We start from the raw sequence: 72,089 nt of genomic DNA on the forward strand, positions 1-72,089 counted from the left end.
CAAATAATCTGATGAAACCCCACCACTATTTTTCATAATCAAGTCCTTTTTATTTTTGCCTTTAATAGAAAATAGATATTTTTTCACGTATACATTCTGATTATAATTTCCCTAAGACAAGGAATTCCTCCCAGTTCCTTCCCATAGACGCTTGAATCCTTACTCATCCCCACCCATTTTCCCACTGAAAACAAACAGGCTTCTAAGGTATAAAAATAAAATGGAATAAAGTAAAATAAAGCAAAAACTAACCCATTGGAGTTGTACAAAACAAACAAGACGATGGAATGGATCCCAAGAGAAGATGCAAGAAACAGAGATCCACTTTTGTCAAGAATCTGATGAAAACACAAACTGGAAGCCATAATATATACACAAAAGACCTACAGAGCAAAAGGAAAAAAGAGAAATTACATGCAAATAAAAATAAAAACAATGTTTTTTTTCTTTTTTTAATTTGGAAAAGGCTATGATGTGACATGTTGAGACAATGTTTAGACAATGAGTCTCCAAATATACCACTGACTTCCTTTTCTGTTGGGTACCTATTGATGGAAATGTGACCTACCCTTAAGAACAGTTTTTCCAGAGAGACTTGGAAAATAAAGGAGGGAAATAAAGTTCAATTTTTGAATTGTTATCAATTTTACATTGATCCTGAGTTAGGCATGGTGGGGTGTGAGTGGTGTCATGTATCCACCTCTTTCCATTCTAGAACCCCATGTTCTGGTTCCTATGCAGGAATGTGCATGCTGCCTCAGCCTCTGTACCTTCACATGTGCATTAATCATGATGATTTACAAGGCAAATTAAAAATGGGGTACAGATCTTAACAGAAAGTTCTTAACAGAAGAATCTTAAATGGCCAAAAAGCACTAAAAGAAATGCTCAATGTCCTTAGCCATTGGGGATATGCAAATCACAAGAACTTTCAGATTCTATCTTATACCTGTCAGCATGGCTAAGATTAAAAACACAAGTGACATTACATGGGGCTCTCTCTGATTCAGACTCTGTTGCCTGCCTTTGGATCCTTTCCCACTGGCTGGGCTGCGTTGTCTGGTCTGAGTGGGAGAAGATGAACTTAGTTCTATGTCACCTGATTTGCTGGGGGTGAGAGGGTGGGAGTGTGGATTGATGCCACAGGGAACTCCCCCTTCTCTGATGAGAAGAGGAAGGGAGAATGAGGGAAAGGAGATGGGAAGATGGGACTGACGTAGAGGAGGGAAGGGGTCTGTGGTCACTATGTAAATTGAATAAATAAATAATTAAATGAAGATACTTACAGCCAAACATTGAGATTGAGTATGGAGTTTCCTATGGAAGAATTAGGAGAAGGACTGAAGAGATGAAGAGGATGACAGCCCCATAGGAAGAACAAGAGTATCAACTAACTGGACCCCTCAGAGCTCCTGCGGACTAAAGAGCACACATTGGTTGGGCTGAAGTCCCTGCTACCTAAGTACCTTGTCTGGACCCAGTGGGAGGTCCTGTGGAGGGTCGATGCCCCAGAGAAGGGGGATGCTAGAGGGGTGAGGTGGGACTTTGTGGGTGAGGTGGAAGTGGGTGGGTGGGGGAGCACCTTCTTAGAGGCAAAGGGAGGAGGGAATAGGATGGGAGGGTTGTGGAGGGGGTCTGGGAAGGGGAAATCACATTCAAAATGTAAATAAATAAAATAATAAAAACAAAAAGAACCACTGATTCTAAAAGAATAAAATAAAATAAAAATGTTTTTATTATATTTATTATTTATTTATGTATTTATTTTCTTATTCATTGTGTATGTATAGACCTGCATGTCATGGTGTGCCTGTGGAGGTCAGAAAACAGCTTGTAAAAGGTGATTCTCTGCTTCTGTCGTGTACATCCCAAGGATTTAACTCAGGTCACTAGGCTTGTTGGCAAGCACCTTTACTTGCCAAGCTATCTTTTTGGACCAAAGTGTTTTATTATTTTTGAAAGATAATTCATTGTTATCATAAAAATGATACACACTTATTAAAACCTAGCAGAAAAGTATAAAGGAATATTCATAGATTGCAGAGCTATTCTAGGCCCCTTGATATTTTGCATTTCTAGTCTTCCTTTTCTTCATAATTCATTTATATCCATCATTATATATATAATATAATATATATATTATATATATTGTCTGTTTTCAAATCTGGATGTATATGCCATTTGTCAATAGTGTTATTTAATATTCTGCTAATAATATGTTAATGTTTTCCATAGTACTAGATAGCCCTGAGACAAGACAACTTTATTTATGTAATACTACCTGGTCACATTCATGCCTGAAACCTGCAACTTAATTTGTGAATGACATTCTATTATTGTCATTGTACTTCTATTTAGAATTCATAATTTTAGCAAAATTTCTTTGAATCTGTGAGAAGAAAGTGAGAGTACCCCACCTTTGCCACTTGTTTGAAGCTAAAGGATAATAAAAATTGATGGCAGAAGAAGAGAAGTGAGATTCAAGACAAATAATATGTGATCTGAGCCAGGGTTCTGAGTCCTGTGCAGATTTAACCTGTGCACATTTCAGTTCCCCTTGAATACTACACGTTGAAACAACAGATTTGACTCATATAATGCTCTCAGTGTGAGAAATTTGAGTTACAGGAACTGACTATTGGACACAGGATGAACTGAAAGTACCATTTCAACTCAAATGACTCATTGATTCTCCACATATTCTAGAATTGCACAACACTTTACCAAACAAGTGAATATTTTGCACATAATAGACATAGGATGGATTTATTTTGTAAAACTTTGAAAAAATGTACACAGGATTGCTCAAACCACTCCGTTTAAATGTGTTGTGTGGTGAGCAGTATCTCGTGCTGGAACGCACTAGCACATAACAGTTGTTTTCTGAGTGAACATTTCCCCTCCTGAATGAATATTTTCCAGTGTTTAAAAAGCCTTCCCTCCCAGTGGGATTTAATTTAGCATTTAAAATATATCATTTTGTCCCTTTGGTGAACCCATGCTTTAGTGATGAGAGAGCATTCCCTCTGCTGCTGAAAAGAATCTTCTGCACAGCAACATCCTGGACAGCCCTTAATCTCTTTCTTGTCCAGCTTTTCTGAGCTGTCTTTTTAGTTGCTCACAAAAAGTGTTCCACTCCACTTTTCCTTGGGACAAATCAAAATAGTCCTCTTTCTGGAGCCATCGGGACAGGCGATGGTAACTGTGGAGCCTCTGCCTATCAAGGGGCTCCAGAAACAGCAGCAGGAGGCGAGTGGTCCCAGGCCTCGCTACCAAGTAGTAAGTGGCCAGCCTTAACTCTAGATTGCACCAGGAACTTGCTAAGGCTTGGCCTGTGAGCACACAGAGGGTGGCTCTGCTTTTGCCCATGCTGGTAATCATGGATTCCATCCTGTCATTTCCAATCCCAAAGTCCCTGTCAGGCAGGCACAACCTCAAGCCCTCACCTTCAGGAGGGGCTTTCTCCAAAACTGGAACCAGTTCGTCCAGCACCCAAGCTTGGTCCTCCTCACAATAGGATATAAAGACATCATAGTTGAATTGGCCTCTGAGTCTATGTCCACATAATTTCCACCAGCAAGTATGAAAGAGTGTCCAGAGGTGATGAAGCCAGGACCATTTATGACAGCTAATCAGAGGAAGGATAATCAGCAGAAGCAGCAGAGTGACACTGGTGAGAAAGCCCCAAAACTCAGTGCTATGTGGGCAATTGGTAGCAAGGAAGGAGAACAGTAGACTTTTGGAATAGTCAGAGGCATTAGCCATACAGATGGATTTTTCCAGCCCATAAACAAAAGTGTTTGGGGCCCGTGTAGCCCAAGACTCCAGCCAGGAAGTTTCACACTGGCAGGTAAAGGTGACATCTGAGAAATAAACATACTGAGGCATCTGAGGAATGAATTCCTGGAGGTTGCTGTTCATCTCCAGGGCACTTTCGGAGTTGAACAGCAGTAGTTTGAGGTCCAGCAAGCCCTTAAAGCTGGACACAGAGAGGTTCCTGAGATTCAGGTGGCTCAATGCCAGTACTTGCAACTGAGGCACTTCCTTCAGTAGCATCTCTAGCTTAGTAGTACTTGACTCATAGAAAAAATTAAGGTACCCCAGCTCTAGCACACGCAACCTGGGCATCCCAAACAGATGAAGGTCTACTGCATTGCTGTTGTCACACCAGATAAAGAAATGTTCCAGGAGAGGAAGTTGTTGCGGGAAGAATCTCTGAAGTTGACTGGTTGAGAAGGTGAAGCTGTAGCCACGCAAGGTGAGGTGACGCAGGGAGGGAAAATGAATTGTGGTGGTGTCTGGTTTCAGTAATAGAACGGAAGTTTCTAAGGTAAGGTTCTCCAAGAATAAGAATGGCTCGCCACTGGGAACCATAAACTGAATACATGTTTCTGCTTGTATTTCTAAGCTGAGGAGCATTGGGAGCCAGGGAGGATATATGTCCAGCATTGGAAAAGAACCCAGTTTTAGATGTCTCAGCAACTTGGGACCCTGAAGTTGTGCACCTGAGATATGCTCTAAGTAGGTACCCAGAAGGTTCAAGGTAGTCAGAGCGGGAAGACTATAGAGCCAGCCTGGTTTGAGTACTTTAATTTGATTCCAACTCAAGTCTAGTGTCCTCAGCCACCTCAGTCCATGCAGACTTTCATTGGATAAACTAGAGATGTTATTGCCACTCAGCCAGAGCTCCTGGAGCTGTGACAGAAAGGAGAAAGCCCCATGGGGTACATCACAGAGTTGATTGTGGGACAAGTCTAACACTTTTAAGTTTGTGATGAACGGTCCTTCTGGAAGCTCCAAGATTGGGCCAAGCTTATTCATAGATAGGTTGAGCTTTTGAAGTTGGGGTAGAGTACGTAGAAACCTGATGGGAAATGATTGCAGATGGTTATCATGAAGGCTAAGGAATTCCAGGGCTTTATAAACCGGGAGATCTCCATTTTCCAAGATGTTTTGGATTTTGTTCTTCCCAAGATCAAGTGCACGAAGCTCAGAGTAGCCAGTCACACTTGCAGGCAGTTTTGTTATACCTGTACCCACAAGGGAGAGGAACTGCAAGTGGAGCAGTCCTGACATTATGAGATCAAGTGCTCTTAGTGGGGTGCCATCCAATATTAGAGAATGGAGTGTGAGGACAGACAAATCTCTGACACCTGCCTGCTTCAGCTGAAGGTTGTAAGATAAATCCAGCATCTCTAGAAAGAGTGCTCTTGGTTTGGTATTGGGTGTAGAAGAGGCACTCAGCAGAAGATCTGGGAAGAGCCTTTGAAGTTCCTGCAAGTTTGTCAGACAGCTGTTCCTCATGGTTAAATGCCTGAGACTAGTTGGCAAGTAGATGCTTTGGCTATAAGTCAGGCAGTATCCATGAAAGGAAAGACTACTAAGGGATCTGAGAGACTCTAAACAATTTGGAGGGAGGGACAGACTTAGGCAACAGGGAGCATGATGCTCAAGAAAAAGGTATTGTAGCTGGTCCAGTCCTTGAAAAGTCCTAGATGTGATGTTGGTTGTACCCAGTTGCAGCCTTAGAAGCTGTAGGGAGTGGAATCTACCAAAAGCATTAGCTGGAAGAGTAGGAACCATGCCCTGGAGGCAGAGTACCTCTGTATTTCTGGGCACTCTTTCTAGAGTCTGATTTATGTTTCTAACATTGGAACAAGATGCCAAAAGGTGCAGTCCTGGGGCCAAGGTACAGAATGGGATGTAGTGGGAAAGGTTAGGAAATAGCAAGCTGTCTGCTATGATGCAATCAGGGATGGTCCATGCCCAGCCAGTCAAGTTAAGGCTCACCAAAGTCAATAGTATCAGAATGAGGAGAACAGAACAGAACTGATGTCTTTCCATCCTTGGCACTGATTCTAGAAAAAGAGAGGAAAAGAATGTGGTAACAACTTATAGTGAAGAGCAATCCTAGCCTGGGCCTTCTAATATGCTTAACAACCTTGGGATTTAGGAGCATATTGGAAAATATCTTCTTAATCAAGATATTAATGACACATTTGCCAAGCAGAGAGTAAGTTGTGGCCATGTATGTGTGACTCCATGCAGGTAGTAAACCAGAGGAAACAGAAACATAGGAGGCCCAGAGAAGCCTGTGATGCTCCAGTCTCCCTGCTGGGGGTATCTGGCTCAGGCTACTGAGTTTATTGCAGGAGGCCATCATGCAAAACAAGGCAGAAAACGGACTTGTTCATTAGAGAGTACACTGGGAAAGGGAACCATGCTACTGACACCTTTATATCTGAAGAAAATTCTTAGCCGTGTGATAATGGTGGGCTGTTGTTCTTTACTAATGAGGCCATGAATCTAAATTATATCTTAGTCAAAGAAGCAGAAATTGGCAGGATTAGTGGTCTTACTTAAACATTCAGAAATAAGGAAATATTTCAGGTAGATTTTAGGGTTGAGTTTAGGGAGACAATATTTAAAAATAGTTCAGGTAAAATATTTAAAGGAAATAAGGAAGTAGGCTAATAAAAACCAAAGGAAATTATGTCTTGATATTTTGGAGCCTAGAATCTAGCACTAGGGTTGTAGGGTGGTGGTGATGGTAGTGATGGATGGTGATGGGCTATGTTCTCATTATTTATCTCTCTTCTTTCATGGAGGGAGGCCTCTGAGTGATCATAGTTAAATTAGTGGTTATGAAAGTTCCTGAAAAGTTTGGAAGAGACAGGAGAATTGTCTGTTGTTCTAGGGATTACAGGCACCAATTTGTCACAAGTGATGGGGACTGTCCTATTCAGTAGCTCATGCTCTTGTACAGACAATTTAGCATGGAATGCCATAGACTAATCTATTTTGCTTTGGTCACTTTCTCCTGTGTGATAACACACTGAGTCTGGAGGCATGTAAGGATATCGATTCCAAGGGTCTCTTTCTGCCACTCTGCCTTTGTCTCTGTCTCTGTCTCTTTGTCTCTCTCCCCCTCCTGAGCCTCAGATTTTACTGAAGGTCAGAAGAGCCAGAGAAGACTCCATCTTCTAAATGGCATGGCTTCATTGTAGATGCTCTTTGTTGATCTTATCCCGTCTTTCTACAGCAAAGAGTGGTTTCTTTTTTCTTTTTCCTTTCCTTTCCTTTCCTTTTTCCTTTCCTTTTTCCTTTCCTTTTCCTTTCCTTTTCCTTTCCTTTTTCCTTTCCTTTTTCCTTTCCTTTTTCCTTTCCTTTTTCCTTTCCTTTTTCCTTTCCTTTCCTTCCCTTTCCTTTTTCCTTTCCTTCCCTTCCCTTCCCTTCTTTCCTTTCCTTTCCTTTCCTTCCCTTCTTTTCTTCCTTCCTTCCTTCCTACCTTCCTTTCTTTCTTTTATTTCCTTCATTTGAGCCTTGAAGTGTCAAATAGTGTACCATGGTAATTTAAGCCTTCGTTTTCTTTTTAGTTTATCTAGGATGAATTCAGGGTCTAGAATAGGTCAAAAATCAAGGAGAGACCCAATGACCTTGGTGTTTAAACCCAGGCACTAGAAGCATGGGTTAGATAGCAACTTCTGTCTTAAGATATCAGGTTTGATATTATAACCCCAACAGACAAACATAGATTGTCTAAGAACTACTATGTCTCTTTTGGTCATCTAAACTGTGGCAACCCTTAGCCCAACTGTCCCCAGATTCTTCCTGGTTACTACTGACCCTGATCTTTGGCTCTGTCTCAAAAGAGGTAGATGCTCAGTAGTTTGCCTTCTTCCCTGCTGGTGTCACTAATGAGCATCTGCCTTGTTTAGAAAATCCTCTGTTATATGGACAGCATTTCTTACCTTTGACCATGGGATGGTGGACACAGATTCATGTTCTCAAGAAGAGTTCTTTTTCATCTCCCATAGTCAAAGAAGAAAACTTTTCTCTTCTCTCCACAATGGCTCCTGCTCTGCTGAACAGAAATATGTTATTGGTGATAGGTGGGAAGTTTCAGGGAAGAGAGAGCATGCTTAGTTAATTTTAAGAAAGGTGGAGCATGGCTTCTTAGACTGTTTCCTTTTCTTTCAGTTTTATGACTTCCTCATTCCTGGTGTACTCTGTGGGTTTCTGTTCTCACATACTTTGTATCACATCCTCCTGACATCTGAAAAAGCAGTCTGCATTTTGCTGGACCATTCTGTCTCTTAAATTAAGAGGGACTTACACTTTCTGCCATTTCTACCCTTCTTTTGTCTTCAGACTAAAGTTACTAGAGAAGTCTCAGGCGTCCTGTGATGTGATGCTCAGGTCCTTCCCCCATCAAACAATGAATAGAACTAGGCATGTAGTTGTAGGAGTAAAGACGATAGTGAAAGCACAGACTCCATTGCACAAAGGATGTTAGCTCTAGCAAGCATGCAGCTCTGAATCTGGTGTGGTTTTAGACATTTTATTAACAGAAGGCAATGAAGAGTTTTCTGAAGGGGTAGGTCTTTATTTGGCCGCTAAAGGTAATTTGTTTGTTAGAGGAGGCTTGTACAATCCTTGTGGCAATCGGGGTCAGCTCAAATGATACTTTCCATGGATGCTGTGTCTCAGAGTTTGTCTTATAAGCCTGAGACTATGTTCTTGTTTTGCCACTGCTCCTGTGTATGTGCATGCATATGTGCTCACATGTGTGCATGTGTATAGGCATCTGTGTGAGGATCAAAGGGAAAAATGAATGTTGATATCTTGTTGGTATCATGGGCCTTTTACCTTGTTTTAAACAGAGTCTCTGTTGTTTTTGTATTGTGTGTGTCATGGTAGTTGGTCCAAGAACTTCCAGGGATTCCTGTCTCTGTCCTAATTCCCCAACAGATTACAGATGTTTGTTCTGTATCTTTCCTTTTATTTGAGTTCTGTGCATTTGAACTTTGGTTCTCAGACTTGTGTGGCAAATGTGTTTGCCCACTGAATCAATTCTCCTGTGTCCTGTGATGTCCAGTCTTGATATCAGGTACCACAGTCCTTTCTTTCTTTAGACAGTAAGGCTATAGAGTAGCTTATAAATTTGCAATAGGGAGCTCAGTCTTTCCACCAATATTGGAGTGCAGAGAAGTGGGAGAAGAGGACGGTAGGTTTCTACATAAATGGCAAAATACTTTCCATAGAACACAAATTATAGGGATGCCATTCAAATTCATATCTGGCTTCATTTGTCTGAAATCTTCTGTTTGAATTAGTAGTCTTTTAAAAATTGTCATAAAAATAATGTGTCACTGGTAATTTCATAATACTTTGTTTTCCTTCAGGTGATTCCCCTCCCACTCCTTCCTCTCTCCCTTTAGGTTGCCTTCATCTTCTCTACAGCCATGCTTCTGTTTTCACGCCACATGCATTTGATTAATCTCTTTTTTCTCTTTCCATCTTTATCCATGCTAGATCTCCATCCATTTATGACTTCCGTTTCTAGTTTCATAACATATGCCCATCACTCTCTCCAGAATATCATCACATATACAAAAATTTTAAAAAGTTTCCTCCACACATGACAGACAATAGCATTTACCTTTCTGAGTCTAGCTTCCTGATCCAAATCTGTTGAATGCTAGATTTCATTTGCTTATATAGGAGCAATGAGATGAATGTCATCTTGGAGATATTTAAGTAGTACTTTTATTTCCTGTGCCAACCAGTCTGGTTTTAAGTAGCCTGCATGAAGCTCCTATTGTGTTACTAATTGAAGAATAAATTAAAGTTATTTTTATACATATTAATGAATTTTGACTAAAACATTTGGTTCTATAGTGTTTAAATGTTTTTAAATAGAATTCCACAGGTTCTTCAGTAATACTATTGTTATGACTACCTTGATCTTTCTTTTTAATAGTTGTCTTTCAAAAATTTTATATCCACTGTCTTAGTTAGGGTTTCTATTCCTGCATAAACATCATAACCAAGAAGCAAGTTGGGAAGGAAATGGTTTATTCAGCTTACACTTCCAAATTGCTGTTCATCACCAAAGGAGGTCAGGACTGGAACTCAAGCTGGTATGGAAGCAATGACTGATGCAGAGGCCATGGAAGAATGTTTCTTACTGGCTTGCTTGAGGAAGAGGGTGACCCTATAGGAGGCCCAGCAGTCTTAATTAACCTGGACTCCCAAGATCTCTCAAACATTGGACCACCAAACAGGCAGCATACATGAGTAGATATGGGCCCTCAACACATATACAGCAGAAGACTGCCCGGTCTGGGTTCAGTCAGAGAAGGTACACCTAATCCTCAAGAGACTGGAAGGTCCCAGGAAGTTAGAGGTCTGGTTGGATGGTGGTGGTGGGTGGAGATATCCTTGTGGAGACAGGGGTGTGGGGAGGAGATATGGGATGAGGAACTTTCAGAGGATGGATGGGGAGGAATAAAATCCGGAGTATAAATAAATAAACAAATAAATAAAAGATAAAAAATTAAGAATTCTTAAACACTGCAACGTACCATGTATCCCACTGACCAAAGGTAGAGGAGGAAGATGGCTGAGAGAACAGGAGGGACATGGACATGTTCAGGAGTAGTTCTTTGGGGCAATACCAATCTTCATTGTCAGCAGTCTAGTCCACTAGCAAAATGCCAAATGTGAATCATCAAGCAATGACTCTATCTACAAGACACTCTGAGGCTTTGACCTATTGGCAGGAGTCTTCTGAAGCAAAAAGCAGCCAGACCACCATAGTTTTGTGGTGTGTTTCTCTCTATGAAGTCACAACAAGTAAGATTATAGAAGAAAGCAAGATGAACCAATGCAAGAGCATCGTCTATGAAAAACTGCACGAGTGAAGACCAATGAAGACCAGCAAGGCAAACCAATGCCAGAGCATCATCCACTGTCTCTTGGGTTATACTTATACTTTTCCCAAAAATGATGTGTCTTCTCCAGCATCTGCTCTAGCAAAACATCACACGCCCTTTCACCAAACAATTTCCAGAAAAATACTGCATGTCTGCTCTCAGAAAAACATTTTCTCATGTGTTTGTGAATGCAAAACAGCTTCTCTTAAGAAAGCTTCCAGAAAAACATCACCTGACACAACTGAGTCTCCAATGAAACCGGAAATTTCCACTTTGGGAAAAGATTCTATATTCTTTCTCTTTTATCCTTCTTGCTAAAGCCAGAACTATGTGGCTGAATCTGCTTAGTTCTTCTGCTTACTGGGGCTACATTTTTCATCAGTTGTTTTCAGTGATTTCCTTTACTGCTTAAGCTTTTCTTTAATTCCTTTTCACAAGTTTAAAGCTTTGGTGGGTGGGGTCTTGGCCTGAGGTTCCCACTCCCTTCATTCTATTTAGCATCAGGGTTTTCTTTAAATATTTTATCTACTTAAACACTAAACGTAGCTTTTTTATATTCCCTAGTACACTCATTTTCCTCAGATGTTACATTTTGTATTTTTCCTTGCTTGGCTTGCCCCCTTTCATTACTACCTGCATAAGCAAAGCCACTAATAACCACATATAATAGTCAATGTCTTGAAATCTCTGCCTTCTTGAAGACACAGGCTGTCTTGAATATCCTTCAGCAATGCCATTAATTAAAATTGTTTTAATTTTGTTTTGGATAAGGCCAGAGAGCAACCATATTCAAAATATCATGAAACAGTCTCTGGGCTACTTATTAATATTATTTTCCTTTGAAACCTCTTGAACTGGACCATCATAATCTCCATTTCTCTGAGCACAAGTGTTTTCCATGTCCCTAATAGTATGGCTAATTAAGCCTTACTAAAATTTTTAACTGATTTCTTAATCTGAAGTTCCAAATCTGCATTCTACCAACAAACAGTATGGCCAGGCCTCTCACAGAAATACCCTACTCCCTAGTGTCAACTTCTCAGTCAGTATTCTATTACTCTGAAGAGACACTATGACTATGGCAATTCTTCCAAAGAAAACATTTAATTGAGTCTTGTTTACCATTTCAGAGCATAGCCTATTGTCTTCATGGAATGGGCATGGCGGCATGAAGGCATCATAGTAGCTAGGAGTTCTAAATCTAGATCCAAAGGTAGTAGGAAGAGAGAGATCCTAGGCCTGGCATGGACTTTTGAAGCCTTAAAGCCCACCACAATCATACACAATAAGGACACCATACCCATAAGTGAGTGCATTTAAAAACATTTATCAGAGAGGCCTTATCTTGCAGTAGATGGCAATTAACAGAGATACACACCCTGTCAACGTACAGAGAACTAGATTTCTGAGTGCTCAGTCACAGAGGGCACATCTCTATTACATCCCCTCTTCCAAGGCTTAAGGGTAATCACAGTGGAGCAGGAAGAGAGGTAGTTAGAACTAGAAGAGATGGATGACTACAGAGAAACAGTGTTTTCTGGACACAACAGGGCAGCTGCACATGGCAACTCTGTTTGCAACAAGGCCTGTACTATGATAGATAACATTATATTTAGACTTACTGTGCTTGAAAGATCAACTTTGCAAAAGATGCCTCTAACATGTCAGCGCCTATCTTGTACAGGCTGTACCTTAGCATTCCACTTCCTCTTCCCCCCAAAACTTTGAAGACTGTTCTTAAATAGATAGATCTTGTAAAACAACTGTTTTCTATCAAGATCCTACATTTTTAGCTCAAAAGACTAGCAGGTCTTTCTGTTTCTGTAATCAAACTTGCTTACTCTGCTCAATGATTAGAACAACTGCAAGACAATATGTTCAAATTAGACGCTTGCCTACATGTAATCTTGTGGTTTTTGTCTTTATGTGCTTTAGACAAGTATGACTAGATGTTGCATCTTGAGAGCTCTATCAGTTACAGTCTTGGTGCCATGAGTATCTAGAGCCAGTATTATAAAGCTTCTTACTATTAAATTAAAATGTATTCAAGCTCATGGTGAACCTCTGAGTGAGTGATCCCAGACCCACAAAATTACAAGCTCAAGCCAGACAAAAATCCTGGGTTAGAGAGAAATGGTCAAAAGTGTCATGTCTAGTTGAGGAGCTGCTGAAAACTGATAGCTTCTGTGATAGCAAGTGCCACTTTTCTTTTGTGTAAGCTCTATGATTTTGACTGTGCACCAGGGAAAAGGTCCTCACACAAAAGCACTGAAGACCACAAACTGAGCTTGCTGGGAGGAGAAATGGGAAAGGGATGCTCTGTAGTTTTATTTTAACTAATAATGTAAAAAGGGGGTGTGTGAGTAAATAGTCCATAGTGACTAAAAAATGTTATACCCGGAGGAAATCAATTTATAAAAATTTTCAATCACTAAGAATTGCAGCTGTATTTTCTATAGAAATACATAAATATATGATCTGAGATGAGCTGTCTGAGGTGTTATGAGACATGTCAATATGCACCAAGCTCTGTAGCATTATGAAGACTATGTTTCTTCTATAGTTTCCAGGTAACTGTGTTGATACATTGGCTTCTATCACTTCAGGAGCATTGTTGAGTTAAAACCACACAGGCTCTTCATTCAGGCAGAGACTGAGACATAGAAATTGGTTGATAGATGATGTTCTAAATTAATTAATCCAAAGTGAGTTTTAAAATTTGGCTGGTCTATGCCCCAGACCTGAGAGTTTGGGAGTATACAGGTCTCAGGTCAGCTTTCTAGCAAGAACTGATATGCAGTTAACTCAAATATCAGCAGCCCAGGGAAGCTCAGGGCTCATTAGGCTTAGCAGTAGTGTAATGACCATAAGAATCCCATACAGAGTCAGAGCCCTAGGGACAAAGGATGTTTCTAATCTACGCAGCCATTGCTTAATTAGAGATTGGCTTATAAAGAAGTGGTTAAGACACAGTTTTGGCAACTGGGATGGTCATCTGAAGATTTTTTTTCTCAGCCCGGAATTGAGGAACATAGGTGTGATGAACAGCCAGATACTACATTATTGTCATCACATTGCAAGCACATTGTTGCCCATAAGCAATGATGTAAGTTCACATACATGTTTATCAAACTACATCCACTTCTCTAGCCTCATTTCTGTTTTCAATGCTTTTTGAGTTTTAGTCTCCATTCTCTGGTGTTTATCATTTTAATCTGACAAAACTATTTGTAGGGTCTAGAAGAGGGTGTTGGATTCCATGGAGCTGGAGTTACAGCAGCATGTGGGTTCTGGGAATTAAACATTGGTCCTCTAGAAGAAAGGCCAGTGCTCTTAACCACGGAGCCATCTCTCCAGCCCTTAGATCTCTGTTTAGGAAGGTAGGTCAGAGACCAGCTGCCCAGCCCTTAGTAAGCGCCTGGGCCATTTGAAGAGCTTTGTTGTTGTTGTTCTCTTTCCTCTATGCAGTGGGATTCTTTCCCAAACACACATTTACTCTTAAAAGTTTTTATTCTATGATATATTTTGTGAACTGGACATGTTTGCTAACTTGTGAAAATTCTCATTATTCCTAGGGAATGCAGCATGAAATGACTGATAGGCTGGAGTGGAACAATGAAGCTGAAATCTTTATTTTTATTTACCTGCTTGGTCCTGTAAAAATTAGGAAAATGTTTGAAATAGCAGTTACTTTTAACTTGCACACAGAGAATGCAAAGCATGAATATTAATGGGGCAGCATGATGTTTTGATATCTGTGGGCGCTGTGTAATGCAGACCAGATTAACACTATTTTCTGCAACAATTAATTTTTTCAGGATGAAAATGGCCAATGTTCCTTCTAGCCTTATGAGGCTAATGAAGCATTTTGTTGCTGACCACCAGAACTTACTTTTATCTGATTATAACCAGGTAGTCAGCAATTAAACCAACATTTCCTCATTCCACTCACACATCTCCCCTGACCTCTGACAATCACCTTTTGTTTCATCTTGTATGAGATAAATCTTCTTGATTCCACATGTGAGTAAAATCAGGAATATTTATTTGTCTTTCCTTGCTTGGTTTATTGCACTTCTGTAATTTTCTCCAGCCTGTGTATATTGTTATGAATGACAGAATTTCATCTTATTTTAAACACTATCCCTTAGCCTATATGTCTTCCTTATCCATTTATCAATTGATAGAATGTTGAATTGCTTTTACTCTCTGACTCTTATTAAGGATGCTGCACTGAACCTGGGAGAACAGAAACCTCTTCATATCATAATTTCATTTCTTTTAGGTCCAAACCCACTAAAGGGTTTTATACCTTCACAATAAAGGAGAATTTCAGGATCATTCTGTTTTTTATAATGGCTCTGTTCCTTTTCATTATTGGGGAGATATAATATATTGCAATGGAAGAAGATCTTATTAGTAGCCATTCTTTCATATCAAAGGGGAATAATACAGTTTGTATCCTTAAATATTCAGTTGCTTATTTCCTTTCTGTGATTAGAAATTATCAGAAACATAGACAGTAGCAGAAATTTTTAGAATACATGCTGATTTTTATTAAATATTGAAAGTAAATTGGACATTGTCAGCATTAGGTTTTATATTATATGAAGTTCATGAATGTCTTGAACAATCAAGAAAAAAAAATCTGTGGAATCCAAAACTTAGTCTTTACTTTAATAACAACTCAAGTAACTGATAATAGTTCAAATAATAAAATACTTACAAAAGATGTTATTTTATTTTTAAGTATAAAAATTGATAGCATTCTTAGTCAAAATGTTATTATCATAAACCTTAGGAAGTATCTAAATATGAACAGCATTGAAATTCCTTAATATTACTTCAAAGAAGTATATCATTAACTAAGGCTTAAAATAACTTATAATCATATGGTTTTTGATTATAAGTTTTGATTTGCACTTACAAACTTATTTAGTCTACCACCGTGGTTTAATTTTAATCTTACCTCCTTTAATACAAGGTCATCTCTCTGTAGGGCGATACTTTTCAAATATAATATATTGTTATACATTACACCCTTCCTATAAGGATCAAACCTCACAGGAAATTCTTCAGTATAAAATTTTAAATTGCATTCTTTTAATTTATTTTGTGTGTGAATGTGTGTAAATGAGGGGAAATGAATAAATATGACACAACACATGTGTAGAGGTCAGAACAATTTGAAGGAGTTAGTTCTTTCCTTCCACTATGTAGGTTGGATTCTGAGATTGAACTCAGGTGGTTGGGCCTACAGCAACCATCTCACCAACCCATCAATCTGATTGTGAGTGTTTGTGTGTGTGTGTGTGTATTTAATATATATATATATATATATATATATATGTATATATATATATATATATGTGTGTGTGTGTGTGTGTGTGTGCATGCTCTTTATTTAGATTGTCTATACAATATAATGTTAGAGATTATATTTATAATTATAATAAAAACTTGATCCCTATTAAGTAAACATTTTAGAACCCCCTCCAAAAAACACACACACAACATAAGAATAAGAACAAGAGAAAACCACAGAGAGGCCATTTTCTTAAGGATGTTCTCTCTCTTGATGCATCAGAGGAAGAGTGAGGCAACTCACTGTAGCATAGCTCATGTCTGTACACACGAAAGCAAATACTTTTCTATGTTCTATTTCCCCTTTGTTTTGTTTTCTAGTTTATTCTGGAAGGTGAGGCAATTGCTTCCATGACTTGTTAAGCTGTAGAGCTAGATGGACTTTTATACCTTGCTTAAGAAGAAAGGGCAGCCACACTGGAAGAGGTATAGCCAGAGCTTCCTCAGTCCACAATATTTCTCTCATATGCTTATTACTGTCATACTATTTTGGAGTAAACATTGCTTTTTATGTAAGGTCTTAGTTTTAGAAATTCTGGACCTTTCTGCATGCTCTCTCTATATACGTGTTACATTTAGTCTAAGTGATTTTATTAACCAAATTGCCTGAATTTCTCAGAAGAATTAGCTGCACTAATGAATGGGTAAGAATAAGGAAACACAAATGTTGGGCCAGCTCAGCTGTATGTGATTGCTCAGCTGCCATGCCTGACTTTCATCATCATGATTCATAGGTCAGGAGAGAACAGACTTTTAAAAGTCACTCTTTGACCTCTACATGTATAGCACAGCACACACATACCTACACACTTACACAAAATCAACAAGTTTAATACTTATTTTAAAAAGCATATAAAAACCTATAAATCACAAAAAAGAAAAGCATTTTCTCACTTGTTATTTTTCCAGAGCTGGTTTTAGACACAATATTGCCTCTTCTGGGCACAGAGCTTCTACTCTAGTGAAAGTGTGTGTGTGTGTGTGTGTGTGTGTGTGTCGGGGTGGGGGTAACTACTTTTTTGTAGAACATAGTAGTTCATTATTAATGAAGCATTTGCTTTTCAGTTTAATGTTATTGAACTTTTGCTACACACACTACATACAGACAAGCAAGAAGCACGTTCTCATAAGTTTTTCGTTTTGTCTAAGTTAACGCACTTAGTCCAATTTAATTTTTCTTCCACTAGGTTGCTTGATATTCTTGGCTTGGAGAAAAATAAAAACATCTCTGAGGTGTCACGATTTGTGCTTCTGGGCCTGTCATCTTCCTGGGAGCTCCAGTTGTTTCTCTTCCTAACATTTTTGTTGATTTATGTGGTTATTGTCCTGGGAAACCTTTTGATAGTGATGGTGGTCCAGGCTGACACTCACCTACTCCAGTCACCCATGTACTATTTTCTAAGCCATCTGTCTTTCATTGACCTCTGCCTGAGCTGTGTTGCTGTGCCCAAAATGCTAGGAGATTTCCTACAGAAGGAGAAGACAATACCTTTTTCAGGCTGTCTCGCTCAGGTATTCTTTCTTCACTTTCTGGGAGCCAGTGAGATGTTCCTGTTGACTGTCATGGCCTATGATAGGTACATCGCCATATGTAACCCTTTGCACTACCTGACAGTCATGAATAACCACCTGCGCCTTCGGTTGGTGTTTGGCTGCTGGTGTGGAGGTTTCATCCACTCTATCACGCAGGTTATCATTGTCATCCAACTGCCCTTTTGTGGCCCCAATGAACTGGACAACTTCTACTGTGATGTCCCCCAGGTCGTCAAGCTGGCCTGCATGGACACTTACTTGGTTGAGGTGCTGATGGTCTCTAACAGTGGCATATTGTCTCTTGTCTGCTTCTTGGTCCTGCTCTTCTCCTATGCTCTCATCTTGATCACTCTGAGAAGTCACCTCCACCGGGGCCAGAGCAAGGCACTGTCCACCTGTGCCTCTCACTTGACGGTGGTCAGCCTGATCTTTGTACCCTGCGTATTCATTTACTTGAGACCTTTCTGCACCTTCTCTGTGGATAAAGTAGTCTCTGTGTTTTACACAGTGATCACACCTATGCTGAACCCCCTCATCTATACACTCAGAAACGCAGACATGAAGCAAGCTATAGAAAGGCTGAGAAAGAAGCAAGTGGCAGCCCACTGCTTTGTAAGAGGATGATGATAAAAAATGTTGAAGGATGTTAAAGTTCTTTTTTTAAAAAAGTATGCATTCTTGATGCTTTTACTTTAATCCATGCACATGTAAAAGCCACTTTAGAAACTGGGTATCAAAGAGAAGATAGCACAAAATTATAAAACATTACATGCAATAATAATATGAGACATAGTTGGCTTTGTTGGGTGTTATTATGAGGCTGTTATTCAGGAGCATTTACTGGCTGACAAATTCTTTGGCCCTATCATCCAACATTAATTGCATGACAGGGGAAGAGAATACCTGGAAAGACTAATTCTCTACGCTTTTGTCTCCAGCATGTTTTCATTTAATTAATTTTAGTACTTCACTTTATTCAAAGTGGCAAAAGATATGATGTCATTTAGTGTCTTCCCTGCTAACAGTCCCTGCTGTATGGACACATTTACTGATGTTTTTGCAGTCTCTTTTGAAGTAGTGTGCAGTTCCTCTTGTCAACTCTCCAGCAAAGCCTGAAAACCCTCCAATTCCTCTGCACAATACACAAAGGGAATTGTTCTCTGCACTGCCAATGATTAAGATCACATATTAATCTGATAAATGTTTACATGTGTGAAGGAAGGAATGTTTGGATGATGGGAGGTACTAGCCTTCCTTTCTCTGTGGGAGAGTGTTCCTTAGAAGCAACATCTACTTTTATATGGAGTGCAAGTTGATGAGGTTTAGCTAATTCTAATATTTAATTCTAAAGAAGAGATTGAAGAAAAACAAAATGTGTTTTAGAGCACCTTCCCTCTCTTTGAGATACTTAAATTATAACCACTGAGTTGCAAATATACTTTGAGTAACAGGCAGTATTATTTACTTCATTTCTTAGAAATGATCTCAGGGCTGTTAAATTACCTGCTTGATATTAGTTTTTTTAAAAAAAAGCATAATCAATGGCATCATCTAAATGCAATAAAGATATCTTCAGAAGCACCAAAACACATCCCTGTCCTATTAGGGAAAGGGAGTTCAGCATTTCACCTTGTAAAGAGTGAGTCCCTTAATTTGATGTTTCTGTCTTTTCTGTCGTCTGTTGTGTTCCTAATCTGTGTTGATTGGTTGTGTGTCTCTAACAAAGGGCTTTGCTCAGTATTTTAGAAACAACACAGAAAGCATTATATAAGGAAGAAATGAAGGATACTTCACAAAAATCTTTCACAGAGTTTTATAAGTGAGTAAATTATAGACTTGAACAGACCGTAGCTGACTCAGATAACAAGCAATATACAAAACATATTGTTATCAAGAAATATCCACATGGGATTTCAAACATTTTTGTAGATATTTGTTGTATAAGGTTGCTTTTGATCTGTTGGTTGTTTTCAAAAAAGCTACTCCTGCTCAACTAACACAGAAACACACACACACACACACACACACACACACACACATGCATACACATGCTGCTCTGCTCTGAGTCAGGGGCACACAAAAGTTTATAACTTACAATTCAAGCTATGCATTAGTTTTAGGTTGTTAAGGTTGATTACATGGGAAATGTAAGGCAAGTAAGTGTGGTTGCTGCACTGTTTTCTTAAAAGCAAAAGTTTCAATGGACAAACTAAGCTATCTTAAGTGATCTCAAAGTGAATTGTGAACTGTGCTGTGAGGTCTAGGAGAAAAGTTCTAGTCTCTTAGAATATAAGTGATACTTTTATAAAAATGGGCCATCATATTCAGCCAAAAAACATACTAATTTTAGACAATAAAATTAATACTTTTCTCCTCAGAAAGATTTAGTCAAATTATATAGACAATTACTTGATTTCTACAGAATCTATTCAGAAACCTCAAATCTACATGTTCCCTATGAAATTTCACTCTAAATTTCATCCAGCTTTTAAAAATGTTTACTAATTTATTATCAGCATGTTTGTGTGTGTACAGTCTCAGTTAGCGGAAGTTCACATGTGCCACATTGTGCATGTAGAGCTTATAGGTCAACTTTCAGGAGTTAGCTCTTCCTTTCCATAGTCAGTTGTGAGGATGGTACTCAGCTCATTTGTTTTGTGCTGTTGGTATCTTTACCCATCTACTGAGCCATCTTGTGGGCCCAGTTTATCTAGCTCTGACACAAAGTTCTTTTAGCCCTTTTCTGCTCATGGGGGGCATTTATTCTATTCATGATATAATATAATGATAAAACTTTAGCAACATTTTAATATTTTCTCACCTTAAACCAATCAATATTTATAAAGAGTCTTTGATGATTGCTTAAGCTTTTGTATTTACATATCTCAAGAGGAAAGATCCTGATTGATTGCTAGCTCTTAAAAAGTGTCAGTTACTAGCTATTAGTTTTATTTTATTTTTTAATTTATGAGCTACTAGTTACTTTCGGTTATATTGTAGAGATTTGTACTGCCAGAAAAATACGCTTTCTGCTTTTGTCCTTGGGGTTTATGCTTAAGAAAGTGTTTGTATGTATATGAATGTACACATACATTATGCATATATGCACTGCTGTGGAAAGACATTTCACATAACAGAAACAAACTTTGTAAGAAGGGCGGTTGAGGTAAGAGAGTACTGCCCCCTGTTACTAAAAGCCTTGTCCTCTTCTCCCTCTATTCTGCACATATTTTTTCAGAAGTTCTTTGTTTACAATAACAATCATTAAATGTACTGGTAATAACATAATTATTAAAAACCCTACCTATCATAGAGTGGTTCATGGAAAGATTTAAGTGGAACTCTGTTTCAGACAGGAATATTGCAGAAATAGGAAGCTACCAGTTTTGTGACCTAAACTGAAACAAGCCCTTTACTGGCACCCCTTTTCCTTTTAAAGTTTGTAGCTGAGTTGTAGAGTATATTCTGCAGCACAAGTACATTTGCACTCCCGCTTTAAGTTTCAGTTCTCCAATAATTTTTCTGACTTTAAAATTATTTTTACTAATATGTCAATATTTCCAGCTTTTCAGACTGAAAATAATTGCTATCATCTGTGGGTTACACCCAGTAGGATTCTCTGCCCAGGCAGTGTGGACCTGCTTCTATAGGTTGCCCGAACTTCTCTATGACTCTTTCTCTGATCCAGTGTCACCACTGAACTCAGTACTGATGTCATAAAGCTAGCATTTGGTAGATGGACATTCTATTTAAACTGTGTGACAGAGCCTTGTCATCTGGGCTATAGAGTCTACATTAACATGTGAGAGGTCACTGAGGTAAGGCTTGGACTCAGGAGAATTGGTAGTTTAGAAGGTGAGGACCAAAGGTCTGCTCTGTCTGTATTGTCATGTTTTCTGACAGAAATTCAAACATTCTAAGGAATTTCCATGGAAACTAGTCCTTCAGTAATTCTGAAGGAATGAGAAGAGAGCATATTTGGATTTTTCTTAGCATTGTTTATAGCTTTGAAACCTATCAATTGTCCATTTCAATTCTTGTGCTGGGTCTTACAGATATGTGTGTGAGGTCTGTGTCCTTTTGTTATCTCTAGACTTCTAAAGTAACTTGCTGCTCTTGTAGTGGACTAGAGAGTGTTTCCTAAAACTCACACACATAGGCTCATAACTGCCTGGGACTCAATGCCAAGGGACCTAATGCTCTCTTTGGTCTTTGTGGGTATTGCATACAGGCACACACACACACACACACACACACACACACACACATACACATAGTCAAAAATAAATTGCAAAACTAACATATTTGTTTAAGGCTTTAATATAATCATTTTATAAAATAAAAGGTTAAATTAATCTGGATTTACAAAAATGTAGAGAAAGTATTGTATGTACACCTCAGGCATAATTACTGAACTATGCCTTGTTTTCAGACATATTAAGTTTTGCTTAGTAGAAAGGCTTCCTCCACTGGTTTGATTTTTGAAAAATTGTCACACTATTTAACAGTATTTGATTTTGACCTTCAAAAGACTGTTTAGCAGAGTAACCTAGTCCATAATAAATTGTTTCCCAGTTTAAACAAATGCTTTCTTTATAACCTAGAAAGGCAGAGTATAATAAACTATGAACAACAAAAAGGACTTTCATATTATCATGTGATAGTCCTTTTGCCTTAGGAAATCACTTTAACCAAAGTGAACTCTATTTGTGTTCAAATTATCAGTTTTTCTCCTGTTGTGGCGGTGTTTTTCAAATACAGTATTTAGACTTGATTTGAAAGTTTATACTGTGATTTGGTAAACAATTTTATATTGAGTCAAAGGTATAATTTTCTATACCTGTCAAGTTACTTTGCCTTGAAGATCTTGTTAATATTATCATATAAAATAACCAAGAGGCTGATTTCACAATGTTACGTCCAATTTGTAAATGGGTATAAACATTTTCCTAATTTTAAAAGCATATAAATTATTTCCTGACTGATTCTATAGTTTTCAGTAGCAATTTTAAGCATCATATTTTCCCATTCCTTGAAAAGAGTTGGAGTAATTTTGAAAATGACTTCATTACTTACTAACTAGTTCGCCCTAAATTAAGAGGAGCAAATGCAGATGGCATTCCAGCTGTAGGAGTACACTCAGATACAGAATGAGTTCTGACGATGGATCTAGTCCAGGAACAATGGCATGGCTTGACTTGAGAGAGCTTGGGAGAGAGAAAGATAGGAAAGCAATGTAAGAGAGGGAGAGAGCTGAAGGGGAGAAAGAGGGGACAGGAGAAAGGAGGAATGCTCATTCCTACACTTTGGAGATGACACTTGTCATATAGATCAGAAACCACCTTTAGCTTTCCTATGCAGAGTCCACTGATCTAGTGTAAATTTCTTAATACAGACTTCCCTTTTATCCATAAAAATTTTTTATTTCAAGTTCTTAGGGTGGTTAAAACTGCTATGATGGGGCCTCCCCAAAGAGGATAGCCAGAGTAACTGTTCTGTGATTATGGAAGTTTCACTGTGGGTAAAATAAGAAAAGACAATTTTCAACAGTTAAAATTACAATCAAGAACAAAGAATTTTAAAATTATTCATTCACTTGTCAATGACTCCTTTTATAAATTTCAAGTTTGTAAAATAGTTTAAAGTGTGTGGCAATACTATTTTACTTGAAATTTTGTAGTAGTTTTACAAGCAAAATGAGATTCTGACAAGCCGACTTCCTCTCTGTGCTTCATTTGTTTTACCAGTCATTAAATAAATAGAGTGATCTCAAAGACACTTTGTGACTTTATAGCTATGAGAGTTGCATAAACTATAGTCTAGTTTAAGTAAAGTTGTATTAGGAGCCATCTAGAATAGGCTAAGACTAGTAGGTGGTCTTCCTAGAGGTGGCCCACTGTTTTTTGCATGACAAATGGTGGGTGAGCTATGTGAGGCATGGCTCCATGGAGACTTCATCCCAGGATTCCTTCTTACAGCTGATAAGCTTTTCCTGTTATTATTAAATATACATAACAATCACTAGGTATTAGCCTACTCTATTGGGCAGATTTCTGCAGCTCAATGAAGATATACTGTCTTGTAGTGATACTATATAGACTGATAATTTTTCAATTTTTAATGATAATTCTATAAGAAGTCCTAAAATTATATTAGTGATCATTAATAACTTTTATAAGAGGACTGCTATTAAATCCTTTCTGATGTCAAAACTGCAATGAGAACTCTGCCAGTCATCAAGTATCATGAGTTATTGTTTCTGAGATATAAAGCAGACATTTACAACTTAGAATACATATCCATTAATTAATAAAACAATTAACCAACAGTCATAAAAGGGAAATAACTATTTTACGTGCAAGGACAGATAATAAAATATCAACTTGGTTTATCTATACAAAATTTCAATGTTAACTTATTTATGGTCTTTAACTATTTGTTAATCTGTAGAGCTAGTGACAGATAATGAATTTCTAGTATTAATGGATATACATGTAAACCTCTTTGTTGTAAACTTCTTATTCAATTTATGTGTAAAATCGTGGTAAACTTTTTGCCATGTGATCATGTGTTTTGAAAGATGTATAGGTGCTGAGGAAAAAGAAAGCTGAGAGAAATTTTTGGAGAACTTTTTGGAGAAAGAATTTTAGAATTTTTCTAAAGAGAGACTTTTTTGGAGAAGTACTCAGAAATAAAGATTAAAATCACTATACAGAGTGTTTTCTTCCTGTGACTTTCACTAGCAGGCTGGGAGTTCAGAGCTGTGAAGTTTGTGCAGAGATATGAACAAAGCTATTTAATTTTCTGCTGTTTTGCAATGAAGTGATAGATGGACAGGGGCTCTGCAGTTTCTGGCTTCAGAGGAACTCAGATAGGCAGCCAGCTACCATTGTGAAGTAACTTAGACTTAAGATAGTTAAAAGCGATTATTATAATAAAAGCAACTGTAATGTTTCCCAAGACCAAGTCTCGCTCTGCCTACACTTTCCCTTCATGCTGCAACTGGCCTCCCTCAGCCTTACTGAGGCAATGTAAAGATAGAACTTTAAACGACTGGTTTGGTCCTAGGAATGTTTTATTTTTCTATGTTTGCATCACATAGTTTGACACACTTGAAAACGTTACTCATACACAGCTATCTGAGTTGATTTCAACATCTTCTGCTCCAGCCCATTGACCTGCATATTATTTTGTGTTGTTCTCATCCAGCTGCTCCATCTTTAAATACCAATATTTTAACTCCCATTGAAGAGAAAGATCTTTTTTCTCTTTTTTTATTCGATATATTTTTTTATTTACATTTCAAATGATTTCCCCTTTTCTGGTCTCCCACTCCCCGAAAATCCCATAAGCCCTCTTCCCTCCCCCCTTTTCTCCCATCCACCCCTTCCCACTTTCCTGTTCTGGTTTTGCCTTATACTGCTACACTGAGTGTTCCCCAAACCAGGGGCCACTCCTCCATTCTTCTTGGACATCATTTGATGTGTGGATTATGTTTTGGGTATTCCAATTTTCTAGGCTAATATCCACTTATTAGCGAGTGCATACGATGATTGATCTTTTGAGACTGGGTTACCTCACTTAGTATGATGTTCTTCAGCTCCATCCATTTGTCTAAGAATTTCATGAAATCGTGGTTTCTAATGGCTGAATAGTACTCCATTGTGTAGATATACCACATTTTTTGCATCCATTCTTCTGTTGAGGGATACCTGGGTTCTTTCCAGCTTCTGGCTATTATACACTTGATCTTAGCCAAAAGGCCGAGAAGCGATACTTCTGGCTATTATAAATAGGGCATGCTATTATGAACATAGTGGAGCATGTATCCTTATTACATGCTGGGGAATCCTGTGGGTATATGCCCAGGAGTGGTATAGCAGGATCTTCTGGAAGTGAGGTGCCCAGTTTTCTGAGGAACCACCAGACTGGTTTCCAGAGTGGTTGTACCAATTTGCAACCCCACCAGCAGTGGAGGAGTGTCCTTTCTCCACATCCTTGCCAACACCTGCTGTCTCCTGAATTTTTAATCTTAGCCATTCTGACTGGTGTAAGGTGAAATCTCAGGGTTGTTTTGATTTGCATTTCCCCAATGACTAATGAAGTTGAGTGGTTTTTAAGATGCTTGAAGAGAAAGATCTTAGGGCAAGTAAAAGCCTAGATAAATCTGAGATGTTACCATTCAGGAAGAACAGAAATGTGGTTTACTCATTTTTTTTCCTATTTCTTTAAACGCTTACTGAAAGCTGTGCCTGACTAGGGACTTTTCTCTCCTGTGGCTCTATAGGAATATATTTCAGGTGGGTATCAGAAATGACCATACATTCTAAGATTTTGACAAGATGTTTCCTACTCAGGTTCCTCTCGCTCTCCTGCCAGTTAGCATGTTTTTCAGTAACTGAGTAGTGGTGATTATGTGTTTCTTTAAAACATGCAATGCATATTAGTGGTGTGTGTGTGTGTGTGTGTATGTGTGTGTGTTTGTGTGATGTATTCAGTTCTTATAATACTTTATATTGTGATGTGTGCCATTATTTTATAGCTATTTTTTAATGAAATTATATATTTTTTATTAGATAGTTTTCTTTATTTACATTTCGAATGTTATCTCCATTCCTGGTTTCCCCTCCAAACCCCCCCCCCCCCCCGTAACCCATCTTCCCTCCCCCTGCTCACCAACTCACCCACTCCTGCTTCCTTGTCCTGGCATTCCCTTATACTGGGACATCGAGTATTCTTAGGACCAAGAGCCTCTCCTCCTTCTGATGTTCAACCAGGCCATCCTCTGCTACATATGCTTCTGGAGCAATGGGTCTCTCCATGAGTACTCTTTGGTTGGTGGTTTAGTCACTCGGAGCTTCGGGGGAACTGGTTGTTTCATATTGTTGTTCCTCTTATGGGGCTGCAAGGTCCTTCAGTTCCTTCAATCCTTTCTCTATCTGAGCATTACTCTATTCATATACTTCCCAGCCTACTTTTATTTTTTACAGTACAATTGGCATCCCTCTCCCAGTCCACCCTCCCACAGTTCCTCATTCCATTCTTCCTCTGTCTTCAAGACGATGTCCCCACCTCCCCCAACAACATCCCCACCCCCAGCCAGCCTCTCTACTCCCTGGGGCCTCAAGTCTTTTGACATTAAGATGCATCTTCTCTCACTGAGGCTAGACCAGGAAGTCCTCTATTGTGTTGGGGACCTCAGACCAGCTCAGGAGTGCTGCCTCATTGGTGGTTCTGTGCATTTAGTGTTTTGATTATTATGTTACTAGAGGATTTTCTTTTCTGGTCCAATCTATTTGGTGTTCTGTTGGTTTGGGAAATTTTCTTCTATGATTTTGTTGAAGACCTTTTCTGGTCCTTTCAGCTGGGAATCTTAGCTCTCTTCTATTCCTATTATTTGTAGGTTTGGTCTTTTTATTGTGTCCTGGACTTTCTGAATGTTTTCAGTTAGAAATTTTTTATGTTTTGAATTTTCTTTGACCACTGTGTCAATATCTTCTGAGGTATCTTTTATGCCTGAGATTCTCTCTTCTACCTCTTGTATTTTGTTTTGATGCTTGCAAAACTTCTTTCCAAGGTTTTCCATCTCCAGAGTGGCCCCCATTTGTCTTTTCTCTATTCTTTTTACTTCCATTTTTTGGTCTTGGACCACTTTGTTCAATTTCGTCATCTGATTGTGGAAGTTAAGATAGTTTATTATCATGGGCATAAGTTATATGACAGTTTCAATATTGTCTACTAATTACATCGTTTAATTTTATATAGTAACTGAATAGATCAAATCATAAATTCAATATAGAAAGATCCTAGTGTACAGATTAGGATTATAAACATGAAAAGTTTATTAATACAAAAAAGTTATGATGTTTTTTCTGAAACAGTAATTCCATCATGTACATTTTATAAAGGAAAACACAGAAAGATTAAGAGCAGACAGACATCTTTACTCTGAGTTGCACAGTCAATGAAAGTGCTGACTTACACCACTCCATTCTTTTTTTTAATAAATAAATAAATAAAATATTTTTTTAGCAATGAAAAGATGTGAAAACTGGAAAGTTATTTTTTATTCAATATATTTTTTATTTACATTTCAAATGATTTCCCCTTTCCTGGCTCCCCACTCCCTGAAAGTCCCATAAGCCTTCTTCCCTCCCCCTGTTCCCCCATCCCCCCTTCCTACTTCCCTGTTCTGGTATTGCCCTATACTGCTGCATTGAGCCTTTCCAGAACCAGGGGCCACTCCTCCGTTCTTCTTGGACATCATTTGATATGTGGATTATGACTTGGGTAATCCAAGTTTCTAGGCTAATATCCGCTTATCAGTAAGTGCATACCATGATTGATCTTTTGAGACTGGGTTACCTCACTTAGTATGATGTTCTCCAGCTCCATCCATTTGTCTAAGAATTTCATGAGTTCATTGTTTCTAATGGCTGAGTAGTACTCCATTGTGTATATATACCACATTTTTTTTTTTATCCATTCCTCCATTGAGGGACACCTGGGTTCTTTCCAGCTTCTGGCTATTATAAATAGGGCTGCTATGAACATAGTGGAGCATGTATCCTTATTACATGCTGGGGAATCCTCTGGGTATATGCCCAGGAGTGGTATAGCAGGGTCCTCTGGAAGTGACAAGCTCAGGATTCTGAGGAACTGCCAGATTCCAGAGTGATTTCCAGAGTGGTTGCACCAATTTGCAACCACAACAGCAGTGCAGGAGTGTTCCTCTTTCTCCACATCCTCACCAGCACCTGTTTTCTCCTGAGTTTTTGATCTTGGCCATTCTGACTGGTATGAGGTGAAATCTCAGGGTTGTTTTGATTTGCATTTCCCTAATGACTAATGATTTTGAACATTTTTTAAGATGCTTCTCAGCTCCATTCTTAATGGTGCCAGTGAGGATGGAGAATAGCTGATGATTTGAGATGTTCCAGAAAAATAATTTTTCACTTTGAGGAACCTGTTAAGATCTTGTCCCATAAATGAACTCTTTCAATAATGCTTATTTGGTTGCTCATTCAATACTCGTATGTGCATACCTTAGGCATTCCTATGACAAGATGTGTAAAATGACTTCAGGCATTTCTTTTAAAGAGATGGTCTCCTGTATTTTTGGTTAAACTCAAACTCACTATGTAGCCAAGGATAATGTTGAATACCTGATCCTCCAATTTTCAACTAATGAGTTGTAGTATTATAGGCATATACTTCTACACCTGGTCTTATGTGGTGCTCAGAGAAAACTCAGATGTTTTTGGTATGCTAAGAACATACTGTGCTAGCTGATCTGTATCTCCAGCCCAGATTTACAAAGTTTTATAGCTAATATTGTCTAATTCCAGAATATTTTATTACTTTAAAAGAGAAGACAGTTCACTAATCTTTCTGTTTCTATATTTTTGCCTATTCTACTTAATTCATGTGAATTAAATAATAAAATATATGGTCTCAAGTTTTAAATCAGACATATTCATATCCTGTTTTATGATCTATAGTTGAGATTGTGTTGTTATTGGTGCTAATATTGGATGAAATGATCTGTATGTGCTTATTAGATATAATCTTTTGACATTGAAACAAAACATTGTTATCAGTAAAGTTCTTGTTTAAGAACTATAAAGCCAAGTTATAAAAATAAAAAAAAATCAAATAATGTTTTAAATGAATTAGCAATTTTGTGTTGTGCCATCTACGTAGTTATCCTGTAAGTCACAGACTGAACACACATGATACAGAAGATATCTAATTGTTATCTATGACAAAAAGGACAGAAATAGTTGGGTTTTTTATGCAAAGGAATTAAGACTTGGGGTAAATATAATAAGTTTGAATATTTCTGCCCTTTAATTGAAATAATTTCTATATGCTATTTATATGTTCTTAATGGCAAATTAAGGACTTTTTATATTAAGGTCACTTTTGGGACTCAAAATGCCCCAATATCTTTTATAAATATAAATTGTTTCTAAGAAAGAAGTCACTATATTTGCTTTACACATTAAAAATAATGATTAATTATCCTGAGAGTTTTAATATAATTTAGAGGCTGGAAACATCTTTATTGTCTTTCTATATAATATTTTCATTTTATTCTTTGAGAATTTCACAGAAATATGAAATATATTCTGTTACTGATATGTGTAGATCCTCCTATTTGCCAACTATCACAAAACCAGGAGAGAATTTGACAGAGGACATAATTTTAATGAAGTCACCAAAAATCACTCCCCACTTTTGAAGGGCGAAGTTTTTTGTTTTTGTTTATTTTTTTGGACACAAATAGGAAGAAAATAAATATTTTTGGAGATATTCTTTGCTCTCCCATGAAGGTTCATTGAATGATGGAAAACTGCTTTTTTTTTTCCTGGAATTATTTTGGACCACTGACATCCTACATTCTTGCTAACATATTAGCACATAAAGGAGAGACGTCTTATGGAATTTAGAGGACCAAGTAGAAGTAATTTTGCATGTGAAAAGTGGTTTTATGTGAGTCAATAGAGGAGTTTACTAGGGCTCTGCTAAAGAAAACTATTCATTCCTGATAAGGCAGTTCTCTTCCATGCTTACTTTCAGTTTCTCTGCAAGTTTTAGACTGGTCTGTTACACTTTGTTTTCCATTTCTTGTATGTATTTTTCTTATTATTTTCAAAATTCTACTATCTTATTGAATTTTATACAGTGTATTTTGTTCATTCTTTTCCCTATCCCAGTTCCTTTAAAGCCCTCTCACCTTTTTTTAAAAACATTTTTTTTATTAATCATTCCATTCCTTAACATCTCAAATGATATCTTACTTCCTGGTTACCCCTCCACAAACCCCACATTCCACAACCTAACTCTCTTCCCTCCCCTTTGCCTCTATGAGGGTGCTCAAAGCCCCCTCCCACACTCTTTGGCCCCACCCCTCAAGAATCACCCTACACTGGAGCATTAAACCTCCACACGACCAAGGGCCTTCCCTCCCATTGATATCAGACAAGGCCATTCTTATCATCCATTGATCTTTATGTTCTTTTCTTTCTCTTAGTACTGCACAAGACAAACAACAAACCCACCCATACCCTCTTGCTCCCCCCACAGTCAAAGCAGAGAAAGAAAAAGAAGAGGAAAAGGAAGAGGAAGAAAAGATCAGTAAAAATACAGTGTTACTGGGTATTTCAACCATATTTCAGGATAGGTTCCATGCCCAGAAATGGTTGACAAACATGAACATAACTCCATGGTTGTATATTTGTGTATGTTTGTACGTGTGTGTGCGTGACCATGCTTGTATAGGTACACATATCTTGTTTTGCTTCATTTGGGTATTGATTTCTTTAGTGGATCACAATATATTATTTGAAGTGTTTAGTAATTTCTAAATTTCAGGTACTAAATATTTTACTTTATTTTGATGTTTGATAAAAATTCCAAGACTGTTGTTTCTTTAACTGAGCTTTGTTACCCATAATTTTCTGTATTCTGAAATATTGTAATCCATGTTATCAATTTGTGATGCTGATTGATAGATATTTTAATGTCCATTCTTTACTTTCTATTTTTGCCTTATGTAATTGAGATAATTTGAGATAATCTGTCTTTTACTTCATTTAGTTTGTATTATTATTTGTTGTTTAAACCTCTAATGCATCTTTCAGTTCATTTATGCTATTCTCTAGCCTTAAAACTTTCTAATAAGTTCTCTTCTATGATGTAATATTTTTTGTTGAGCTTCTAAGTTTGTTTTTGTATGTTTTGTGAATACTTTATTAATTTATTTATATTCTCTCATAGCTCATGAAAATTTTGGAACAATTATTTTGATTTTGTTGCTGGGAAATTCATATATATTTATTGTATATATACTATATATTCATAAACACAGATACAGGCATATAATAAATGAAATAATTATATATAATTACTTATATGTAATTATATTTATACATAATTATTTATATATATAAAGCCAATGTTTTGGTGTTGGCTATCATAGTTATTTATTTGGTGACAGGCGTTCATGCTTTGTTGTAATCTTTGGTTAATTATACTTTTCAGTGATAAAATCTACTAGTTTAAGTGAGTAGGCGAGTGAGTGGACAGGAGAAAGGAGGGGCTGTGTGAAGGGATGACTAAGAATAATGATCTTTGGAAAGTTCATTTAGGAACTGCTGTGTTAAAAGCTTCCTAATTTATATTTACACACGTGAAAATCTAATTGAGTAACTTTAAAAAGGGAGAAGATGCCTCCAACAGACACAAAAAGCTGTCAAACAGAAAGCCAGTGTCATGTGGACAGTTCTTCAAGTTGTTAGTCAAGTGTCTATAGATTGCCCCAAACAATGTCGGCTGCTGCCACTGCTTTGGTTACATACTAGTACCTGAAAGTAGGTCCATCTTGTGGAAAACATCACACAGTTTGGTCATAGAACATGGAGAAATGCAGCTGGTACACACCTAGAACTTTCATCTCTGCTGGCTAGCTTCTATGATGCAAAAAGATGATATGTAAAATGCTGGATGAGAAAACTCATCAACCATGTTATCGAACTACAATGTCTACCCTGTAATTTACAATTATGGCCAGTCTGGCAAGATGTGATCACTGGAGCAATAGTGGTATCCACTCTATGTAGTTACTTTCTGATACTAACTACTTTCTGATAATAGATTTAAGGCCTACTCCACAAACTATAACTCATGCTTGATACTTTAAACCTGGTCAAGATTTTGTGGTTAGGATATAGGCCCCAGGGAAGATGCTACTACTATTATCTTGCTTAATGACACCATATAAAACTACTTTCCAAACACTTATTTTTCTATTAAACTTTATGTTCTCTCTCTGTCTCCCTGTCTCTCTGTATCTCTCTCTCTCTCTCTCTCTCTCTCTCTCTGTCTCTCTCTCTCTTTCTCTCTCTCAAAAACCCCACAATCCAAACTCACAGAGAGAAAGTCAAAGCAGATAAAGAATGAGGAGGACGAAGAGAAAGAAGAGGAAGAGGAAGAAGAGAAAAGTCAGTACCTCTCCCAACTTTGTTCAGTGCAGTGCTACTGGATATATCAACACTTCCTGGCAGGCTTCATGCCCAAGAGGAGTTGGAAAACATGAATGTACTCCATGGTTTTATCCATTCATAAGTACAGGTCTGAACTCTTATTAAGAAACTTCTTTTTGCAATAGAGTGATTAGTACAGAAAGTAACAACTGGTCAGAGAATAAGAGCTAGCAGATTGTGGAATGGGGCATGTGTGCCACACTTCTTTTCCAATGATTCAAGGATCATTGCATTGAAGGGTTAGATAAAATGTTGGGTCAATAAAGGAGGTTAGAGAGGAAGCTACAGTGATGGATTTGATCAAAACAATTTTATATGTGTCTGAAATTTTCAAACAATAAAAAATTCTGCTAGGTTCATCCATGGAATTAGCTGTTAAAGTCTATAGAAGCAATTAGTTTTCTTATTAATGTTGATCAAAATATTGTGAATTGTATTGTAAATTATGGAGTTCTAAAGTATATGTACAAACAGAATGCATATTTGATCTACCATATTTGTTGTCCAAAATTTATATGAATAGCCAGTACAATAAGATGAAAGATGACAAAACCTCTGACCCAGAATTGCCCCTGTTTAAAAGAACTGCAGGGACAAAAATGGAGAAGATACTGAGGGACATGAGGTCCAGTGACAGGCCCAAACTGGGATCCAGCTAAAGGGGAGGCTTCAGGCCTGTCACTATTACTGATGCTATGGTGTGCTTACAGACAGGAGCCTAGAATGGCTGCCCGCTGAGAGTCTCAACAAGCAGCTGAAAGAGTCAAAAGAAGAAATTAAACCCAGCGAATGGACAGAAGCCAGGGACCCTTGTGGTTGAATTAGGGAAAGGCTGGAAGAAGCTGAGGAGGTGGGTGAGCCAATAGGAAGACCAGCAGTCTCAACTAACCTGGACCCCTGAGATCTCCCAGACACTGAGCCACCCTTCAGGCAGCACACACTAGCTGATATGAGGCCCCTCAGCACATACAGCAGAGGACTGATTTGTCTGGCCTCAATGAGAGAAAATGCACATAACCTTCAAAAGACTTGAGGCCTCAAGGAGTGGGGAGGTTTGGTGAGGTGGGGACATCCTCTTGGTGATGGGGGAGGAGGAAGGGGATGAGGAAGTATAGGAGGGTAGAGCGGAAGGGAAGAAATAATGACTGTACTGTAAAAATAAGATTAAAGAATAATGATGATGATGATGATAATTATAATAATAATAATAAAAGATGAAAGATGACATTTGTATTATATTTTAAAATTAAAACTACAATATGTATATATGTATATGTATGTGATACACACACACACACACAGACACACACATACACAGAGTGTTTTAAAAGCAAGTCCCATTCTGTGCTTAGATTAGTCTAGACGTGTGTAGCCCTGAGTGGACTCCGTCTTGCTAGAATCTTCCTACCATAAATCTTTAGTTTTGAGGAGAAATGAGCCACTGAATTTGTCAAGCTTATAATTTTGTGTGGAACATTTGTAAGTTTATTGTCTTCTGTCAAATGTATGTTTTATTTTTCTTTTCTTGCCCGGTCTTCATTTTATTTTATCAAATTGATTGCTTTATCCTAATTTAACTTCAAAGAAGCAGTATTGTAAGAATAATTTACAAAAGAATCAGACTGAAATCAGTTTGACAGAATAAAATTGAGTCAGAACCCAATGTTTCTATCAGAGAACATGTTATTTGGTATATTTAATTCTGCAAGACTGTCATTAAGTTAGTGTGAAGCTATAGGAATTATGATTAGTAATTCACTTAGAATCACATAGTAATATACAATTTAATCCGATATTCACCTGGTAATTGCTTTGTGTGTATATATGTAAGAAATATACATAGTTCATTTCTCTTCATCATCAGCTTGGGGTGTGGATTAGCCAATGACTTCTGCTGTTCTGTACCTGCCCCTTTATCTTGTAATCCACAATGCAAGCCTATTACTTACACATGACAGATGCATATACCTATTTGTAATTTCATAGCTGATAATTGTTTGATCTATGGAATATTCTTGTTTTGGAATAATTTGGAATTATTATATTCCTAGTACCTATAATAATGCCTGAGATGCAAGTAATTATTATACATATAGAGAAACATTGAATAAAGTTAGAAATACAGTCTAAATTAAAGACTTAATATATAAGATTTCATCAAAATCCTGGGTAAAGGCCAGGAAGATGAACTCGGTAAAGACATTCACTGCAAATTTCAAGACCCACATGGTGGAAAGAAAAATCTCCTGCAGTTGTTCTCTGACTTCTTTATGGTGTGCATACATAGGTCCCCACACAAAAATAGATAAAATATTTTTAAAAGGTATCTTTTCAAAGGGTTTATGCAGTCCTAAGATTGTATTTGGACATATTTCTGTTTCCCCAAGAATTCAGTGCATTTTGGTGATGAAATCTTTTTACATAGCGTCATTAGAAAGATTATCACAGGGCTGGAAAGGCTAGACTCACAACCAAAAGTATAAGAAAGATTGTCTCGTGATTTCTAACAGTTCCATCCATAACCTGGCAAACTAGCCATTTTCTGTGGAGAAATATGTATTTCTATTCTCAACAATGAACCCTACACCAACTTTAAATTACCCCCTTGGTGTTTTCTTCCTCCTTGGCTATCTTTAAACTCCAGAGAGTTGATTTTTAGAGTTATATCCCATGGTGTTAGTTAGCATGTGGTTTCATCAGGGCAAGACCTGATAAATACTAAAATATAGACAATGCAGCCTTCTTTATGGGTGTGAGGAGAGACTTCTCCTATCTGTTTTTTATAGGTTCTAATACCACCCAGGCTGGCAAAGTAGTTGGTAGGTAAAAAAAAATATTGTTCTGTTAAAATATTTATATAAATCATTTGAATTTTTTTACAGCATGAATATTGATACAAGTAACTTTTAAAAATCTGTAAAACCGGTGTTAAAAAACAGAAAACTCAAAGACTATAGGGTAAAGAATTGGGTGAGGTAGCATCTGTGATGCTGTGTTTGAATGTATTAGAGTTTGCACTAATACTTTTTAATGTAAATAGGAGAAAATTAGATATTTTAAAATAAAAATTCCAAAATATTAATCAAAGTCAGGGACGACAAAGTGAATAAACAAATCTGTAAGTATTTAAAAATTTCTCTCTCAAACTCATTTGCTGATTTAAAAATCTATTTAATCATCTTTCCTTTCATAAAATAAGAGCCCTGAGCATCCCTGTATTGAAGAAATTATGCTGAGCTACAGCTAGGTATAGGGCATGCTCTATCACCTGATGGGGCTGCATTTCTATTATAGTTTGGTCAGAATAAAAGGTAAAATAGCATAATATAATTAATTAAAATCACCATGGAAGATATGGACATACTGTTCTTTTGGGAGCCCAGATAAAAATCTCTTTTGAGCTTTCTAGAAAAGGTTAATACAAAATTTCAGGCATTTTGAAAGAATGTTTTCTGACAGACACTAAGGGATTGAACAAAATGAGTTATTAACTGTCATATGTGGCTATGGGTCCAGAAACTGAACCAATAATGGTGTTGGTTACAGGTCAGACTGTATGTTATGTTCTATGATAGTTTTTAGCTGTTATTTTCAGATACAAGATTAGCATTTCAATACAGAACAATATAAGCAGATATCAAATGGGAGTATTTCAGAAATCATGTGGTTGCATGGCTTCCATATTTAACTTTACTTACAAAGGTGTTGCACATACACGTGAGTGTGCATAACATGCACAGACATTTATATGGATATGTATGCATATATATATATATATATATATATATATATATATATATATATATATATAAAATGTGTGTGTGTGTGTGTGTGTGTGTGTGTAACAATAATAATACTAAGGATATTATCAGCTTGAGAGAGAATGAAATGGGAGGATATCTGTGAGGGGCTGGAGAGAAGAAAAGGAGGAGGTGATTTACTTGTATTTCAATTAAAACATTTAAATTAGCCTTTTCCAATAGAACCTTTCTGGTTATATTAACTACACTTAAGGGTAGACCCCAGTGACCAGCAGTAGGTGGCCAACACAAGACAAACTCAATTGATTTTTTTTTTAAATTTGTGTTTTTGCATATTCCTTGTGTCTTTTTATTTTTAAAAGATTATGATTTGTTATGTTTATTTGATCTCCTTTATATGATGTTTCCTTGGGGCTTTAAGATCTCTATTACATTATTCTACATGCTTTCACCTCCCCTAACACCCACCCCCCATGAACAACAGGTTTGAAAGGAAAATAGTTCTTTCCAATCTCTGAAATAATTTTTTAGTTAAAATACCACTGGAAATAAATAAGCTATTAATATTTCATCTTTTGTAACATTTGAAACTACCTATTGGCATGTGTGTAAACTGTAATATACTCACAAAAATAGGACTTGTACATTTTTTATAGATTTTTTTCCCTTATCAATACTGCATTGTCTTTTGTTTCTTTTCCCATCTCAGTTTTCAACATCATAGCTTCATCATAGTCTATGCAAACAATATCAATGGGCTTTACATTGTTAGCAAGACAAATTTCTGCACAGATTCTTATTTTTCCCCATAGCAATGGTTCCCATGAGGAGGTCTCACAGTTTGCTAACCTATAGGGAAGGACTTTGTGCCCCTAGCTGTCTTTATAACCATCCTCTAGATAATACATCCCTGAAGATTAAATAGAGAATAGATGTTTGCTAAGTGCTTTCCAGAGGAGTGGGCTTTATCCAGAAATTTGGGGAGCAAAGATGAGTGGATACACAATGGAGGAAAAATATTCTTTCAACTTTCTTTTTTTGTTTTTTTGTTTTATGTTTTGTTTTTGTAAACACTGCAAATCATTCTATATGACAGTCTGAGAAAGAACTACCCTGAATTAGTATTTGTGGCTGACTTATCTCCTACAAAATTGCTCACAAACATAATTCCTTGTTAGGGATCTTATTGGCACAGTGCCCAGACTTTCTTAGACTGTGGCAGGGCATGAATATGTTTCATGGTAAGATCCAGACCAACTGTCTTAAGGAATTGGTAAGCTGCCTTGTTTTACACACAGAAGACATAGATTTTGTAAAACTGCTGTTATTACCCCAGAACCCATCTAGCTTTGGTGATATGACAGTAGTTATGATGAGTACACTTTAAATCCTGTCAGTTGTGTCTCCTAATTATCTTTGAAATAAAACATAACTTTTCTAAAAGCTTATTGTTGTTTTCAATATAATAGCTTCCCTATTTATGAAATGGTCTTCTACTCTAGTATTTCTCACACAGCACCTGGAGTGATGGTCCTAATATGTAAATTTATTAAGCAATTTCCCAGAGTTTATTATAAAGCACATTGGATACTCTTAAAACTTAATTTCATTATTGAAAGCTGCACAACTTGTTCTCTGTTATATTGTTTTGCTTGTGCCAATTTTTGTGAGTATGTGCAATTTTGGTGTGCATTTGTATGTTGCTTGCATGTGCCAGGATGGATAACTGTGTGCAGATATATGCCTGTGTCTGTGAGACCTGAAGTTAAGTGTGGAGTTAAGTCCTTAATCACTCTTCACTTTAGTTTTTCAAATTTAACTATCATCTATCTATCTATCTATCTATCTATCTATCTATCTATCTATCTACGTACCTACCTACCTACCTATCTATTCTCCTCTCTGTGTGTGTGTGTGTGTGTGTGTGTGTGTGTGTGTGAGGTTATATGTGCTAAGGCTTGCATATGGAGGTCAGAGGACAACTTGAAGGAGTTGGTACTCCCATCCCACCAACTGTATTCAGGGGATTGATCTCAGATTGTCAGTCTTGGTGACAAGGGCCTTTACCTACTGATCCTATCACTGGTCACCTACTTTATTTTTTATGGTGTTGCCTCTTATTGAATCTGCAGCTCATTGATGCTGGCTTATCTGAGTATCCTTCCATCTCTGCCTTCAGAGGGATGGCATTATAGGTGGCTACCACTCCTCCTTGGTGTTTATGTAAGTTCTGTGGATGCATATTCCTGACTTTAAACTTGTGTGGCAAATGCTTAATCTATAAGGCCAACTCCAAGCTCCAAAGATTTGGATATTTTACAGTAATTGGAAACACTTTTCTGCTTTGGTGCATTTTTGTTCATTTTTCATTCCTATAATACTTCTCTCCTGAATTTTAATCACCAAACCAGAGACATGTTTCTGAAATACACACCTCTATACTACACTAGATTCTCTGTTGCAATTCCATTTCTATTACATTGTCTCTTGTTACTATGGGAATGACTCCCTTTCTTCCTTCCATCCTTCTCTCCCTGTCTCTGTCTCTGTCTCTCTGTCTCTTTGTCTCTCTGTCTCTCTCTCTCTCTCTCATTTATTGCAGTTACTATTTGCTTATATTTCTATAACAGATGTTTTGTGAGGTTGATGCTGTGTCTTCTGTGTATATAGATGTTATAACAATTGGCACACAGGAGTTATTATTTTCTAAATATATATCTAATAAACAAATGAACAATTTATAGAAATGATATAAACTATGTCTTGGAATATCATGTTAAATATTGTATGTAGAGATTTGTTTTGATATATGTAATTTAGAGTATTCCAGTTATCATCATAATTGTACATTTTCTGAATCTATGGTTGCAATAACAGAAGAGATGAACTTATCTGTCCTTTACTGAAGAAGTACCTTGGCTTACCTTGGCAATTTTGAGTATGCATATGTAAATAGCAGGCAACTGCTGAGCATTTTTGTTTTGATGAGTACCATTGGTATGTTAGCTACTGACTGCTGGAGTGAGATACAGCAAAATACATTTATTGGCAGCTCTGTGGCAGTGATGAGAGATTAATTTTTTCCTGAAGAATAGCCAGATTAGTTTTTCTTAGTTTTTCTTATATAAAGTATAAAAATTCAAGCATTTTTTTCTTTATAAAATAGAGTTTATTCAGAATATGGGGAGGGGAGTTAAGAGGGTGGTAGAAACAGAGAGAGAGAGAGAGAGAGAGAGAGAGAGAGAGAGAGAGAGAGAGAGAGAGAGAAGCGAGAAATGAAAGAGAGGAGGTGATGGGAAGGGGAAGGGAGAGGGGAGGAGAGGGGAAGGGAATGGGGAAGGAAAGGGAAGGGAAGGGAAGGAAAAAGGGAAGGGAAGGGAGTGAGTAGAGGACATCCATGAGTAGTACGTGGAGAAACTTAAACATTCTTAAAAGAGGAAAGCAATTTAGAAAGCAAATAACTCATTTCCTTCCCCTTTAATTTTTTGTTGTTTTTGACTTGCTCCTGTGGTACAGCCTCAGTGGACCTTTAACTTGATAAGTAAAGCATTCTGCCCTCAGACTTGTGATATTTCTGCCTCAGTCTCCCACTCTTGGGTCACAAGCATGTGCTATCACACCTTGGCTTGACTGTTTCCTACTTATTTAATAAGTTTTCTTTTACTTAGTAGTGCTGCACTTAATATTGAATCTTAGGCAGAGATGTTAGGGTAATCTACTTCTTACTTTCTTTTGGAAAATGGTCGAACTAATCAGTATGAGAGAATGTGCGACAATGGCACGCATTCCTAGTTTTTAGATGGCTGCTCCTTCTTTCGGCCTTTTTAAAACAGTGCATCAAATTCACAGTTAATGTAGTGATAAGCAAAGGGCTTTTGAGAGCAGTCAGAGAATTTTATTTTTATTTAAATTTTTATATTATTTATTTTGATCATAGTTTTCCTTCTTCCCAAACTCTGCTTCCTCCCCCTACCCCCAGATGGTCTTCCCCTCTCCCCACCCAACGTCACTGGATATATGTACACTGCAAACATACTCCAACATAAAATGGACTTCATGCATTTTATTGTTTGTTTTGTTTTGTTTTGTTTTCATGTGTTTGTTTCATCTTGTTTTATTTGGGTATTTTTTTGTTTTCCTTGTTTTTTGTTTGTTTGTTTTTCCTGTTTTGATTGGCATTTTTTATCTTTGAGAGAGGTAGGGGGAAGAAGAGAGAGGGTTTTCATAGGTACAGCCTGTATCACTATCTCTTCTTCCTGTTTACCTGTTACCAAAGATTAAACAGGAAAATCTCTATTATTCATTCACTATATATAAAATCATAGTGTCCTTTGTAAACTTCTTAATTACCCCCATCCCCAGATACACACATACACACACACACACACACACACGCACACACACACACACGCGCGCCTTTAATTACAAATAATAAAAGAAAAACTAGAAAGCATTGAAAGATCAGTATAAACTCAGTTTTCATATTAGCAAGATTGTCCAGCAAAAAATGATCTAGAGAGAAGAGTCTGCATTTCCAATTATCATTCTAAATACCAGCTAAATACAAAAGTCAATATAGGGTAAATATTTGAAGAAAATATCATTTATTGGTTTTGTAAAAAATAAAATTTTACAGAATTAACATCTAATATTTGGCTCTCATGTATGTGGCATAATCCCAAAGTAGACTTTTACATGTATGGCATATCTCAGATTCTTTCAGTATGTCTACTTTATGAATTAATAATTTAATTTTATAAATTAAATATAAAATGGGGAAAACAAGGATTTTCTAATACAATCTTTTTAATATTTTTCATTTTATTTCATGTGTATGGGTGTTTTGCTTGCATATATATCTGTTTATTACATGCATGCCTGGTGTCCATGAAGATCATCATAAAATGTTGCATATCCCGGGACTAAAATTGCACATTATTAGCTGCCCCATGGCTGGTGGGAACTGAACTGAGGTTCTCTGCAAGAGCACTGAGCCATCTTCTATTACCCCAATGTAATCATTTAATGATAACAATCTATTATAATGTTGAAAATAGTGATGTAGTTCTAGTTAAACATTATTTGTAGCAATTATAATTTCTTTTATTTTCCATAGCTATAATGAAAAATTAATTGAAGATATGGAGCCTGCAAATGATACCACCGTGACTGAATTTGTTCTCACTGGTCTATCTCAGACTCGGGAAGTGCAGCTAGTCTTGTTTGTTATATTTTTATCCTTTTATTTATTCATACTTCCAGTGAATATCCTTATTATCTGCACCATCAGGCTTGATCCCCATTTGAGTTCTCCCATGTATTTCCTGCTGGCTAATCTAGCCTTTCTTGACATTTGGTACTCGTCTATCACAGCGCCTAAGATGCTCGTAGACTTCTTTGTGGAAAGGAAGATAATCTCCTTTGGTGGGTGCATTGCTCAACTCTTTTTCTTGCACTTTGTTGGGGCCTCTGAGATGTTCCTGTTGACAGTGATGGCTTTTGACCGCTATGCCGCCATCTGCCGCCCTCTACACTATGCTACCATCATGAACCGCCGTCTCTGTTGCATCTTGGTGGCCCTCTCCTGGACAGGGGGCTTCGTTCATTCTATAATACAGGTGGCTCTCATCGTTCGACTTCCATTTTGTGGGCCCAATGAGTTAGACAATTATTTTTGTGACATCACACAGGTTGTCCGGATTGCCTGTGCCAATACCTTCCTGGAGGAATTGGTCATGATCTTTAGCAGTGGCCTGATCTCTGTGGTGTGCTTCATTGCTCTGCTAATGTCCTACGCCTTTCTTTTGGCCATGCTCAAGAAACACTCAGGCTCAGGTGAGAGCACCAGCAGGGCTATATCCACTTGTTATTCCCACATCACCATAGTGGTGCTAATGTTTGGACCATCCATCTACATTTATGCTCGCCCGTTTGACTCCTTTGCCCTAGATAAAGTGGTATCTGTGTTTCACACTGTGATATTCCCTTTACTCAACCCCATCATCTATACATTGAGAAACAAGGAAGTAAAGGCAGCCATGAAAAAGCTCGTGAATAGATATGTTTTTTGCAAAGAAAAGTGAAAAAAAATGATTATCTTTTACATTGTGTTAACATAGGAAGTGGTGGTAATGTCACATTTATGTTCTCTTATTTGAACTCTAGATTTATTTATTTTTATTTTGTAAGTATAAATATATAAATGTTTTTCCTTCATCTGTTTATGTGTGTCATATGCACACCTGGTGCCTACATAGGTCCAAAGAAGTCCTTAGATCCTACAGACCTGGAATTAATAGAGGGTTGTGAGCCAATATTTAGGCTCTGGGAACAAAATCTTTTTCTCCCATAAGAACAGCAGGTACTCTCAAACATTAAGTACTTCTCTCAGTTCTTAAACCTATCTTTTTTTTATATTTCTTTCTAAGGTAAAGCACAAACATATTAAAGTGGAAAAACTTCATCCTTGAATGTCAAGCAGACTATTATTAAAATTTATATTTAATAATGTTCTCCTATAGCACACATATTCATTAATTGTTCACTGAGTAACTATTATGTAGGAGGTTTGTGAGGAGAACGTATGTTGTGAAATAATAAAATAAATAAGACTTTGGAGATATTTTCATTACACACTTGAAGAAATGGGTAGCAAGTAAACACAATTTCATCCTACCAAATTAAGTATTGTTGTATTTCATTTTTTTGCTCAGTAGGAGTATTTGGCAAATTATCTTTCTGAGCCTGGAAATGTTTTCTTTGTCCCTTATTTCCAACTCTCCTGGACATAATAGAACCTGAAGATTTGGTTCTGTAAGCCATCTCAACTCCTATTTCAGGTCACACATATTGAACAGCATTACTGACAAATCTGAAGCTTTTTACCCAGTATGGAAATGATGTTTATGCACCCAGAGGACAATAAAAATAAGATTTTTTTCCCATTTCAAATGTATTAACCAATCAACTCACAGTTTTGATAGTTTACATAATCACATTCAGAGGAAAGCCAGCCCTGAAGGAAATGACTCTGTGCTGACTGGGATCAGCAGATATGTATCTACATGCTTTAAATACAAACCTTCCATCTCCTTTGTCATTTTTGTTTGTTTCCCATGTTTGGTGCTTTCATATGTCATATTAATTTAAATATATTTCACATAATAATTAATGTTGAAATTTAGCATTATAATTCAGTTATTTTCCATTAAATCATGGTTTGTAGTTTATATAGATGATACCTCCTTTAATATGATGTACTTCAAGGGCTTGTAAATTGCTTATTATGTGGTAAATTTTTATATCCCGATACTTAGAATTCAACTCCTAACCACATTTCAGAATATAAAAGGTAAGTATAAACATAAGATTTCACAGGAAATTTGCCTAAATTTAAATGTTTAATTTTAAAACAAAGAAGTCTCCATGAAAGAATGAGTTCTCACTATGTGTGTACCAAGCTTTATTTAGTCTTTTATTTAATGTTATAATATGACTAGATAATGAAAAGGATAGATTTCTGTCAGCATCAGGAAAAGTATTCATGAGTAACAAAAGACCCCCCAGAGATTATATTTATTATTATTATTATTATTATTACTATTATTATTACTTACCTGTAGAGGAACATTACTTAGTTTAGGAAATAATTCATGCCTGGCCCAGTGTACACTCAAGGTGGAGTGGTGGTACACTTATGTTGTTTGCCTTAGACTTTTTCTTTTCTTATATTGACCTTCATTCATCTTCTGTGCTCAACATGACTTTTTTTCTAGGGACACAATGACACAGACTACAATTCTGATTCCTGAATATTGAATTGACACCTCATCACCTGGAACTGAATAAAACAGTACATTTTGAATACTATATATTTTGAAACATTCTTAAAAACATGAAAATTCAGAAGACTTACTTACACATACATAATAAATAATGAATTATGGTTCCAGATTTTATGTTACCTTGTTGTCTTTCTGAAGCAGTTAACATATATTCAGAAGTTGCTTTTGTTTTATAACATAAGCTCATGTCATTATTAATAATATTCTTGAAATGTGCCAGTTCACCTTCTGTGGTTTTTCAAACACTAGTATAAGAATATTTTTCTGAACATATCTAAGCTAATAATGTAAAGAAACAGTGGACTCCTAATTGTTTACTTAGAAGAAAAATGATCTGAATATAAAGTTCATATTGACAGGGAGAGGATCTTTTGACAAACTACTGATTCACAACCCAGCCTGACTCGTAGGAGAAAAAACTGGGTTAAACTTTGGGGATCCATTTTGCTATTCTCACCAGTAGATGAGTGCAGATGATTTTTAATAGATCTGACAAAAATCCTTAGCTTTATTCTCCAAATAAATGTTATATTTCTCCTGCTTTTAGTCAGAAAAAGTTCATTAGAAGTTCAAAATGTATGACCACATAAAATGACATAGTAGCCTACTCCACTGAATTACTTGGCCCCAAATGCCATAAGTGCTAACACTAAGAATTAGCTCAAGTAATGAACAATGATAAGAGGAACAGGCATTGTTCACACAACACATTTCCTTGGTCGTATAGTCCCTCAACAATCCAGCACCATCACTTGCAAAATTCAAAATTTGCTGGGAGATAATTTTCCAGTGTCAACTATCATGCATTTATTCTTGGTTCAGTTAAACTATCCTTTAGGTTTCTTTGCTTTTCATATTTCCTTTTTGGTCTTCCAGTTTGTTACTCTATTTTTTTCCCTTTCAGAGTTTGCTGTTAAAGTTCTATTTTCAAAACAAGAAATATATAGACTTAGCAGCTTAATTCCCTTATCCCAAGATTGAATTTGTATTTTAATCAGATTGATTTCTGTGAAATTTTGCAGTCTTGGTTTTATTAATCTCATATTATTTTTTCTAATAATAGCATATAGATGGTTCTTATTTTGAGATCTGACAAAAATTCTCAACAGTATTTTCACATTTCTTCTGCATTTAATTTCTAAAAGTAGTTCATTATATGTTCAAAATATATGATCATATAAATAATGACATAAAATGTGGGCAGTATTTTGGAAAATATATCCCATCAATTAGTAGCTTGTTAAATAAGACTTATAAAATTTATAATGGTTTTTTCTAGAACTCTTTCTATGAAATTACCAGGTAACAACTTTCAGCCAATAATGTAAAGTATAAGAAGCTAGAATGAAAGACTGGTATCATCTGGATTGGATAGCAAAGTGAAATAAAGTACCATAAAATAACAGAATTACAACATGTCATTTCATTTCCATACTGATCATTTCACTAAAAAATAGATACATATGTTGGAAAAGCATATTTAGACATTGTCAAAAATTAATCTCATGGATTACACAGGTGTCTAAAACTAGAATGAAGTTGTGAATTCAGTAAATAAGAAAAATAGCTGTTATGCAGATATGTGTTCAGGTTTTCAAGGCTTGAGAAATGGCATGGGAATGATAATGTATAGGTGACAAAAACAAAGGCTCACAAAATGGTGTATTTGCAACCACCAGAGGTCACCAAAAGATTCATTTTTCAGGATGGTAATAAAGAATTTCTTTTCAAATCCCCCACTCATAAGAAAGATGTAAGACCCAAAACATAATCCTCATATCAAATGAGGTACAAGAAGAACGGAGGAGTGGCCCCTAGTTCTGGAAAGACTTAGTGTAGCAGTATAGGGCAAAACCAGAACAGGGAAGTGAGAAGGGGTGGATGGGAGAACAGGGGGAGGGAAGAAGGCTTATGGGACTTTCAGGGGGTGGGGGGCCAGAAAAGGGGAAATCATTTGAAATGTAAATAAAAAATATATCGAATAAAAAAAAGTTAAAAAAAGAAAGATATAAGAGATTAAAAAAAGACTTATGAACTATACAGTTATAAATAAGACCTTTTGCTGATAAAAAGTATCAACAGCTAATTACTGACTTTCATCACGATATTTTTGTACACGAATATAAGTTGGCCAGTTATCTAGTTTTTGTCAGCTTGACACTCTATGTCTTATGTCATGCTAAATCTCCAAATGAAAACAATAAAGTGCTCATAACATATATCTGCTCCACATTCAACTCCTCCTATTTTCCAAGAACATATGGCAAAGTCTTTGGAGAATATATACTGTTTTAAAATCCTATAAGTTAACTATGATAACATAGATTTAAGAATACTTAAGTATGGATACTATCTAAACCAATGCTGTATTTATGGTAAAGAAATAGTGCAAAAAACTCCCCCAAGTATATGGTTAATACTCTTGTATTCAGGCTCTTCTCATCTAAGAGAAGAACAGGAGAGTTCTTTAAGAACTTGAAGTTTTTATTGAGCCACACAGACCCAATATGACCAATTTGCTGGCATACACTCCCGTGACTTCCATTCTAAAGAGATAGCCCAGCTGTGAGACCAGGGCTGGAAGAAAGGTAAAAACCACATGTTTAGTACATCCTGTTAGCATAGCTATGATGGCTGTTAACAAGAATGACAAGATATGAATTTTTAATAAGAATAGAGTACAGTTGTGTTACCATGGTGTTTCTTTTTGATTGGTGAGAAAAATTGTGACTGCAGAAGCAGAGCAACATAATTTTGTAAAGAATTTTCTAAGTATTGTGCATGTCTGAGGGTCAGGCTCACTTCCATTGTAGTCAGAGGTCTGGTCAGGATTTAGCAATATGTTTTTCTCACTTCAATATATAACAAAATAAGCAGAAACTCTCAGAGCAATTATAATCATTGTTTATGTTGCTAATCATGTAGTCTTATGAGCTATTTCCATTTCTATAATTTTATTCTGACCACACTTAGCAAACACCTAAGCAGGTTTTTGTTAATTGTTTTCTCTCATAGAAGTATCTCTAGTGCCTTCTATTTTGTCTTTTAACTGCAATAACTTTGACTCTACAAATCAAGGGATCAGCTTGGGACTATAGTAACTTCTGAGTATTCTGATCTGTTCTATCCTTGTTATACTTCTAGGAGTGAGGAAATAATCATGGGATGAGTTCAGGCACCTATTAGACTTCTCAGACTGATTGGAAAAGTACTAACAAGTTTCTACATTATTCTACTCTGGCAACAACATGAGCAATTAACTGGGGATAAAGGTCTATGTAAGTCAGGCAATTGTGCATTTGCCCTATGATGTCCATTATGATAATTACCCATCTAGCCTTCAGTGACTTAGTGTTGCTACTTTGCCTTTGTTCCTTTGGGGTTTATTTAGAGACATTGCATTCAAGTTATCTAGTTTAGCATCTATGTCTCTTATTTTGGATTCTGACATATGAGGAAAGATAATGACAGAGATCATTAGGTAGCTGGGACCTTCCACAGATACACACAGACACACACACACATACACACACACATACACACACACACGCACACACACACGTACAGACACAGACACACACACACACACACACATACACACACACACACACACACACAATATCAATGAAGGACATGTCTTCTGCAGACTCCCATTGTGGAAGATTAAATTTTACATGGAAAATCTCTTCTAATATTTTAATTTTCATAAGCCTGTGAGTCCTTCCATTAATATTTGTTCAAGAGTAACCAGGCATCTCTAGCTTAAACTTAGCAGGTAATCTTTTCATTTGTATTTTAGACAATTAATTAAAATTTAAAAACTGAGCTGTAATATTAAACTTAAAATCCATTATTGATTAATTGATCCATATCAATAAATGCAGTTTAATCTAGTTTTATAATTCTTTCCCCATTTTGCCATGTATTAAAAATCCATTCCAACACAGATTCTTCAAACCTTTGCTTATATATGAATTAGAAAACTCAAAAAGAGTGTTATGAGTTAGAATATTCCCATGGGTCACACTTTGTACCTCACTGATAGAGATGTTTAGCATTGAGTCTGATCATAGGTCTAGAGGCAGGAACAATAGACACATTAAATGGGAAGGGGAACATATGATGGGGTTCCAAACCTGGAAAAAGAACTACATCTAACTAAGGAATGCTGATAGTGGCAGAACTAGTTTTCTCCTGAGAAGTTCCCCCCACCCCAACTGATTATCTAGTACCAAGTGGTCAGCCACAAAATCATAAATATATAAATAATATTATACATAATGAGCAATTACAGAAAAGATAACATGAGGTTGAAAGGCAATGTGGAGGAGTATAGACCCAGAAAGAAAAGCAACATATGCTCTCATAGCTCCAAATCTTCAGATGAAAGCACTTAGCTTATATAACTGCAGAAATCAGAAAGGTAAAACTGGAATATTTCATGATATGGGGGTTGGGAACAATAGAGAGAGATTAGCCGGGTGCAGACAATCTGGTCAGGGAAGTGAGAAAAGGGGGATTCCTTAAAGAGGGAGGAGACAAATGCATAAGATGGGGTGAGGATAAAGGAAAATAGCAAGGTAAAAGTAATCTGGTGAGGGAAATGTGAACGGGGAGGCTACCTAGGGAGGTGGAAGGACAGAAGAAGATGGGGTGAGGCAAAGAGGAATAGCAGGACACAGGGGAAATGGGAAAGGGAAGATTCTTAGGGAAAGGGAGAGGTGGAAATATTATAGCCAGCAGAGGTACGATAATGAGAGACAATAAGAATCTGGTTCCATACCACTTAGTTAAGCAGTTTTATGTCTAATATATTTTAAGGTTAGGCAAAATAACATTATGCATTAATGAAAATGCTTTAAGAAATCATAGTATTAATTATTTCCCAAAAAGATTAAAAAAACCTACAATGCATGTAATTCAGTATGTAAACATATATGTAATTTTAATGAACTTTTATCATCTGCGCTGAGGCTGCTGCTCCCAGCAAGAGACAAAGATAACCTAACAAAAAGCCTACTACCAAACAAGGAAAGCTATCTTTGAGTTGTTAGCCAATGATGTCCAAGTGTCTTCCAAATTATACAGTATAAGCCCTTGGTTACCAATACCTGCTCCCCTCCCCGCTCCTACCCGAAGTGGTGGAAGGTAAGTCCATATTGCAGAAGTATGCACTTCAACAACAGGGCCCAAAGCCTCCTGAGCTGTAAATGACATAAATCCCACTGCCTGAGAAATGGGGTATGGTTTTACACATCCACTTTCCATCATGGCAATAAACGATTCAGAACCATAGACTGTCTCTTTTCTTCGGGATCCACCATGGGGAGCCATGAGGCCTTTGCCTACAGAGCCACTGTCTAATCTCCTGTAGAAGTCCTCTTTGCACTCCCAGCCACAACCACCATCAAGCCAAGAAAAAAATCACCATGGGACCAGCCAGAACCTCCTACCCCCTTTTACCCCTGACCCTGGACTAGATTCAGCCCATGGGTCAAGATTTCATTCTCAGCTATTCCCTGACTTCCAGCAGTGCCTAGGTGTCCAAATTTTCTGAGCCAGCTCTAGACTATGCATCCCCCCACCTCCAGTGGTAACCCAGGGCTTTCCTATGGCCCATCATCTGCCTGTCGCTGCCTGGGATAACTGTGGACTCCCGTGTCTTGTCTCGCCAAGCGGCAGTATGCTGTGGTGGAGCAGACATGGGACCCACAATCCTACAACAGGCCTGACGATGCATTTTTAGGGAAATATGGAAGACTGAGTCTTTGGTCTAGGAAGACAGTTGAATGTTGTAAATGGTACTTAAAGAGTGGTCCTAGTAAGAACTTAAAGTGTTGTATTGCTGAGAGTCATGTGGGCTTTTCAGGCCCGGCTCAAGAAGTTTCAGAGGAGCACATTATTAACAATGAGGCAAAAGAATAGTCTTGAATATTTTGAAAAAAATGGCTTTTTTTTCTTCTTGTCCTAAAAATCTTGCTGAGGCTACATTGAAACGTTTTGAAATAATTTCTTTGGCAGAAGAATTTTCAAGATGATGTTGACCATGCTGTGTGGCTATTAGTGATCACACTTGTAGATCTACAATGGAAAAGAGGTCATGGGACAAAAAACTACAAAAAAAGAAGACCATGAAAATTTAATGTTGAAACCATGGTTTGTGGTGAGAGAGAGAGAGAGAAGAGAGAGAGAGAGAGAGAGAGAGAGAGAGAGAGAGAGAGAGAGAGAGAGAGAGAGAGAGAGAAGAGAGGAGCCCTCAGGGTGAGACCTTACCCAGTTAATCCTGCAACTTTGAGACAAAAAGGTGAAAGTAGTCATCACTTCTCAACAAGAAAGGAGAGTTTGTACACATTTAATTCAAGGAGATGCTAGATCCCATACAAGATGGCATCAGAACTTGGTAGCATTGTAAGACTCTGTCAAGTCTTACCTTCTCAGAGACCTCTGAGTGAACAATGTGGAGATGGGAGGGAATCAGTGCAAAAGCAAGAAGAATTTTATTTTGAATGAAATGCATAAATTTGTAGCAAAGCTTTGTAGTTACAAAAAACAAAATAATTACCAAAGAATCCACAAATTTAATGTTTATTCCACATTTCTGTCATATTCCTGGATCCTTCACCAATGCTGGAACAAAAAAGCAAAAAAAAATGAAAAACTGAAATCAGAATCACTAATGTTATCAAGGAGGGAAGCAAATAAATTAAATGTAGCAGCCCTCAGCAAGTGGACAGCAAGAACAATGCTGTGAAAGGAAGCAGAAGGTTGCTAGAAAGCTGTACTCAGACTCTCACACAGGCAAAGTCGGCTCCAGCCTGGAGTGGAACAAAACCAGATCTTTCCTGCTAAGGTAATGGAAATGCAATTTGTTTTTCTAATACGGTGGAAAGGCAAATGTGTGTGTCATGGTAATTCTAACAAGCTGACTGTTACAGAGCGGGCCAGGAGCACATCTCTGGCTTCTGGGGGTGATGTATAAGGTAATTCTTTGATTGGGAGCGTGGACACACTAGCAAAAATTGGGGGTGGGGGAGGAGAATGAACACAGAAGTACAAGATAAAGGCAAATGAGACTTCTCTTATATCTTAGCAACACTTGGAGGAATTTAATTTAATCCAGCATGCTGGGGTTGCCCTGCATGTAAGCTCTCGGGTACTGCTCCAGTGCCATGTCAGCCTGATGTTAGGCTCACACAATGGTGTCCATGGATTCTTCTAGTCCCTTGAAACAATGAGCCAGAATTAAACGCTTTTTTATTTTGTAAGTTGTCTTGGTCATGTTGTTTTGTCATGGCAATAGAAAAGTTACTAAGATATACCCCTGTTCCAGATTTTACCAGTAGTCAAAAATTCATCTGTGAAGGTTATAGACCTATGAAACCCTCCCCCACTCATGCCTGCCTCTTGTTAGGCTCATTCTTTTGCAAGTCCAGTACAGGCAAGAACAGATATATAAATCTACGATGACAATTGTATCTTGCTAAGAGATGGCATTTTAGAGCCACATTTCCTATTCTTATGAGAGGCAAAGGCCTCATCTTCTTTCTGTGCCCTCTTCTGTAGTGTTCCTGAGCCCTAAAGAGTATGGGCCTGAATTCGGCCTCACCCTTTTGTGTTTTGTGTCATCAAAACTTACATTTCAATGATGTAGAGACAGAAACCTATTTTAAGTATATCTTATATAATTTAATTGTCTCTGTATGGTAATTGTTTTAATTTAATTATCTTGTATATTGTTTTGTGTCCCAAGAATAAACTGAGAAACAAAACCTTTGCATATTTAATTTCTGCAGTAGCTTTGTCTTAATATTTATACTGCTATTAGTTTATTTATTTCAATTTATATATTTTATTTCAGGTGTATAAATATTTTGCCAGCACATATGAATGCATATCATATGTGTGCCTAGTGCCAGTGAGAACCAGAAAGGGGGCATCAAATAACCTAGAACTGAAAGAATGGTGATTGTAAGCCACCATGTTGTTTTTGGGAACCCTTTCTAGATCCTCTGCAAAAGCAACAAGGGCTCGTAATCACCTAGCCATCTCTCCAGCCCCAAAGCTTGATTTGTGCATATGTGGGCTGGTGAGATGGCTCAGTAGGTAAAGGGACCTACTGCCAAGCCTTTCTACCCACCCAAGATTGACTCACTGGGAAAAACTGGAAAAAGTTGAGTATTGACTCCCCAAAGTCATTCTCTGACCTAAATAACGTGAAATGAATATGCATGCACATGTGCAGTATATGTAAATGAAGGTAATAAAATGTGATACATTCCTTGATACATATTTATTTCTACAGACTTGCACTGACTTTTGAGAACTCATTCTTGTAGATTCTCAGAGGTGCTTAGTCAAAGTCAACTTCTACCATATTCCCAATTAGATATATTAAATAACTAAACGTAAACTACTGTGATAATATTCAAAATGCTCATTTTATATTTCTTAAATTGTTTGATTTGAGGTGTTTAAACATATTCAAGATAGCTGTAATTTTTAGTATACTCTTAAATGTAAAAATATGCTAATTTTGATGTTTAGTACACTACAAATGAGAACATTATATCTTTATATTAATTATTGTTTCCTTATTTATACCTCCTCTACCTAGTATATACTTATCATTTCTGGAGTTTTAAAACACCTCTTTTCTCTACCTGTTAATTTTACTTCTTTAGACCATTTTGATTTCATTACTATTTTAAGTTGAGGCTCCCCATGTTATCTATAATGTGGAAATATTATATCAAATGAAGAAAATAGTGGAAAAACTCAGAGTCAGATCACAACAATAAGCCATGCCAGGCTCACATCTGTAAGCACATCATAGCATCAGTAATAGTGTCAGGTTTGGTGCTCCCTGACCCCCATGAGATGGATACCAAGTTGGGCCAGACATTGGATTGGCTTTCCTTCAGTCTCTTATCCATTTTTGTCCTGCAAAAATACAGGAGCAATTCTGGGTCAGAAATTTTGACTGTGGGTTAGTATTCCTGTCCCTCCGCTTAAGGCCCTGTCTATGTACTGGAGATAGACTTTTCGAGTTCCCTCTCTCCAATATTGGGCATTTTGGCTAAGGTCATCCCCATTTAGTCCTTAGAGTCTTTTACCTCCTGGGTCTTGACATTTTCTAGAGGGTCTCCACAATCCTCCCCTCAGTGTTGCTTACTTCCATTCAGCCTCTTGGTCCTCTAGGTTTCTCTCTGTCCACCCTTCCCCACCTGATCCTCTTCCTCTTTGCCCCTCGACCTTCCCTTTCCCACCCAGGTCCCTCCCCTTTTCTGTTGGAGTTTTTTCCTGGCACTTTGAGCTGGGATTCTTCACCCTCTTCTATTCCTATTATTCTTAGTTAGTTAGTTAGTTACTTACTTACTTAGTCAGTTTGTTTATTGTGTGTGTATGTCATGAATTTTCTAGATATTTTGGGTTAGGAGCTTTTTACATTTTGCATTTTCTTTGACTAATGTGTCAATAGTTTCTATGGTATCTTCTCACTTCAGATTCTCTCTTCTATCTCTTGTTTCCTGTTGATAATGTTTGCATCTGTAGCTCTTGCTCTCTTTCCTAATTTGTCCATCTTCATGGTTGCCTCCTTTTGTGTTTTCTTTATTGTTTCTATTTCCATTTTTAGTTCTTGGTCCTTTTTGTTCAACTCCTTCACCTGCTTAATTGTATTTTCCTGTATTTCTTTAAAGGATTTGTTTCCTCTTTAAGGGCTTCCCACTGTTTTCCTGTAGTGTTTTTTTCTAAAGGGAGTTATTTATATCCTCCTCAAAGTCCTCTATTACCTTCATGAAATGGGATTTTAGGTCATTATCTTGCTTTTCAGGTGTGTTGAGTTATTCAGGGCTTGCTGTGGTGGGAGCTCTGGGTTCTGGATTTGCCGAATTGATATTGGGTTCTGTTGCTTATGGTCTTGCAGTTGCCTATGGCCATTCGGTTATCTCTCGTGTTACGTGGCCTGGGTATCTCTGGCTGGAGCCAGCCTCCTTGGAGGCAGGCAGTGCTGTCTCTGGTTAGGGTGGGCCTCTTGTATCTCTGGTTAGAGCAGGCTTCCAGTGTCCCTGGAACACTGTTACTGCAGACCTCCTGGGAGGCAAGCAGGCTGTAGGGTGTGGAAGGTTATAGACCTGGGTAGGAAGCAGACTAGAAGAAAGATGGAGCTCAGGGGATGAGATCTGGGGGTTGTGTCCTGAGTCAGCTGGGCCTTGTGGTTGTCCCAGCTAGCTTGGGTATTTGGGGAGATTCTTGCCTGTGTCTCTGGTTACTGCATACTTCCTGGAAAGCATACAAGCTGTAGTTTGTGGGAAGGTATTGAGAAGAGCTGAACTTTTTAGTGGGGAAGGTTATATACCTCAATGGGTATTAGAAAGTTGGAAGGTTTTTTGAGGGTAATCTCTCCCTTGCATTTGACTAAGGAGCCAACCTTCAATTTACCATTTGAAAAACAGAAAGTGTCTGGTCTTTTGAAAGACCAGTTCAATGACTTTTACTTCTGACTGGACAATACAATGGAATATGAATTCTAATTCTGACACTGGATAAGGATATGCCATTTTTATCTGCTCCAAATATCAGAACATTGAATATTTCTATTAATATCCCTTTGCTTCAGAGCCTTATCCTACAGGACCTGGCAATCAATTGGTCAGTAAATTTAAAATTTTCAAATTATTTCTTTTCTTTATACAGTACATTCACCCCATTAAGCAGAAGAGTGTTCTTAATTATTTTAATTTTTTTAGGGATATACTGGTTTGGTGAATGTGTAGTTGTAGATTATCCTCCAACAACTGTGATGTCACTGGCATTGATTAGTTAGCTAGGTTTTCAGTACCAGGCAGGATTTCCCTCCTGTTTAGTGGGTCTTAAGTCTAATTAGAGGTTTATTGGTTATATCAAATATCAAAGCATGCCTGCCACTGCTGCACCTTCAGGTCATTGTGCCATACTGATTGTTGCTGAGGTTCACAGGCATCATAGCTGGGTGTGACTTTGGTTGCCTTCGTCCTTTGGAAGCTTCTATAGCCTTCTGATATGATAGGTACATTCAGGCGGCAGGAGACATTTAGATTAATTCCTTCTCAAGAGTTTCTAATCAGTCAGTGATAGAATCTTTGTTTTAGATCCCACTGCTTACATTGCAAATCATGATTGATGTATGTTTGGACATTTATGTAAACTAAATCCCTAGTTTCATTCTTTGTCCATAACTGTTGCCATTTTGACAGTCCCCACAGAAATTCCCTGCAGTTTAGTTAGACTTTAAATTCCCAAAGCACATTCTCCATTGCATCATAAATTAGTTGTGTACGTCAAACTGTAAACACTCCCTCTGTTGTAAGAAAAAATAATATTAAGTTGCAACAACCAGGTGTTGCCTATTTCATTAGAGGGGAAGGGAGATGTTTGCTCTGTGAGAATATTGGTGCACAATTAGTGAGGTAAATGTTCTTACTATTCTTCATATTTATAAAGAATAAAACAAACATGCAGAAATATAATTATTTAGGTTGTATACTTACTATCTTGAATGCACAGAATGATTTATGAATGCCAAATTAAAGTTCATTCTCACTAATATAATTCTTTCCCCTTCAGATATTTGAAATTGTTTTATTAGAATTTCATAGTGTTTAAAAAAATAGTTCTGCAGTTTGCCCTTAGCCATAAATTTATATCTACCAACTAAAACAAGTGAGAGAATTTAATTAATAATTAATATAGAAATGTTATACTATACGGAGAATTGAAAAGAAAACATTTTTTGGATCCTGGTTTTGAAAAAAAGCAACTCTGACGTGTTTTCCTATACAGCCAGGGAAAGAGGGTCTCTTTGTACAAGTAATACTGATGAACAATGGTCTGGTTCTTTGACATCAGGCTGAAGTTAAACATATGTAAGTTTTGATTTTGTAATCTTAGATTTATGAAGTAAACAAATGCAACAATTTAGCTCTAAAATAAAAAGCACACATTTACCTCTAAGAACTGATAATACCTTGTGACTTTACACATTTATACAAAAATATCAATCATATTCATTAATCACTATGTCTCTATGACTCCCCTTTAATGCCTTCCATGTCTTCCTTCAGATTTGATGTTTTCATACTAAGTGTTAATAACAGTACCAAGTTCAGTTAGTGCTGCCAGTGTGCACATGTTAACATAACCATCTACTACACACATTTTGAGTTTTGTTATGCTTAGGATATAATGTATAACTATATATTTATTTTTTAGTACATGCATGTGTGTATGTATAAGTGTGTGTGCCTATGTGTGTCTGATATAATATGCTTATTCTATAATTTTAACTCAACAATACATGGAAACTTGTATCATTATTAAATCTACCAATAAAAGAATAGAAGAGACAGCTGAATGATAAATGAAGGAGAGATAGAAATCTTGGACATTTAAAAGAGGTAAAATTTTAAATATTTGAACTGATTTTTAATTTGAGAGACTTGTCCTTTTACTCCCTTTTCCCTCTTTCAATCTGTTTCTTTTCAGTTGTAGATAATGAAACCCTTTTATTTCAGCTCTATTTTCCATTTTCAATGATATTACCTTTTTAAAAAAATGCATTTTGGAATAAGACTGTGTAAAACGTTCTCTATCAGATTGAATTATTTTCTGTAACATAGGGGCCTTTGTTTATTCAAATTTCACCTCACAACCTCTTTGTGATAAAAAATAGCTTAAAGGTTTCTTTGTGTACTTGTCAACAACAGAATGATGTAATAAAAACTATAAAACTTAAAGATGTCTTCAAAGTCTTCGATAAAAACATACACATTATGAAATTGCTGCAACTATGATAACAGTAAAATATCACATTTATTCTGATACAGAACACATGTCTCAGAGGGAAACTATTATGCAGAAAAGCTTTAGTTTATTCTTCTTCAACTACTCAAAAGTTCTTGTGTTTACACTTGATAAATGGCTACAACTTCAATAAGTAAAAAATATCCTTAGGAAATGAGGAATTTTTTTGTGGTTACTTAGGGGAGAATTTTTAAGCCATAACTGATGTCTAGAAAACAAATATCAACTGATAATATAATTCAATAGTTTTGATAAATAAATACACATATGAAACAATTACTTCATAGTTTTGTGCCATGGAACTCACTCTGTAAAACAGGCTGGCCTCGAACTCAGAAATCAGCCTGCCTCTACCTCCCAAGTGCTAGGATGAAAGGCATGTGCTACCACTTCCCAGCTACTTCATTGTTAAGACATAGATTCTATGTGGTATTTCTCTTAACCATAAATATTTATCCATCCTCGTGAAAAATATATACATGAAGACTTTAATGTGTGGAGGTAGGTTATCTTTTTGTCAAAAATAAAAACAAAACAAAACAAAACCAATTTCTTTAGGGCAATTAGACATAAACCCAGAACAACAGAATCTTTTACCTAATATAAGAGTCAAATAGAAGTTCTGAACTAAAGTTAGGAGAAAGGGGTGGCTTAAAGAGTAAGATGTTTGGTGATTATGAAATGTAGAAGGTAAAGGTCAGTTTATATAGTTTTGGATATAGTTTTGTACATAGAGAGAGATGAGATAATACACCGGGCTCTAACCGTGCTTCTAAAATAATAGCTATCATTTAGTTAGAAGGAACATAAAAATTTGTTTTTATTTGTTAATGTTGTATAGGGACTGGTGATGGAGGCAGAAAACAGGACAGTTGTCACAGAATTCATCTTCACAGGACTGACTCAGTCACATGATATTCAACGCTTGGTCTTTGTTTTGAGCTTAATTTTCTACATCATTATCTTGCCTGGAAATGTCTTCATCATCCTCACCATCATATCAGATCCTGGACTCACTGCCCCTCTTTATTTCTTCCTGGGAAATCTGGCCTTCTTGGATGCCTCCTACTCCTTCATTGTGACTCCCAGGATGTTGGTAGACATCTTCTCTGAGAAGAAGATAATCTCCTACAAAGCCTGCATCACTCAGCTATTTTTTTTACACTTCCTTGGAGGAGGGGAATTTTTACTACTGGTTATGATGGCCTTTGACCGCTACATTGCCATATGCAGGCCTTTATATTACTCCACTCTCATGAGTCCCAGAGTCTGCTATATGATGCTGTTGGCTCCATGGCTTGGAGGATTTGTTCACTCCATTATTCAGGTTGTCCTCATCCTCCGCTTGCCCTTCTGTGGTCCAAATCATCTAGATAACTTCTTCTGTGATGTCCCACAGGTCATCAAGCTAGCCTGTACAGATACCTTTGCAGTTGAGCTCCTAATGATCTTCAATAGTGGCCTGCTTACCCTCGTGTGCTTCCTTGGTCTTCTGACTTCCTATGCAGTTATTTTATGCCATGTTCATAGGTCAGCTTCTGAAGGAAAAAGTAAAGCTATATCTACATGTACCACTCATGTTATCATTATATTTCTTATGTTTGGACCTGCAATTTTTATTTATACACGTCCATTCACAGCCTTATCAGTTGACAAAGTGATTTCTTTCTTCCATACAGTAATATTTCCCTTATTGAATCCTGTGATTTATACCCTTCGAAACCAGGAAGTAAAAACTTCCATGAAAAAGTTATTTCTTCGTCAAATAATGTGTTAATTGTTTTTTAAATGATAAATCCAGTAGGGGTAATTTGACATGGTATTTATTATGTTATATAATAAGCAACATTCTTCTTGATTAGATCTCATTTTTTCCTGATATTTTTATAGGCAATTTGATTGATTTATACACAGTGAGAGAAAAAAATTTGTTTTATTTATTTTTTAAAGTTATTTATCATTTATTTTATGTGTATGAGTACATTGTAGCTGTCTTCAGACATACCAGAAAAGGGTATCAAATTTCATTACAGGTGGTTTTGAGCCACCATGTGGTAGGTGGGAATTGAACTCAGGACCTCTGGAAGAGGAGCCAGTGCTCTTAACCACTGAGCCATCTCTCTAGTTCAAAATTTTTGTTTTAAATGATGCAAAAGAAACAATAGATTTGTCTAAGTACAATAGATAAGTGTGATAGATGTATGCATTAAATTTTATATGTAATGTGAATTAAAATACTAAAGGATTTTATGCTAAAATTAGTTGCTTCCTTCAGTATTTCCAAAACTGTAGTTATGTAGTGTCAGGGAAATATTAGGAATCTCCCTCCCCAAAAGAAACAAACAGTATGCAAGTCACAACAATGTCTTTATTCTATTCAAGCTATCTCAGCCCCTCCCCTGACCCCAGTGCACTGCTGTCACACAAGACAGTTTCTGTGGAGCTATGAATATCTATCAGGGCAAAGATTTATAGCAATCAGCAAGCAAGGGGTAAGTGTGCAAGCATCTAACTGGAAAGTTAATGTGGCCTTTAACATAACTGGCTGGTGCTGGGAGTCATATCAAAAAGTTAATTTCTGCTCCCCTCTGCATTGGTGGTTGTTAGGTAGGGGTGGGCTTGTAACCTGGGTGTGTAGGTTTGTTTGGGGAATAACCTGGAGATGCTGGTCTTCTTAAGGGTGTACCTGGAGATGTTGGTCTTACTGGGGATTAGCCTAGAGACTGGAGCTAGGCCCAGGTTTCATTGGAGGGGGGCAACTTGGAAACAAATGCAAGTTAGTTTGTTAGATTACCTGTGTTCAAACTTAGGTCAGGTTCTCCAAAACGGAGTCTGAATTTAAATGATTTGGCTTCTCAGTAATCATGTCTTTGTATTCAACCATCAGAACACGTAACTCACAGTTCTTTCTGCTGTGTAATGGACCATGACCATAAGATTCTGTAAATAGATTAATTTATTTTTATTCATGGTAATAGGTTAGACAATATCAAGAGCCAAGTTGTGAAGGATTTTCTGCCATCTTGCTGAGGTGTCTCAGCATCACCTGGGATAAACATTAGCAAGTTTTAGCATTTCCTTCTCTGTGTGCTTTCCCACAGTTGAGACTTAACTTCTTTTGATCTTTTGAGATTTCATTCTCTATTTCACTACTCACAGTTGTCCAATGCCTTTCACATCAACTAGACTATAGGCGAAGTATCAACATTTCATCATCTCATTGAATTAAAAGGTAAGTCTCCTCAAGGTCATTTAAAAACCATTTCACTCCCTCACAGTTGAAGTTGCCAATGCTTCTCCTTGCTTCCGCATGTAAGTGAGACTTACTTACGCTGTACTAGAGTGACTCCGTGCAATGGTGTTCTGCAAGCATCAGGCTTCTCCATGCAAAGGCTACTCCAAATTAAAAAAAAATATACTATTTTCCTTTACTTTTCCAGACCAAAGTATAATGGCATTTTTATCAGACTCCATTACTCTCATATTTTTAAGCACTTGCAAAATGGGATATTGCTATTTCAAAACCTATTTCTCTAACTCTTATGAAAAACAGGGAAAAAAGGAAAGCCTCATAATGGAAATGTTTTATCAATTGCACAGGCACAGGATGATCACATTGAGAAACAACACTTATAGGCCAAAATTGGACCAGGTTTCCATGTAGCCAATTCTCCATGATGAACTAGTGTTCTGATGGCCACTGATTATTTTATGAATATGAGTATTTTGCCTTCATGTATGTTTATGCACTATACTTATGCCTGTTGTCCACAGAATTCAGAGGACGGTGTCAGATCACACAGAACTGCAGTTATAAATGAGAACCCATAACTCGTGTCAGAACTGAATTCAGCTCCTATGAAAGATCAGCACATGCTCTTAACCACATAGATATCACTTGGGCTTCTAGTCAACAGGTTATATCTACATCTGTTCCTCTTCTGCTATGTTATACACAAGCACTAAGTCAGTACTTTCTGGATACCAGAGGAGATATCCTTTTCATTTTCCTTTTCATATGTGTAGTCTCTGTTCAACTTCCTTGTGAAAATATACATGTCAAAGGAAATCCAACACAGACACTTAACTGATTTTACCCCATTTATATATCCTGTCAAACAGTGTCTATCTCTTTTATACTTCTTGATATCACTTTCTGTCAAGTTTTTATTTCTCTCTTAATCAACCAAGGTTATTTTATGACATTGCAACCCTTTATATGTTCAATTTTGATTAAAATTGAGAAAAATAAAACTATTTTTAAATTTGAATTTCATCTTTATTATAATTCTTCCTCCTTTTTTTCTCTCCAAATGCTTTGAAATACCTGTACTAGCTTGCTGTCACATTCATGGCCTCTTTTTGTCCATTGTTATTGAATGTACATATGTTTTTTTATATACACATATATTTTGTAATACAAACTTTTGAGTCCATCTAATTTTACTTGAATGTATATGAGTGGGGTTGATCGTTTGACATGGGACAATAAATTGCTGATTTCTCCCCTTCAAGGATCTGAACTTTACCTGGCTTCCTTTAGTGCTTTGTGTAGGGTTGAGGCCTCATGGACTTTTCTCCTCCAGTTTGTCATGTTCATTGGTATCATCCTTGTTCATCTCACATTTAGGTTGTCATGTTGGTGAGAAGTTACCTGTATAACTTCTGATGTTACCAGGAAATGTATCACATAGCAAAGTCCCCGATCCTCTTGCTCTTATCATTTTTACATGCTCTGTTCCACAGTGCTTCCTGAGCCTTAAGTGTAGGAGTGTTTTGTAGATATGTACACTGAAAGAGCATAATCCCCTATAGTTTATAAATATTTATTCTTTTATCCTCACACAAGTGAAGAACTAATCTCTCATCAAGACCACTTCTTCTTGCCGGGCAGTGGTGGCACACACCTTTAATCTCAGACCTTGGGAAGTAGAGGCAGGCAGATTTCTGAGTTTGAGGCCAGCCTGGTCTACAGAGTGAGTTCCAGGACAGCTAGGGCTATACAGAGAAACCTTGTCTCAAAAATACCAAAGGAAAAAATAAAAGAAAAAGAAAACCTCTTATCAATAGACAGAGAATATTACAGTAAATAAAGCCCATCAAAATACAGATCTATGGAGCCATAGTTTGTAAAGTTTCTACTTCACTTTTGTCTATCTAGTTGTTCCTTTTTGGTTTTACTGTCTACTTGGTTATATGGTCTTACTGCTATCTTCCTGTAGAAGCATTTTCTCAGTTCTCTCTATTCTGGTAGATGGATTGACACCCTGTGTACCATATTGCTTCTTTTCTGGGAAATCCACTTCCTTGTTCTCTGGGGATTAATCTTCATTTTCTCCATGGAACAATAAAATAAATTTTTTCATGGTAATAAAATATTTATGAAAACGAACACACACTCTTTCCTAGTGTGTGTATACACACACACACACACACACACACACACACAGAGAGAGAGAGAGAGAGAGAGAGAGAGAGAGAGAGAGAGAGAGAGAGAGAGAGAGAAAGGACAATTGTAAGAGTATAACTCTGAAAGAAAACTGAGATAATAATCTTGTAGAAATAAACTTCAACAAATGAATGCTAGAACTAAATGTTCTGCCCAAGTTATTGAGTTTTCCTAATGAAAAATAAATTTTGGACACAGAATTATACACCTTGGATATTTTGATTAAATTGCTAAGGAATATGATTTTCTCCAAAATCAGTTAATAATGATATTAACCTTGGGTGTATAAAAAATAAGAAACATTATTGAATGTACTATACTAATTTGAAAAATCCAATTAAATAGTATTTATAAAAATAACATGCCAGAATTATTTTAATAAATTGAGAAAGCCCAGGAACAAAAAGGGCGTCTACACTGTTACGTGTATGTTAAGCAAAGAATATGCAGTACAGATCTATGATAACATAATATTAGTTATAATCCTTGGAGTATAATCACCATAAAGACCACAAAGAAATTGATTATTAGGTTTCTGTCTTTGGTTGGGGACCATGCTCTGCCACAGAGTACCAAATGCATGTGACTCAGGGAGATAGCTAACCCAGGAGTATGGCAAGGCCTGAGAACACAGACAGAACCACCCCTGCTGCTCAGAGGATCATGTCTGGAACCCTCAGGTGGAAGCCTTCCAGTTTCTGTCTCTGGCTGGGGACCATCCTCTGCCACAGAGCACCATATCCAGGCGTTCCAGGGAGATAGCTAACCACCCAGTAGTGCCAAGAGGCCTGGGAGCACAGCTAGGACCACCCCTGCTGCTCAGAGGAACCAGCCTGAAACCCTGAGGACACAAGAGTCCAGAATCAGTCTGGGACAAGAGTCTCCCTATTTCCATCTGCACCCAGAGCTGATCCTGGGCCACAGAACTACATATACAAATACCAACAAAAGAGAGTTGGTCTCCCAGGAGTGCCTACATACCTGTGTGCACAGGTAAGACTACCAAATTCCTCTTCAAATTACTCTTCAAATTCCTGGCCCAAGAGGGACCTGCCCAGAGCCATGAGGACACAGGAACCAAGGATCAGCTGGAGACAGGATCCTTTTCGTTTCTGTCTGCACATCTGAGCTGACTCTGTATCACAGCTCCCCATACACAAATTCCTCAAAGAGACATTGGGTCTCCCAGGAGTACAGATACACAGACTTGCAGGACAGCCACAGTCAGAGACAGCAAGACCAGCTAACACCAGAAATAACCAGATGGCAAAAGGCAAATGCAAGAAAATTACCAACAGAAACCAAGGCAGCATACCACCATGCAAACCCAGTTCTCCCACAACAGCAAGTCTTGGATATTTCAACACACCTGAAAAGCAAAATCTGGATTTAAAATCACATTTCATGATGCTGATAGAGGACTTCAAAAAGGACATAAATAACTCCCTTAAAGAAATACAGGAGAACATAGGTCAACAAGTAGAAGCCCTTAAAGAGGAAACAGAAAAATCCCTTAAAGATTTACAGGAAAAGACAAACAAGTGAAGGAACTGAACAAAACCATCCAGGATCTAAAAATGAAACTAGAAACAACAAAGAAATCACCAAGGGAGATAACTCTGGAGATAGAAAACCTTGGAAATAAATCAGGAATCATAGACACAAGCATCAACAACAGAATACAAGAGATAGAAGAAAGAATCTCAGGTGCTGAAGATACCATACACAGCATTTACTCAACAGTCAAAGAAAGTACAAAATGCAAAAGGCTGCTAACCTGAAACATGCAGAATATCCAGGACACAATGAGAAGACCAAACCTAAGGATAATAGCTATAGAAGAAAACAAAGCTTTACAACTTAAAGGGCCAGTAAATACCTTCAACAAAGTTATAGAAGAAAACTTCCCTAACCTAAAGAGAGAGATGCCCATGATCATACAAGAAGCCTACAGATATCTAAACAGACTGGACCAGAACAGAAATTCCTCCTGGCACATAATAATCAAAACACTGAATGCAGTATTAATTTTTAAATAATATTAAAAGCAGTAAGGGAAAAAGGTCAAGGAACATATAAAGACAGACTTACACCAGACTTCACACCAGAGACCATGAAAGTTAGAAGATCCTGGGCAGATCTCATACAGACCATAATAGATACCAAATGCCAGCTCAAGACTACTGAAACCAACAAAACTCTCAATTGCCATAGATGGAGAAACCAAGATGTTCCATGACAGAAACAAATTTACACAATATCTTTCCACAAATCCAGCCCTACAAAGGAAAATAGATGGAAAACTCCAACAAAAGGAGGGAAAATATATCCTAGAAAAAAAGAAAGTAATCTCCTTTCAACAAACCCATAAGAAGATAACCACACAAACATAAAAAAAAAAAACATAAAAAATAACAGGAAGCAGCAACCACTATTCCACAATATCTCTTAACATCAATGGACTCAATTACCCAATAAAAAGACATAGGCTAACAGACTGGATATGTAAACAGGATCCAGCATTTTGCTACCTACAGTAAACACACCTCAGTGTCAGAGACAAACACTACCTCAAAGTAAAATGCTGGAAAATAATTTTCCAAGCAATTAGTCCTAGGAAACCAGCTGGAATAGCCATTCTATTAGTGGATATAATCAAGTTTCAAGCAAAAGTCATTAAAAAAGACAGTGAAGAACACTTCAGGTTCTACCAAGAAGAACTCTCAATTCTGAACATCTATGCTCAGAGGTCAAAGGTACTCACATTCATAAAAGAAACTTTACTAAAGCACAAAGCACACATTACACCTCACACAATAATTGTGAGTAACTTCAATACCCTACTCATATCAATGGACAGATCAGGGAAATCCAAACTAAACAAAGACACAATGAAACTAACAGAAGTTATGGACCAATTGGATTTAACAGATATCTATAGAACATTTCATCCAAAATCAAAAGAATATACATTCTTCTCAGCATCTCAAGGTACCTTCTCCAAAACTGAATATATAATTGGTCACAAAACAAACCTCAACACATATAAGAAGATTGAAATAATCCCATGTCTCTTATCAGATCACTACCGATTAAGGCTGGTCTTCAATAGCAACAAAAACAACAGAAAGCACACATACATATGGAAGCTGAACAATGCTGTACTCTGATACCTTTGGTCAATGAAGAAATAAGGAAAGAAATCAAAGACTTTTTAGAATTTAATGAAAATGAAGGTATAACATACCCAAACTTAAGGGACACAATGAAAGCATTGCTAAGAGGAAAACGCATAGCTCTGAGCACCTCCAAAAAGAAACTGGAGAAAGTATACACTAGCAGCTTAATAGCATACCTGAAAGCTCTAGAACAGAAATAATCTAATTCACCAAAGAGGAGTAGAAGGCAGGAAGTCATCAAACTCAGGGCTGAAAGCAATCAAGTAGAAATAAAAAGAACTGTACAAAGACTCAACAAAACCAGGAGCTGGTTCTTTGAGAAAACCAAGAGGATAGATTAACCCTTAGCAAGACTAACCATAGGACACACGAGACAGTTTCCAAATTAACAAAATCAGAAATGAAATGGGAGATATAACAACAGAAACTGGGGAAATTCCAAAAATCATCAGATCCTACTACAAAAGCCTATACTCAATACAACTGGAAAATCTGGATTTAATGGACAATTTTCTAGACAGATACCACATGCCAAAGTTAAATCAGGATCAGATAGACCATCTAAACAGTCTCATAACCCCTAGTGAAATAGAAGCAGTCATTGAAAGTTTCCCAACCAAAAAAAGCACAGGACCAGATGCTTCTAGTGCAGAATTCTATCAGGCTTCTTCAAAGAAGACCTAACACCAATACTCTTCAAACTATTCCACAAAATAGAGACAGAAGAAACAGTACCCAACTTATTCTGTGAAGCTACAATTTCACTGATACTAAAACCACACAAAGATCAAACAAAGAAAGAAAACTTCAGACCAATTTCCCTTATGAATATTGACAGAAAAATACTCAATAAAATTCTTGCCAACCAAATCAAAGAACACATCAAAATGATAATTCACCATGATCAAGTAGGCTTCACCCAGGGATGTAGGGATGGTTCAATAAATGGAAATTCATCAATGTAATCCATGATATAAACAAACTCAAAGATAAAAAACCACATGGTCATTTCGTAAGATGCTGAAAAAAGAATTTGACAAAATTTAGCATCTTTCATGAGAAAAGTCTTGGAAAGATCAGGAATTCAAGGCCCATACCTAAATATAGTAAAAGCAATATACTGCAAACCAGTAGCCAACATCAAACTGAATGGAGAGAATTTTAAAGCAATCCCACTAAAATCAGGGACTAGACAAGGCTGCTCTCTCTCTCCACGTCTATTCCATAAAGTACTTGAAATTCCAATTAGAACAAATAGACAAAAAAGATGGTCAAAGTGATAAAAATTGAAAAGGAAAAAGTCAAACTATTACTATTTGCAGACTATATGATAGTATACTTAAACAACCCCCAAAAGGTCCACCAGAGAACTCCTACAGCTAATAAACAACTTCAGAAAAGTGGCCAGATATAAAATTAACTCAAACATATCAGTAGCCTTCATCTACTCAAAACATAAACAGGTTGAGAAAGAAATTAGGGAAACAGCACCCTTCACAATATTCACAGACAATATAAAGTATCTTGTGATTCTAACCAAACAAGTGAAAGATCTGTATGGCAAGAACTTCAAGTCTCTGAAGAAAGAAATCAAAGAAGACCTCAGAAGATGGAAAGATCTCCCATGCTTTTGGATTGGCAAGATTAATATACTAAAAATGGCCATCTTGTCAAAAGCAATATACAGATTCAATGCAATCCCCATCAAAATCCCAACTCAATCCTTCATAGAGTTAGAAAAAAGCAGTTTTCAAATTCATCTGGAATAACAAAAAACCCAGGATAACTAAAACTATTCTCAATAGTAAAAGAACTTCTGGGGGAATCGGTATCTCTGAACTCAAGCAGTACTACAGAGCAATAGTCATAAAAACTGCATGGTATTGGTACAGTAACAGGTAGGTAGATCAATGGAATAGAATTGAAGACCCAGAAATGAACTCACACACCTATGGTCACTTCATCTTTGGCAAAGGAGCTAAATCCATCCAGTGGAAAAAAGATAGCCTTTTCAACAAATAGTGCTGGTTCAACTGGAGGCTAGCATGCAGAAGAATGCAAATTGATCCGTTCTTATCTTTTTGTACTAAGCTCAAGTCCACATGGATCAAGGACCTCCACATAAAACCAGACACACTGAAACTAATAGAAAAGAAACTGGGGAAAACCCTTGAGGACTTGGGTACAGGGGAAAAGTTCCTGAACAGAACACCAATAGCTTATTCTCTAAGACCAAAAATTGTCAAATGGGACCTCAAAAAATTACAAAGTTTCTGTAAGGCAAAGGATGCTGTCAACAGTAATGGCAGTCAACAAATTGGGAAGAGGTATTTACCAACCCTGTATCTGACAGAGAGCTAATATCCAATATATACAAAGAACTCAAGAAGTTAGACTCCAGAGAACCAAATAACCCTATTAAAAATGGGGTACAGAGCTAAACAAAGAATTTTCACCTGAGGAATATTGAATGACTGAGAAGCACCTAAAGAAATGTTCAGCATCCTTAGTCATCAGGGAAGTGCAAATCAAAACAACCCTGAGATTTCACCTCACACCAGTCAGAATGGCTGAGATCAAGAATTCAGGAGACAGCAGGTGCTGGCAAGGATGTGGAGAAAGAGTACCATTCTTCCACTGCTGGTGGGATTGCAAGCTTTTCAAACCACTCTGGAAATCAGTCTGGAGTTTCCTCAGAAAACTGGCCATAATACTACCAGAGGAAACTGCTATACCACTCCTGGGCATATACCTAAAGGATTCTCCAGCATGTAATAAGGACACTTGTTCCATAATGTTCATAGCAGCCTTATTTATAAGAGTCAGGAGCTGGAACGAACCCAAATTTCCCTCAACAGAGGAATGGGTACAGAAAATGTGATATATTTACAAAATGGAATACTGCTCAGCTATTAAAAACAATGACCGCTTGAAATTATTAGGCAAATGGATGGAACTTGAAAATATCATCCTGAGTGAAGTAACCCAATCACAAAAGAACACAAATGGTATGCACTTACTGATGAGTGGATATTAGCCCAGAAGCTTGGAATACCCAAGGTACAATACACAGACCAAATGATGCTCAAGAAGGAAGAAAATAGTATGGATACTCTGGTTCTTCTTATGAGGAGGAACAAAATACCCACAGTAGGAGATACAGAGATAAAGTGTGGAGCAGAGTCTGAGAGAAAGCCCATCCAGAGACTATCCCTCCTAGGGATCCATTCCATATACAGTTCCCAAACCCAGACACTATTGTTGATGTAAGCAAGTACTTGCTTGCTTTCTAACAGGAGCTTGATTTAACTGTCACCTGAGAGGCTTTGCTAGTGCATGACAAATACAGAGGGGGACACTCTCAGCCAACCATTGAATTGAGCACAGGGTCCCCAATGGAGGAGCTAGAGAAAAGACCCAAGGAACTGAAGGGGTTTTCAGTGCCATTGGAGGAACAACAATTTGAACCACCCAGTACATCCAGAGCTCCCAGGGAGTAAACTAACAACCAAAGGGTATACATGGAGAGACCCATGGCTCCAAATGCATATGTAGAAGAGGATGGCCTTGTTGGACATCAAAGGGAGGAGAGGCCTTCGGTCCTGTGGAGGCTAGATGCCCCAGTATAGGAGAATGTCAGGATGGGGAATCAGAAGTGGGTAGACTGGTGAGCAGGGGGAGGGGGAAAGGGTTATGGAATTTTCAGGGGGGAAAGTAGAAAAGGGGACAACATTTGAAATGTAAATAAAGAATATATCTAATAAGCCTAATATCCAATAAAAATATCTAATCTAATCTAATAAAAAAGAAATTGATTATGTGTAGGAAAGGGGGTACTTGTGCACTCTCATGGAACTGTAAGTTATCGGCATTACAGAAAATGGTACAGAAATTGTTATAATATCAAAAAACTAGTGTATCCATCAGCATTCCCACTACTGGACATTTATCTGAAACAACTGGAACAGTACCTTTAGCAAATGTCAGAAGTATCTTTCTTACAGGAGCAATCTTCACAGTAATTATTATGTTAAAGCGACATGTGAACCAATAGATAGGTAGATAAAGTCTGATATATGGACATACACCTAAGAATCATATTCAGTGAAAATGGGTAAGATATTGTTATATATGATCAGATAAATGTACTTTTGGAAGAGATGTTATCAACCCAATAACATATAAATGAAATAAATAAAACACATAAATGAACATATTCAGTATCACTTACTTGTAGTTGTAATATGAAAGTAGAAATCATAAAATCAGATAGTATAATAGGGCTTACTAAGATCTGAAATTGAAGAAAATGAAAAGATGTTTCTCAGGGACAATTTTATGATGTGAAATGAACAAAATTAGAATAATGCCCGGAGTTTCAATATTCAATCTCATGAGTACTCTAACATTCTATTTTTGACTTGAAATATAACTATAAAAATAAAAAAATTTAGTGTCCTCACTACCCATTTTCCTCCTCATAATGTGTGAGGTAATGATTCTGCAGTTTATCTGTATAAAGAGAGAATGCTTTTTATATCTCAAATATTTGTCTTTTCAATTTTTTATTTTTTATTTATTACATTTAGTTTTACAGTCCAGTTGTTCCCCCATTCTCAGTCTTCCTTCTCACAGTTCCTCATCCATTCCTTGTTTCTCTCTTCAAGAGACTATATTCCCTCCCTCATGACATTTCTTGGGGCCTCAAATCTCTTGAGGGTTAGGTGTATCTTTTCCCACTGAGACCAGATCAGGCTGGTCTCTGCTGTATATATTTCAGGTGCCTTGGACCAGCTACTGTATGCTGCCTGGTTGTTGACTCAGTGTCTCAGGGATATGAGAGGTTAGTAAAGACTGCTGGTCTTCCTATGGGGTCTCCCTCTTCCTCAGCTTTTTCTGGCCTTTCCCTTATTCAACTACAGTAGTCCCTGACTTCACTACAATGGATGGGTGTAAAAGTATCTGCATCTGTCTCAGTCAGGTGTTTATTGGGCCTCTCAGAGGACAGCCATGCTGGGCTCCTGTCTGTAAGCACACCATAGCATCAGTAATAGTGTCAGACCTTGGAGCCTCCCCTTAAGATGGATCCCAAGTTGGGTCAGTCACTTGACTGCATTTTCTTCAGTATCCTCTCCGTTTTTGTCCCTGCAGGTTTTTTAGACAGGAAAAAGCCTGTATCAGGAATTTTGATGGTGAGATGGCATCACCATCCCTTCACTTTATGCCCTGTCCACCTGGAAGTGGACTCTACAAGTTCCCTCTCCCCACTATTGGGAATTTCATCTAAGGTCCCTCCCTTTGAGTCCTGAGAGTCTCTCACCTCCCAGGTCTTTATTACTTTCTACCAGGTCCCCCCTACCTCTTGACTATCAAAGTTGCATATTTCCATTCACCCAGCTTGCCCTCAGGGTTTCTCTTCTCTCTTCCCTCCATACTTGATCATATTCCCCTTTTCCCTTTCCCCTCCATGTTCCCTCTAGGTGCCTCACTCCATCAGCCTCCTGTGACTGTTTTCTTCTCTCTCCCAAGTGGGATTGAGGCATCCTCACTTGTGTTATTCTGCTTTTTGACCTTTAGTTCTCTGGAGTATATCCTGGGTATTCTGTAATTATTTGTCTAATATCCACTTATTAGTGAGTGCATACCATACCATGTATGTCCTTTTGGGTCTGAGCTATCTTACTCAGGATGAAATTTTCTAGTTCCATCCATTGCCTGCAAAGCTCGTGATGTCCACATTCTTAACAACTGAATAGTATTCCAGCTTGAATATTTTTGCTATTAAAATGCCAGGACACGGAAGCAGGAGTGGGTAAGTTGGTGAACAGGGGGAGGAGATGGATGGGATAGGGTGTTTTCAGAGGGGAAACCAGGAAAGGGGATAACATTTTAAATGTAAATATAGAAAATATCTAATAAAAATTTCAAGTAAATATTTACAAATTAAAGTTATATGAATCATATGGCTTATAATACAATAGATCTGGCAAAATATTTTCACTTATATAATAGTGGTGGGATTACCATGGTATTAACCAAACATTTTCTGTCTGGATTTACTTTCTCTCCCCTAGATGAAGCACATACCTGGAATTATTACTGGGGCCATGATACTGTGTCTAGTCCTCTTGTTAATATTATTCTGCTAAGAGAGCATAGTACTAACCATTTACCAATGATTCACAGATTTTAACCCTTAAGGGAGAAACTTCTATCTGTAGTATGTGATGATTAACTCAAAGAGCTACAACTACTCAATGAACAGAAAATTTCAAACCATTGAATACTCTGTCCTCAAATGGACATCTGTGCAGTCCTCCCAAAGCACAGGGATCTTCTATGAAGACAAAAAAC

General features: G+C 37.2%; 4 protein-coding genes across 4 annotated transcripts; 3 read left to right on the forward strand and 1 right to left on the reverse strand.

Annotated features, from left to right (window-relative positions):
• Positions 1 to 2,750: 2,750 nt before the first annotated feature.
• On the reverse strand, positions 2,751 to 26,565 carry LOC127691653 (toll-like receptor 11). The gene is made up of 3 exons (XM_052191629.1): positions 26,300 to 26,565; positions 7,752 to 7,864; positions 2,751 to 5,858 (listed from the first exon to the last, which is right to left on the reverse strand). Exons 2-3 carry the CDS (start codon positions 7,759 to 7,761, stop codon positions 3,073 to 3,075), a joined length of 2,796 nt encoding a protein of 931 aa, XP_052047589.1. The 5' UTR covers positions 7,762 to 7,864; positions 26,300 to 26,565; the 3' UTR covers positions 2,751 to 3,072.
• On the forward strand, positions 14,544 to 18,239 carry LOC127690752 (olfactory receptor 4Q3). Its single transcript, XM_052190288.1, has 2 exons — positions 14,544 to 14,630; positions 17,148 to 18,239. Exons 1-2 carry the CDS (start codon positions 14,544 to 14,546, stop codon positions 18,237 to 18,239), a joined length of 1,179 nt encoding a protein of 392 aa, XP_052046248.1.
• Positions 26,566 to 41,564: 14,999 nt separating the features above from the next.
• On the forward strand, positions 41,565 to 42,506 carry LOC127691171 (olfactory receptor 734). Its single transcript, XM_052190724.1, has one exon. The coding sequence runs from the start codon at positions 41,565 to 41,567 to the stop codon at positions 42,504 to 42,506; it is 942 nt and encodes a 313-aa protein (XP_052046684.1).
• Positions 42,507 to 57,957: 15,451 nt separating this feature from the next.
• On the forward strand, positions 57,958 to 58,884 carry LOC127691207 (olfactory receptor 4N2-like). Its single transcript, XM_052190785.1, has one exon. The coding sequence runs from the start codon at positions 57,958 to 57,960 to the stop codon at positions 58,882 to 58,884; it is 927 nt and encodes a 308-aa protein (XP_052046745.1).
• The last annotated feature ends 13,205 nt before the right edge of the window (positions 58,885 to 72,089 follow it).

Source organism: Apodemus sylvaticus, chromosome 8 (genome assembly GCF_947179515.1).
Source record: "Apodemus sylvaticus chromosome 8, mApoSyl1.1, whole genome shotgun sequence".
Taxonomy (NCBI): domain Eukaryota; kingdom Metazoa; phylum Chordata; class Mammalia; order Rodentia; family Muridae; genus Apodemus; species Apodemus sylvaticus.

Excerpts from the sequence above, each read along its gene's own strand:
- LOC127690752 (XM_052190288.1), top strand. The coding sequence starts at position 14,544 with ATGGCCAATGTTCCTTCTAGCCTTATGAGGCTAATGAAGCATTTTGTT. Across the intron at positions 14,631-17,147 it reads TTTTATCTGATTATAACCAG|TTTAATGTTATTGAACTTTT; the intron begins GTAGTCAGCAAT and ends TTTGCTTTTCAG.
- LOC127691171 (XM_052190724.1), top strand. The coding sequence starts at position 41,565 with ATGGAGCCTGCAAATGATACCACCGTGACTGAATTTGTTCTCACTGGT.
- LOC127691207 (XM_052190785.1), top strand. The coding sequence starts at position 57,958 with ATGGAGGCAGAAAACAGGACAGTTGTCACAGAATTCATCTTCACAGGA.